The following is a 72,089-nucleotide window of genomic DNA, read 5'->3' on the forward strand; positions in this document are numbered from 1 at the left end:
AGCAATCCTTATCAAAAAAAACCAATGGAGTTTATTCCAGAACGAGAACAAATAATCCAAAATATATATGCACCAAAAAGACTCTTAACATTCATAGCAATCTCAAGGAAGAAGAATAAAGTTGGAGGTATCATGCTACTGGATCTCAAAGTATACTACAAAGCTACAGTAATCAAAACAACATGGTATTGGTGCAAAAACAGACACTACATCAATGGATCATAATAGAAAGTGCAGAAATAAACCCATACCTAAAGGAGGCAAGAACATACGATGCAGTACAGTCAGTCTATTCAATAGATGATGTTAGGATAATTATACATATCCATGTAAAAAAAGGAAAGTAGACTACCTCTTTACACCATCTACAAGAAAAACTCAAAATGGATTAAAGAATTAAATGTAAGACTCAAAATCATGAAACTTCTAGAAGAAAACATATGCAGCAATTTCTCCAATACTTTTCTTAGTAATATTTTTTCTCATATATCTCCTTGGGCAAAGAAAACAAACAAAAAGCAAAAAAAAAAACAATGAAAAAAAAGGGACTACATCAAACTAAAAAGTTTCTCCACAACAAAGGAAACCATCAACAAAATAAAAAGACAAAGACAATGCAGCCAATGGGCAAATATATTTGCCAATGATCTGTATGGTAAGGGGTTAATATCCAAAATTTATAAAGAATTCATAAAAGTTAATATCAAAAATGTAAACAATCAAATTAAAAAATGGGCAGAGGACCTGAATAGACACTTTCCCAAAGATGCCTACGTTAAGATAGCTAATAGACATCTGAAAATATACTCAACATCACTAAGCATCAACGAAGTGCAAATTAAAACCACAATGAAATATCATCTCACATTTTTGGAGTGACTATCATCAATAAATAAACAACAAGCGCTGGCAAAAGTGTGGAAAAAAGGGAACTCTTGTGCACTGTTAATAAGAATGCAGATTGGTGTAGCCCTATGAAAAACATTATAGAGTTTCCTCAAAAAATTAAAAATGGATCTGCCTAATGACCCAGTGATTACACTTCCTGGGATTTATCTGAAGGAACCCGAAACACTAATTTGAAAGAATGTATGCACCCCTATGTTCACTGCATTATTTACAATAGCCAAGCTATGGAAGCAACACAAATGCCCATCAATAGGTGAGTGGATAAAAAAGTCGTAGTGTGAATACACACACACACACACACACACACACACACAAAATGGAATACTACTGGGCATAAAAAGAAAATAAAATGTTACCATTTGTGATAACACGGATGGACCTAGAGGGTACTATGCTCAGAGAAATACATCAGTTAGAGAAAAACAAATACCATATTATTTCACTTATATGTGGAATCTAGAGAATGAAACAAAAGAACAAACAAAATAGAAACAAATTCATAAGTATGGAGAACTGACTGAAGATTGCCAGAGGCAGGGGGCTTTGGGGACCTGGGTGAAAAATGTGAAAGGATTAAGAGTACAGATTGGTAGTTATGAGAAAGTCATGGGGCTGTAAAGAGCAGCATAGGGAATATAGCCAACAATATTATAATAACTATGTACAGTGTCAGCTGGGTACTTGAAATATCAGGGCCACTTCGTAAAATATATCACTGCCTAACCAGCATGCTGTATGCCTGAAACTAAACAAAATAATACTGAATGTAATCTGTAATTGAAACATGAAATTAAAAGAAAAGATTTTAAGATGCTCAGCATTTTAACTATGTTAAAATGTTCTCTATAATTAAGGAATGCATTTTTAAAAGATAAAATTAGAAGAAATGGAGTTATTCAGCTTTCTGGTATTTTTTAAAAATATGTAATATCCATACATAGAACTTCATTTAATGCTAGTTTAACTTTATATCTTTAAGAAATCATATTTCGGTCAACTTTAATATTAAAAACTTAAACCCAAACAGCAAAATCATTAGTGTAACAAAAAAAATATAATTGAGAAACCAAGCAAATGAAAAAGCCAGAATAATTTCACAGAAGTGGGATTCCTTGGGATGCTACTTCAAAATTTTAACAAGAAAAAGAAAAGGGAGAAAGAAAAAAAGAAAGAAAAAGAAAGAGGAAGGGAAGGAAGAAAAAAGGATTAAAATATATACCTCTGTGTAACACTAAGTTTCATATTACTGACAGTATATCCCAACCATAAAGTATAAAATAGATCTGATGTGTATATACTTAATGGTAAAATAGTAAGATGCTTTTTAAAATCTTCATGGATAAACAATCGCTTAGAAGGTACCTGTGTCAGGAACAGATCTGGTGTTTTAGGAGAAAAAGGAAAAGTTCAAAGGAACAATGTCAAATTTTAGATCATATGTTTATGTTCTAGAGAGAATAATACATCTGTCTTCGATAAATCTGTTCTAATTGTAGGTAGAACACAATTTAGAGAAACCAAAAGTTCCTGTTCTTGTCCTAATCACACAGACAGCATTTGTAATCTCATATTTAAAATAAACTCAATAAAAACAGCTTTTAGCTATATATCAAATATTTATAACAGAGGAGACAGTTTTCTGTGGTATATGTTGATCCATTTGCTTTGAAGGGAGCGCAGAAATCCTTTAAAAGAAAATTATCTACCACTGGACATTTTTTATGATAAAAAGGAGTAATTTGCTTAAATATTTGTATATGTATTTCTTTATTTAAAGTTTTGGTAGCCATACACTCATTTACCTAGGCCATCCTTCAAAAGTCATTTACAGTTTGCTTATACTTCAAACTGTCACCAGTTAACTACTCACAGCGTATATTTCTTTAAAAAGTCACTTAAGAACTATTTTATAAAGGTTGTTTCAATATAGATTAATAAAATACCATCTCTATCTTGCATAAATATATTTCTAATAACTAGAATTAAAATCCATGGTGAAACACGATTTCTAAAAACAAATACATTTAGTAAATATAAATTATGAGCTCATGTTAAAAGGTACTTTAGGAGCAAAGTATGAGTACATGTTACTATTATAACCGTTCCCTAACCAAGTGTTTAAAATTCTATGTAGCCCAGGTCTTGACTGGGGAGGTGGGGAGTGTTGGGGCAAAAAAGGAACCTTTCAATTCTCCACTGTTATGCTATTTAGAGGTATCATCTTCAAAACATATTACATTTTAATTTGCAATGTATAAAAAGATGATATTTCCATGTGAAAAATTCTCTATAATTAAGGAAAATGGGTATTTGGGGAAGAGGTTAGCATTTGTAAACAATAAAATTACAGATTTTTGCAACTTCAAACAACATCAAAGCGGCCCAGCCTTTTTGTTATGCTGGGTGCCAAGGGTTCAAAAGCATAAGTCAAAACGTCCTCATGAGACCACCTGGCCTTTGTTTCTTTTAATATCTCTTGTTTAAGACATGGCAGCAATCAGGCACAAAGAACCACAGTGCACTCTACTGCAAACACCCCATCTTGTAGTAACTGTTCTTTAAAAAGAAGGGTCTTCAGTTACATAAATGCACATGATTTTGGAATAGAAAAGTTTAACTATAAAGGATGGCCATATCCTCTAGACTGATACAGATTTCAGCTTAGACACCAGAAGTTCACCGAAATAGTTTTAAATCAATTAGTCATCTCCCAAACAGTTTTAAGATGAAAACTTTTAAGAAAATAATTGTTTTAAATTATTAAAGTTCTTGTCACTTTACTAGTACAATACACTTACTATAATTCATTAGCTATCATCTGGGTGGGCTTTGTACTGCGTTCTGGGTTGGAAAATATTCAAAACAGTGCTTGATATATTTTAAGCTATTATTTTTTGTTATTATTTTATGACAGGTAATAGCTGATTAAGGGCATTTCAATAAAATTCAAAAGGTAAAATGTGTACTGATGTTAGAGTTTCAAAATTTGAGCTAGTTCAAATTACATTTATGTGGACCCCAGTTACACAGACAAAGAAATCATTTACTCTCTAGTTATTTCTCAGTAATGTGGGAAGATTTTTCAACGAGAGCAAGAAGGGATATTTCCTCCAGTTTCAAAGCAGTGTATGAAGTAGGCCTTGCCACATCTATTATCACTTATGCCCAGTGACTTGAACAGCTGCTATAAAGACTTAGTTAGAAAGCTCTGAAAGAAAGACTGTCCACTTTAAATTGCACAAAAATGGGTTTTTTTCCTGGTGGCTAATAAGTATCAAAGACACCAAACAAGCAAAAAATACTATTGATGTGATTTAAGCAATTGCACTCAGAGAAAATGTTCTGCAATTAATATATCAGATACATCTAGTGTAAGGCAAGCAAATGGTCAGTTCCAGGACAATTACCATAGGACAAGGACTGGCACTGGGCAGAGAAAGAGAACCAATGGCGGGGGGGGGGGGGGCGGTCAGAGAAACAAGAAAATTCAAAGTTTCGCATAGATATAGGAAACTATTTGTTTCTTTTCCTCTCTTAGCAGCTCCTGGCTAAATGTTTTCTCAATATCCTAATTGGAGAAATTAGTGGTAAACATCAGAACCACAGAGTGATCATGCAGCATTCAACTAATTACAGTTAAAGAATTTTTATATGTGCTTAAATTAGCTAATTAGAATGTTATAAATTAGAGTGTTGTTTTCCTCAACTATTTTTTTTCTGTTGTTTGTACAAAAACACACCTCAAGAATGTTTTTCCAACTGGGATTTAGAATGTTCAGAGAAAAAATATTCCTCTTTCAGATGCTGATAGAACAAATGTTATTGCTCGGTAGGTATGCCAAATGTTCAAACTCAAGAATGCTTCCACAAAAGTATGACCCGATGTTTTTTATCAAACAAGATCACCAAAAGCAGTTTTTATCAATAGAGTTGGGGGATTAAAGTACCTATTCTTGAGTATACCCATAGATCAATAACTCAAACAATGTAATCACCCTGGAAATAAATAGAAACCATAAATATGAATAGAAAAATCATACACAAACTATTAAAATCTTTGACAAGTGTTTTGGGGAAATAAATTATTAGATAAGCTCTTACTTTGAGTAGGTAAATAAAAGAGAAATGGAATGGAAAGCAAGAGACAATAAAAAAGTAGGAGCTGTGAGAACAGTGATGTTTTAGGGAAAGTATTTAAAATTAGCCATCAGGAGTTGGGGGCAGGAGCAGACATGGCCGCTCTGAGCTGCACTCATGCGTGGAGGCTGGTCAAGAGGCACATGCAATGCTGGAGTCTGGGGGAAGAAATCCCCTCCGCAGGGTGCTGCCCTAGCTCCGCCTTTCACACATATTTTCAGGAAGGTTAACTACAACTACTTTCCGGAAAGAATCCTGTAACTTCCCCAAGAGTTAGTGGCTCGTGTTCAATATTTTCAAGAATTTGGGCCATATGTCTGGAAAGTAATATTTATTTCTATTTCTCCTAAATTAGAATGTGGGCTCTCTCAGGGTGAAAGCAATATTTTAGTCAACTTGGTATTTCTCAAGCTTAATAACAGTTCCTATAATACAGGATTCACTTAAATTGTCTCTATTGTTTACTCAACAAAGTCCTATATATTTGTTTAGTCTCTTCCCAATTTTTTGAGGGTCATGTACTTTGTTATTGCACTTACGGCAACTGTTTTAAGCTTCATCTGAATTATGTAGAATAATGTTCAAGGGCCCTTTAGTTCTTGACTTTTTCCTAATAGATGAAAGAATCCATACTTCCTTCTAAATTTTATTCCGTTATTTCTAGGCACAGGTTCCTGATTGCATGTTTCACTGTTTTACTATCGTTGGGATTAACATATTCATGCATCCAGATATTATTACATTCTCATTATCTCTCAGCCTTTAAGATTTTTCAATTTATAATTGTGAGGTAATACAAAATAAATAAAATAGAACAGTTAATGTAGCAGAGGTTTTGTTAAACCTTCAAATCACCAGAGCCATTGTCTTAAAAACTGGAATGATACAAAACTAAATAAATGGGCAGGCTGCTATAATTCTGTCATTGAATTAAAAATGTTACCAAGAGTTTGCTTTTGTAGAGAGAGACTAAAAACAGCTGTTAACAAAATGGTAGATGAATTATATACTTGTATACATGTGTGTCTAGTGTGTAAACACACAAATTCGTTTCTGCGTACACATTTTTGCATGTATATGTATGTATACCATGTATATCCTGCACATTGGTATAAAAAGTCACAAATAATACTAATCAGTCAATAGGTACTTTAGGTTAATGAGTAGTTCTCTTTGTTTAAAGTGAGACAATGCTGATATGGAAATAGTTTTGGGTTAACACCTAGTGCATAGTATTGGGTCGCCACCTGGAAGGATAGGACATTTAAGTAAGTCTAAGAGCAGAGTAAGAAGAGGACAAATGGGATAAGACCAGGGAGCATTTTCTCCATAAATTTAACAGCATGAAGAAAAGCCCAAAGCACAGGCAGGGCTTGGTCTAGTGGAAGGTTTTTTAAAAAAATTCTGATTGAGGGTAGGGTGGAGAGAAAGTGATGAGAGGCCGCAGAAGTCTCTGTTGACACTGGACCGCTTCCTTCTTTTGGACACTGTGACTTTCTCAGAGGTGGTGATGGAGGAAACCCACTAAAGAGCAGGAATGGGAAGCATTGGAGTCCTGCAAACCCTGGGCTTCTCAGATGTGGTGCTGGCAGGCCTCCATTGCGGGCCCTGCGGACGCGGCACTGGAGCGCCGGCCTTTGCCGACGCGAGTGCAGAAAGCTCATCTGGCGAAGGCTATGACAGGCCCGCGGTGAAATTCAAATGGCAACATCCTGAGGTTTCACCCAGGGGCGTGTCATAAAGAGGGAAAAGCTCTCCGGTCTGTTTACCAAATGTTTGTGCTTAAAATAACCAGTCTTTTCAGCCTAACAGCTAACGACTTATGGCAGTTAGAAACAAAGTATTAGTTTGAAATTTAGAGTTTAGCCTGAGTGGCTAGGGGCCAACCTTATTTACTTATTTAGCAGCACAAATTATGTCTAAATGTGGAAAAAGACAGGTGGTCAGTGCAGAAAAATACACTGACCGATCTTTTTCCTTTGGCTCAGAGAGCTGGTCTTTGCAAGTGGTGGTGACTTGAGCAGTTATCAGAGAAAGGTTGTTTGAGGAGAATGGAAGGCAGGGATATGGGAAGATTTTTTTGAGCCAAGAACAGCCTTGCTTTTATGATGTACAGATGTTTTAAAAATAAAATTTTAGAACGTGAATATAAACTGTGATGGCTGCTTTTATAACATCCATTTACATAGTGTAGGTGGTCCCTAACAACTTTCCATAGCAAATATTTGTTATTGGAAGAATATGGGCTGCCATCTAATTCCTAGGTCCCCTTTGTTTCATCTGTAAAATGTGGGTGATGTTGATGACAGTTACTGACTATAAGAAGACTTTGAAGAGAACATGCAAAAGCAGAGATCAAATATAATACAATGGATATATGCTGTAATTTTGGGGGGAGAATTTTATCCTGGTAAGAATATTTGGGATGCTGAGTGAATAGTGAGTTTAACTCTCAAATAGTTACATGTACTTGGAAAAGGAGAAGAGTGAAAAATCACTTAGATTGTAGCACTAAGCAGAGGTAACATGCAACCCAAGATAAGTATGATTTAGTAATGTCTGGCAGAGGTACAGTTGCTGATAGAAGTCTTAAGAAGATGAATATGACATAATTTATAGGTTCAAGCCTCATAACTATTTATTTACTTACATATTTATTTAATTCATTTTGATTTTTCATTTTTATATTTTTTAGGTAAGGGAGGGAGAAGGACAGGGAGAGAAATATCGGTGTGAGAGAGAATCATCAACTGGTTCCCTGCCATACACGCCCCACCTGGGGACTGAACCCGAAATCCAGGCGTGTGCCCCTACCGGAATCGAACCTGCGGACGTTCAGTTTGCAGTACAATGCCCAACTGAGCCTCACCAGCAGAGCTTTTTTTTTTTTCATTTTTAAATGTTTCTTTGAGTTTTTCAAAAGCACTCAACATAATTCTTTTTTCCTTTTTATTGAATTTATTGGTGTGACATTGGTGAAGAAAATTCTACAGGTTTCAGGTGCACAACTCCATAACACGTTATCTGTACACTGCGTTGCATGTTTACTACCCCAAGGCAAGTCTCTTAGAGATTTAAAAACAAACGAGTTCTCAGACCTCATATTATTATGGAAAGGGCTTAGTTTATGACTGGTTTGGTTGCCTGGAATATAGAATCAGTACAATTGACAAAGAGAGGGACCAGTCAGGATGCATGTTGAAATCACAAGCTGGGGTTTCTGGGAAGTATTATTCTCTTGGTTACAAGTGAAGCAGAACACCAAACTTAAGACAGAAGAATAGAAACCAGAATCTGTGGACGGTTCTACCCCAGGGAACGACCAGAGAGCGTACTGCCATCAGTGAAGAAGCTTTGAGTGCTTCCAGGGTTATGACCCATTCATCGGGCTCACCAAAGAGAGATTGGTCCCCTTTGTAAATCGGTATGCCTTGAACTATATTTGGCAGTAAAAATGATCAGTCACAAGGAAAACTCACTCCCGTAATACGTTTAAATAGTCTAGAACAGCTTCCAGATACATCCAAGTATCATACCATGGTCCTGATATATCATCGCTGCCCCTTCCCCTACCACATTATACAGTAGATGAACAGCCCCTCCACGACACTTTTGCATGGGCTCTGCCTAAGCACCGTTTTCCCAAACAGTTGCTCCCCTCTCCATGGGCCTGTTAAACATCCTGGCAGCTGTGACGGCCCTGAACTAGGAGCATGTGAGATGGCAAAAGAGTCCCTTGGCCAGTTTGGCAATTCTCAGTAGCATGTAAAGTCCAGATGTCAATGGCTTTTCCCGACTTCCCATTTTTAATAACACTACTGTGTTTTTCATTTACTTCATTGACAAAATGTTTATTAACTATCTACTCTGTGTTATGCACTAGTAAACAATGGTGAACACGGATTCTTTCTTCATTTTCATTACAGCCCTCTGCCTTACAAAAATAAAAGATTGGTAAAGTTATTAAAATGTCAAGGTTTTCAATTACTCAGCCCCTGGATGCCTTTAGCTCAATTGGAACGCCATACCTCTAGTGGCTCTGTGAGATAGCCTGGGCAAAGGGAAAGATGCAGGCTTCTAGAGGTTCCAAGATGTGTCCAAGATCATACAATATGGATGGAAAGACTGTCCAGACCAGATGCCAGGTAATGCACTACCTCTGTAACAGGGAGATCTGGTCAGATCACTGGGCAGAGGGGAGGGATCCCCAAGATGGTAGGAAAGGCTACACCTGCACTCCCCAAAGTGAGGGAGAGGCTGCAGGAAACGCCAAGGTGGAGGATTGGCTCTATGCTCTGGGTGAAGGTAAATAAAGCAGTGTGACACCCTACCCCAGGCAGAGATGCTGTGCCCCTGCACCCAGCTAGAAACTCTCCTACCTGCTTCCAGACCATAACAACAGAAGGACAGAGCCACTGGCGGACTGACAAGCATGATAGATGCCAGCCTAGGTTGGGTGAGAATTTGGACACTTGCACCTCATGTGGGATTTGGGAGCAGAAAATTTAAATGGAGGGGATGTGGCGACTTGTTCTCTTCTCCTTGCTTTCCCTGTCAAGGGGTTGGGAACATGGGCATTCCCAGGCCACTGGCCCTGGAAACCCCGTAGCCAGGCGACAAGCCCTGTGCCCCTCCACCATGCAATAAGTAGAGGCTACACTGGCAACGGGTGTTGTGTTGCACGGTTCTGCCCAGCAAAGAGTAGAGACCAACTGGTGAGCTGAGGGCCAGAGGGACGGGATGCAGGTGCGGGGCTGGCAGGCAGCAGCCGTAGAAAAGGGCAGCATGCGGTGAATGGGATGTTGGCATGCACAGACTCCAGGAGATGCCTGGAGCCAGACCGTGACCGGGAACTAGCTAAGCCTCCTGGATAATCGTGCTACAGCCACCTGTGTATCCCAAAGGACGGTATTTCTAAGTGGAAGAAGAAATGCCAGGTGCAGCCTTGAACTAATCTGGTAAAGGGTGAAGGGGCTATTTGTCTTGGGCATTTTAAAGGGAATGGACTTTGAGGCAGAGGCCTGTTATTCTTCTGAAATTGTATAGCCTTTAAATAAAAAACTCCTTTCCTTTTTCACCAAACCTGTGCCTCTGAAATTTTGGGGCAGTAGGAGGCAGAACCCTCTGTGACTCTTTGGTAACACTGTCTAGTCTTTTCCTGCTCACTAGTGGTTTTCAAATGGTTGTTTCATTTTTCTTAAAGATTAGAACTCTTTGCTTAAATTACTTGTTGCTAGAAATGCCAATACGAAAACAGATAAAAGTCAAAGTTCTCTCTTAGAATCAGGCCCAGAGCCTGCTGGGTTGGAATGTCCTCACCCTTTTGCAGTTACCATGTCACTCAGTGGCAGAATCCTCAGGCTCTTGGGGACAAGGTTTTGTAGTATTTCTCATATAAAGGTCAAAGTGGATGAAAACTCTAAAACACTTAGAAAACTTAAAATATGTGCTTAGTTCTTGCTATGGGCTGAGTGTCTCCTTACTTCTTCCCCATTCATATGTTGAAGCCCTAATCACCAAGGTGGGGCCTTAATGAGATGATTAGTTTTAGGTGAGGTCATGAAGTTACAGCACCTGAGAATGTGATCAAGAGGAAGAGACCAGAGGCCAGAATATGCTCTCTGAGGTGTGAGGATCCAAGGAGAAGGCAACTGTCTGCAAACCAGTTGCCTTGATTTTGGACTTCCCAGACTTCAGAACTGTGAGAAAAAATTGCCTGTCATTTAAGCCACCCAAGCTTTGGTACTTTGAATAGTCATCTGAACTGACTAAGGCAGTTAGTTGTGTTGTTTTTGCATTTACCTACATATAGGACTGAAGAAAAGAAGGATCTCACTAAACAGAAGAAAGACAGACATTTGCTCCTTATTATTAAAGGTGGCATAATCATTTTTTTCTGCAAAGTAAATTTTTTTAAAAAGATTTTTCAATCTTTTGAAAAGAGTTCCCTCCTTTGCATAGTGAGCATCACATGTCTACAACCTCTGATTTAATGTAGCAAAGACACTCAAAAGCCCCAAATTAAATTTAAAATTATAACTACATACTCTTGGGAAACAAAGTGAAGGACCAAATAACAAATTGATGCAACAGAGAAAACTAAGAACGCAAAAAGTTTTTTTTTTAAACCTGTAATTAAAATGGTAGTTGAAAGGAAAAGTTTTACATAATTTGTGGTCCTTATTTGTTTTAGACTTAAGAGATTTTTGGTGTCTCAAACTAATCCATTAGCTTTTTCATACAAGAATGTAAATTGAGCATCAGAATAAATGTTGTAGATAGCATAGAGTTATATTCCTTATTAGTGAATAAGCAGATATTCATTGACAAGAAATTCCTTTATACATAATAAATGTATACAAAATCCCTTTACTCCTGTACTAGAGTTTCTGATGTGTCCATTTTTCCTCCTTTAAATGAAATGGAAGAATGTTCTATTTTGAGTCTTTTGTTACTTTATATTCCACAAGTGTTCCAATAATTTTTTTGAATCGTAAATATGAACAGTGATGCTGGTTTTGTAGTATTTTTTTACATAGTGTGGGTGGCTCCTAACAACTTTCCGTAGCGAACAGTCCTCAGAAGAACTTTTTATCACCCCCCACAAGCATTTTAAGAAGGTGAAAATACTTGAGCCTCACAAATATGCCTGAATAAATGTTAGTATCCCTATATGTCCAGTATGATTAAGATAATTCATTAGGTTTATCACAGAAAGACTACCTGGTGTATGATAAAATTCAAAATAACCTAGTGAAGCAATTTTCAAACTTGTCATTATACTTCTTATCCAGAAATTTTAGATGGGAAATAAAACCATTTAACATTTTTTAAAGATACTGGCTAAAACTGGAGAGGTTAGTTTAAACATAGTATCTTCTGATTGTATTTACAGGTCTTTTTTATGTATACTCACCTGAAGACCTTTTTTTCCATTGCTTTTTGAGAGAGAGAGAAGGGGAGAGAAGAAGGGAGAGAGAGAAACATTGATGCAGGAGAGAAGCATCAACTCGTTGCCTCCCATAGGCACCCTGATTGGGGATCATAAGTGTCTGGACCAGGGCCCATAAGTGTCACAAGCACCCATGCCTGGAGCAGGAGCAAACCTGCAATGCAGGAATGTTCCCCAACCAGAATCAAATCCACAACCCTTCTGTTACGGGACGACAGCCCAAGCAACTGAGCCATGCCAGCCGGCACTATCTGTTAAAGTCTTAACTCTAAATTAATTATCTGTGATTTTGAGGATATTGCTACTTCCTTGAGTTTACATAGCTTGAAGGGATGGACAGACTGCCTCTATGATATCCTTCTTGTACTGCCTTCATGGAGGTCCATAATTAGGACATGATCCTTACGCTTGGGCTCTGAAGAACCAGAAGGATTATGATAAATTGAAGATAATGTTTCTTATGATTTTCATCATGTTGGTCTTCACTTTTCAAAGAACACCACTTGTTAAAAAATAATTCCAAAAGCATTGCCAAGCAAAAGAGCACATTGTGATTCCTCTCCAACATTTTAACATTCCTACTATTACCAGCTTACAGGAAATTTCTGCTATAGATGAACTCATCTACTCATTCACTATACCCTGAACACACATCATCCCTATAGCATCGTTGACTATCCTATCATTTCAAGACCTCTCATTGTAATGTACCTGCCCCTTCTTCCAAAATTCTCACTCTCTTCATGAGCTGCCTCTGTAAAGTTTTCTTAAATAGATATGCCAATATCCTACTTATGTCATCTCTTAAAGGGTTCAGTTGCCTTTGGGATACAATTCCATCTCTACAACATGACATACAAGGCTTTCTGTGATATGGCTCTCACCTCTGGCCTCACTTTTTAATGCATTTTAATAGGTAATTTGCAATATAGCAGATAATGGGTCAAAATGATAACTCAGACAGGCCAGATCTCTGTCATCGTGGAAGTTGCATTTTAGTGGAAAAGATAAATGATATTACACAAGTAAACACATAATTGAGAAGATAATTTCAGATAGCGATCTGAAAAAAAATGTAGCAGGAATATATAATAGAATCGAGGGGAAAGGGTGGGTCAAGGACCATGACTTTAAGAAAAGAATGTTTCAACAGAGACTGAACAATAAGATATCAGCCAAGTGAGAACCCAAGGGAAAAACATTTCAAGGAGTAATAAGTGTCAAAAGCGAGAATGAGCTAAGACATATGGTTGTAGATGAGCTCAGAGAAATAGGCAGGGCCAGGTCAAGCAGGGTCTTATTGGCTAGGCCATGTGGAATTTGGATTTGTCTTAGTGTATTAGGAAGCTAAGGAATGATTTTAGCAAAGGAAATTATTCTCTGACATACTTTTGAATGATTATTTTGGCTGATGTGAAGCTCATGGATTTCAATGTTATAAAAATAGAAGGTGGGAGAAGAAGCCACTGAAGTAGTAACACCATCTCGAGTCATTTCTACATGTTTCAGCTTTTCCCTGGATGTAACTTGCAAAATGGCTTTTCCACTAACAGAGAAGTTGGAAGTGGAATTGTTTCATGGGTAAGGATGATATTTTGAGCAGGGATGTTCTGTGATGTGGAAATCAAATAAGATGAATGTTTTTAAAATGTAAAATTATCAGCTGTGATAAATGTAGCATTCATCAATTCATTTCATTCATCCACTAAATATCAGTTGAAAATTAATATATATCAGGTGCAGTGCTAATTTCTGGAATTAGAGAGGTGGCAAAAATAATAGCATAGGGAATATAGTCAATAATATTCTAATAAATATGTATGGTGGTGTCAGATGGGTGTAAGATTTATTGGGATCATCACTTAGTAAGTTATGTAATGTCTAATCACTGGGGTGTACATCTGAAACTAATATAATAATGTATGTCAACTGTAATTAAAAATAAAAATGATAAAAATAATACTAACAGGCCCTAGCTGGTGGGGCTCAGTGGACTGAGTGCCCGACTGTGAACCAAAGGGTCACCAAGTTCGATTCCAGTCAGGGCACATGCCTGGGTTGCTGACCAGGTCCCCAGTAGGGGATGCACGAGAGGCAACCACACATTGCTGTTTCTCTCCCTCTCTTCCTCCCTCCCTTCCCCTCTCTGAGAAAATAATAAATAAAATATTTTTTAAAAATAATACTAACGGTAATTATAATATATAGGACATTTACTATGTGTAAAGCTTTTCACATACTCTTTACATGTATTGACTAATTTTCCTCAGTACCGCTCAAGGAACCATATGTTGTCATTTGGCATTTTATAAATGAGACAAATAGAACGGAGAGGTGAGAAACTTCCCCATGGTAATTCAGGTTGAAATACAGGGTTTCGAATCTATTGAGTCTAACTCCAGAGTCTACACACTTTCCCTCTATCCCTAAAGACTCCTTGGAAAATAAAACACATGTAGTCATTATTTTGATGGAACCCAGTAACAGGTCATTAAGATAAGTATTAAGCAAGATCATAAAGAAATATGGTAATAGCCAATAGTCAAGAATTTTGAGAGAGTAAATTTTTGATGATCTTAAATATTAACATCCTCTTAATAATTTCAGTAGGTTAAGAAAACAAAAATATATGAGAACATAATAGCAACAGATTTGCCATTCATTTGAGAAACTGAAGGAAGAAAGTCATAAAGCAGGAGGAAGAAATGAAAACAAAATTTTCTTTAAGAACAGAAGGCTCAGAATAAATTTGAAGATAAAATAAAAGTGTTGGTTGGGAAGTAAGAAAAAAAAAGAGTTTAAAAAATAGGAAGAAATAATATATACAGAATACCCTCCAGGTAGGGATGTTCTAACTTTAAGTGAAGGAATTATATTTAGCACAGGAAAGAAAATTTTGTCATCTAGATTTCGAAGCAAAGAGGAAGGAGGGTGACCAGAAATAAAATGAGGTAAAAATTAAAGACAGAATAACTATTTTACATTGTATGGCCATATTAATAGAAATAGTGTATGGAACATGGAACCATATAAAAAACATATATCTTGAATAGTTTTACAGCTCCACATATGTCATTTATTCCTTGCTGAAACAATACTGGAAGGTAATATCTGAATGGTGTTGTTTAATTTTTCGTGTTATATATAAGTATTTATACTTATGTTAAGTATTTTGTATATTAATCACAGATAAAACACATCATCACATATATTCAGCTATTCTCATTTTGTTTTAATATTGTCTTTATAAAATACCACAACTTAATAAGCCCTTCAGCCACTGTCAAATAGAGTTCATCTAGTTGAGATGCATGATAATTTCAATCAACAAGGGACAAAAGTAAGACAAGAGTGGTGTTTTAAAAGGATTATTCGGGTTTGGAAGCCTGCTTGCTAGTCACCTAGGACTTGGGGTAATTTGATATTGTCCCATGTGGCTAATACATGGTCACATATATAAATCACTTACATCTGAACAGACACAACTCAATGTCATCTGTGAAGCTATGAATGAATGAACAAATATGGAAGTAATCAGAAAAGAGATTGAGAGTGAGTGAGAATGTTACCAGAACTTCTCCATAAACCATGGTAATTGGTGAGTTGTGCACCAACGAGTCTGAGCCCTCATTACTCCACGGGGGTTGGGTGTCACGCACCGTCATCAGGAACAGGTGCTGGCATCACTTACAGCTCATTCATCATCAGGCTGCGGCAGTGTTAACATATGCTGCTTTAGTGTTAATCGTGTTTGTATTTATAATCAACGTGGATCTTCCCTTCATCGTGCCAAAGAGATAAATGTTAGCTGAAGAGAAACAAACCTGCAACGCGATATTATGCATTCACCCAGGTTTATGCTTTCCTGCCGCCTTCCCCCCAGGCGAACTCCCATGCCCGACACCTAAAGAAACGAAAAGGTTTCAAATTCAAGATCTTGGGAGAGTCTCAAAGTATAGAGAAGGCACATTTTTAAGAATTACGCTTGACATGAACTATTTGGAGAACTCTCGGTTAAACACTTGCATTCTGATATTGATTGTATGTCACTGATTTAACTACAGATTACTGAATCAATAGCATTCTAGTTAACAGAGACCACTTAGAGATTAGGATTTTAAAACAATTACATTTGAATAATGGACAGCCAGTTTTGCTGTTTAATTGTTAAAGTATAAGATAAGAATAAAATGTTTGCATTTTAGCAAAAACCTAGAAGCGTATAATCAGACCTATATAACAATATGCCACAAATATTTACTATTTAGGCCCTGTTTGATTATATGAAAAGACTAAATACAGACCTTCCTGCCTCCAGTATATTTGGGAACTTCATTAAGTTTATGTCTTGACTTCAGCTTAACAAATGAGAATTTGTTAAGTACTTCATTCACGATCTCTAATTTGTAATTCACAAACCAACTGTTAGCTCTTCAGATTTCCTAAAGTATTTAGAGAAAGTTTCTTATTCAATGTTTACCTTGTTTTTTGTTCTTATGTCAACAAAAGCTTTGCTAAGTAAAAGAGTTATAATTGGTATTTAACTAATTATTAATCTTAAAAAAAAGGAGGGGGGGTGGTGCAAAGGAACTTAGTCATTGAGCTTAATAAAATGAGGGGCATGAGCTTGTCTGCTCCATCAGGAAGCTTCAGCTTCATGCCCAGGAGATCGCTGCATTTCCTGGATGGAATTAATACTCCTCTCTTCCCCCCTCGGAGGGGGGGAACTGGATTGTTCCCAAGTACTGGATTGTTGGGGACACAGCAGGGAGTGCTTGACCAAAAAGGCCTGTCAGTCTAACTAGGGCGTGTAAACCTATCAAAAGCCTGTGAAAGCTTGGGAAGGTGATTACTTCTTTTGAAAATGCACCTGGTCTGTTCCAAGCCCAAGCTAATATAATCCCAGGGAAAGAAAGAAGCGCTCTCTCTCCCTCAGGAACACGCACTTGTCCCCTGTGCTAGCACACTGTCTTTTCATAGCCATTTGGTTTTAGCAGACATGTGGCCAGGAGCCATACAAACTCCACCACTGGAGCAGCCAGAAACAAGGTAACCTACCTGGTTGGGGACTGAGATCTCTTAGCAGCACATGTGGGCTTTAAAAAGCCTAAACATTTTCTCTCTCTTTTTCTCTCTTGCTAGAAACCCACACTCACCCCAGGCATTGGCACATCCTTTCTCCATAACCATGTGGCCTTTGCGGCCCTGTGGCCCATGGCCGTGTTGACTCCACACACAGGCTCCAGGAGGGAGCCTGAATGCCACAGTGCAGCCATGGACTCAGCTGGAAACACACAGAGCTAGCTGGGTGCTGGACTGAACTGTACTTTAATGTCGAGCTGAAACTCTGGGCGTGGCCTTTATTCTCGCCCTCCTGAAGCCAAGATTGGACCTTTTCCATGGCGAGACAGATGGAGATGGAACACTGAGAAGTCAGGAGGGGAACCCCCTTAATTACATCATCAATAAGCCACACCACAGAGCCCCGTCCTCTTGTGTGGGTTCAGGCATTCTTTTCCTCATGACACCACAAAAATTCATTTTCCACTGATAACAAAAGTATTCAATGCAAACTTTTTGCAAATATGATAATTTCTAAATTGGAAAGTAGAAAACAGTCTTAAATATCTAGCTGTTAAAATTACAATCCTGTATTTTTAGCAGCTAGATAATTTGTTACATTGTTTTAAGGTGTGTTGTTTTTGTTGTTGTTTTTTGGTTTTAGTGTGTATATGTGAGGTCTGTCCAGAAGGCACCCAGCCATGTAATATGAAAAATAGAGACTTTTATTGAAGAAGATACAAGGTACAAGAAACATCGTACATAGGACAATGATGCCTCAGTTCCCTCCAAAGTACGCATCTTGGGACCTCACACAGTGCTCCCAATTGCCATCAGCTGCTTTGTTGTATTTTCCTGAATCTCATCAACATCAGAAATCTCTTCCCTTTGAAAGTGACTTTAATTTTGGGAAAAGCCAGAAGTTGTAGGGAGCCAAATCTGGGCTGTAGGGAGGCTGAGTCACCTGGGTGATTTGCTGTTTTGCCAAAAATCTCTCCACGAGACGTGATGAATGAGCGGGCATGTTGTTGTGATGAAGCTGCCAGTCACCAGGTGCCCATAGCTGTGGCCTTCTGGATCACCCAAGTAATTTCTGTGGAGGAATGTTCACACTTAATGCAAAATTTGATGCAGATTCTTTGCTCTACTCACCCAGCCATTTTGACTGTGACAGCCACACAGTACACATGCTCACTCAACAGCATTTACCACCCCCACTGACTAATACAGTGAAATCAGCATTGTTAATGCACACGCATTCCATTCCACTCTCCTTGGCTGCCAGGTTACATTGATGTCACACAAAACATTCTTGTTATGTTAATAATGGCTGGACTTTTTCTGGACAGACCTCAGTGTGTGGTATGACTAGGGCTTAGTCACGTTGCATCCCCTCTCACATTTAGCTTTTTGCCAAGTCTTCCTCATTGTGGTTATTTTTTTCCATTTGGATTCTGGGTTGGCTTCCATTCTTTGTGGCTTTTGCATTTGACTTTCAGGTCTGTGATTGTTGCCAGTTCAGTATCTTGTTACTCTTTTTGTCTTTCCTGTGAAATGGTAATAATTTGTTCTTGAGATAGAGAATTGTTTATATGACAAACCTCTAGTATCTTCAACTTTCCCTTTTCTGTATGGTTTCTCAAAACTTGTTTCTTCTTTTTCGTAGTAATTGTATCAGAATCTTGTTTCTTAAATGTACTATTTTTATTTTATTTGGTGCTCTGAATAAGATCTTGAATCGTATAGTTATATCCACAAGATTTTATTGATATTAAAATGATTTTTCATTTTCACCCAAATGGTAAGTAAATTATTTAAGCAAAGCATATATTTATTACAAACATACAAATTTTAGCATGAGATTGAATTGTCAGAGAGATAGCCTGGAGTGGTGATTAAGCACAAAGACTTCGGATTCACTTTATTCAGTTTCAAATTCTGCCTCTTCCTTTACCAGTTAAGTATCCTTGGGCACATTACTAAATCTCCCTGTGTCTCAGCTTCTTCATCTGCAGAATGGGGGTGATGTTATTATCTAATATAGGGTGGTTGTGAAGATAAAACTAGTTAATATGTGTAAAGCACTGAAAGCAGTGCCTGAAATATCATGGGCTTATTAATGAAAATATTTACTTAGCTTTTGTGTTTTCTGACATCATTATTATCATTTCTAGGATAAAAGGATAAAACTCTCATCTCAGTGTTGGTTGTGTGTGTGCACACACACAGGCGTGTGGTACTCACAACTTGAAGGTTACCATTTAGGAATCCAAAATCCTGCCTTGAGTTCCATAACCCAATACTTTGCCTCAATTTTTCCAGCATGTCTTTTATTTGCAGTCGCAGAGACCCAGGTCATTCTTAATGAGCTTCAGTCCTTTCAGAAAAGATCACTTATGCTCGTAGGAATGAGAAGCATGGACTAATCGGTAGTAGACCCAATAACTCATGTCTCAGCCCCTTAACAGTCCTTCATAGGACTCAGTGGGAGGTTTTCAGCATCCAGAAGAGAAAATTGCCAATCAGTAGCAATGAGGACGTGAAAGTAAATGATGATACATGTTCACTACTTCTTCCCACACATTCAGATACCAAACATTTCAGACTGATTGGAATGTATGTAACTCTTATTCATTCAGCTTACCTATGAAATTTTAAATTTTAGAACATATTGACACACAATTCTTCATACAAATATTAATATAATGCTGTGATTGATGGCCACATAATTCCCTGTAGCACAACCATGCCCAAATTAAACCTGATAAATGCACTGTGTTGCCTACTGTTGCTGATTACCACCACAGGAAAAGAGTTATATTTAAATGAAAAATAAGTCATGTTATTCATTGGGAAATAAGGCATTTTCTTCTGCACTTCTTTGAATTAAATCCAACTCCCTGCCTTCGGCAATCTTAATACAAATCACATTATATGATAATAACATTAATTCACTTTACTTTGCATGGACTACAAAAACAATAATTAATAATAAGAAATAATTAGCCCTTGGGTGATTTTCTTTTGTTATTTTGCAAATACATTTACCATCACAGGACTATAATATCCCTGAGAGCATAAAACCATGATTAGTTAGTCCCCATATTCTAGAATGATAAGTATTCAGCAATTATTTATTTATTAGGTGAGTGAGAGAATCAAACCATATAGGTTCTCAGAAAGATCTTAATGTTCACTAACTTCTCATTAAGGACCAGGTGTTGCCATGGTAATGTCTATTATTGTGCTCCATGCTTTATTCTTGTATTGGTTTTTCTTGTTGCATTTAGTTCCCCGTTATGAACCCTACTTCATATTTTCACATTACTCTATTACTCACAAAGCATGGAACTATGTGGTATAGGTTTGGCTTGTTAGAAGAAATCTAGTATAAATTGCTCATTTGTACATTTGAGATTCGTGAACTGATACAATCTGAGTTAACTGAAGTTTTGCTCTATTAAAATGTTTGGAAGCCTGCCTGTACCTTTCATCTAATGTGGTTGATATTATGTCTCTCCTAGTTCCTTCCTGAGACTCTTTATAGTTCATGGTAGGATAGAGAAAGAGGTCTGAGTATCTGAAGTGACATAACATCTTGCTAGAAAGTAGGATTTGACATAAACAGAATTACTTGTCAGTTCAGTGTTTTCCATTCAACAAAGTTGACATCGTTGACAACAGCCTTAGGCACTCTATCATTGTGCTAAAAATAACTCTAATTTTCCCTTATTTTAATTTTCTACTTTTCTGTAAATATGAAAGTTTATAAAATAAAATATAGTTTATTTTTGCTTTATCTGAACATCATCTTCTCTTTCAGATGTTTTATATTTAGAATTTTTATGACCCACGTCTACACTATTTCCTTGGCTTACAGTCATAGCTTTAAAGAAAGAGACAATTCAACTAAAAGTAATAGTAAATAGAAAGAGAAATGTTGACTCAGTATAAAATCTATGCCATCTTTCATTTATTACTCTAAATGTGTACAAATTAGGCAACGCATTTTTTTTTCAAAAAATAGAGGAAAAGAATTGTAACCACTTTTCAAATTTATAGTGTGCATTATACATTTATATTTTAGCTATCGAAGACCATAATGTATGATGTCATTTCTCACTAAGGCAAAATGAATACAATTGACAAAGAGAAATTTCACCTTCTTTTAAAAAGGGTGGGGGAAGAAAGTTAGATCTTCTGAGTAGTCTTACTATCTTTAATTATTATGAATTCTGTATGAATAGCATGTATAAAATATTGAAATTCTTACTAACTTACAAACATCACAAACGATACCTTCCAACTACTACAAAACCACCTGTATGTTATGGGAAGCAAAATAATACATAAAATTGCTTAATATGATACTATGTCACATGAACTACTACAGACACTTTGGTTTTGAGGCCGAAGGTTACCAAGTATCACAAAAGACTTGAGAAAAAAGGAAATTAACAGGTTGATTTAGAAGGAAAAAATAGTAAGTGAGATTTGAAATATAAGGAGTATAAGGGAGGTCAGAAAAACAAGAATACAGTGATAGTAAGCACGCAAGATAAAAACAAAAGTAAGTAGATAAATAAAATAAGAAGATTGCTTTTAAAATATCTTAAGGACCGGTTTTCACCTTACTATATCTTAACTCCAAAGGCAAAAATTTATATTTGCACAAGTGCTTACCTATTAAGTAGCAGAGAAAGGAATATTGTGTCTTTAAAAAGTCTTTTATGTACGTAGAATTCTTGAAATTGAAACACCTACAAATACTTGAAGATAAAAGAACTATCACATGCAAATACATAAATTTTGGATTGTTATTAACTAAATAATTTGCACATATTTTCTTATTTTCAGCATGGGAAAATAGTCACTGATGAACATTTTCTCATTAACTACATTTTTTTCATTGTTTTGATCTCAATTAAATGCAATGTATTAAATGAAATAAAACATAGTGGCTAAAAAACAGTTAATTTGGCCACAGTGAGTGAGACATTGTTTGACTGAAGACAACAGTGGAAACAACTGAAAAGATATGTATATACACATGTATGCATATGCTTCTCCACAAACAGTGTGTGTATATATGGTGAGAAAATAGAGGTCCCTGGTACAACCTTTGGTTGATACCACAAACACACTCCAAGGAAATTCAGGGAGAAACATGGGGAGAAACAAAATAATGAGGAAGAGAAGGGGGAAAGAAAAGAACGAGAGAAAAGAAAAAGCCAATGCTGTTTAACTGTCTTACAATAGCTGGTTTGTCACATCCCATTCTTCTATTGTATGTTCGGAATACTTAAAAGCCTTTATAAAATCTTTACTACTTTCATCTGTAACCTCTAAGATATTAAATATTACTACCTAGGGAGATTTCATGGTGAATAGCAAGAAAACCACTTTAAACAATGACTTTCCATAAAATATATGTCTAAGAATTTTAAATTTCTTAGGACATAAAGAATATAGAGATTCAGAATCATTAATACTAAAAGATAATTTTGATATTTCAAACTTTTGAATACAAACTGTATTTCTGCAAATATTAATGGATCTCTTAAATGAGAACTACAAATTATTAAATTAAATTTCAAAAAAACCCCACTGTACATTTAGGAAGTGGCTCAAAAATCATCTTTTTCATTTATTGCATGATTCTACTATTCTTGTGATTTAAAAATTACTTATGGTAAATTGCAAATTTTATTTTGTCTTTCTTCTATCTTTACCTTACAATGTCTCTGAAAGTAAAAAAAAATAAATAAATCACAATTTCTTTGATGCTGCTATTAATCTCTTTTCCCAAAGCTTTTGTTAGGGTAGGATAGGAGAATCAAATTAAAATTAAACTTAAGAAAAAAATTAAAAGCAAAATTCAGTGGAGAGCCAAAAGTAACGTAAGCAGGTCCTCCTGCATTCAATCTTCCTTAAGTGTTTGGCCAGTGCACTCTCACTGTGTATATTCAACTACTATCAAGGGACTGTAAATTACAGGACATGTTTTGAGTGGTCTAATGTTCACTAGGGAAATGAGAGTAGATGCTGCAATGATTTCCATTTGCTCATTGACTTTGAACACAAACTACCAATGGATCTCACTTGACTGAGTTTTCTGCTTAAAAGATTTGTATTTATAAACCATAAATGAAAAAAGATATTATCTACCATATATAAACTTTTTCATCGGGTTTTTCAGTTTAGCGAAGGAAAGCTTCACTGTGTTCCTAATACTTTAGTTGTGACTAGGTAATCATTTTACAACTTTCATATTTTTCTGTATGAAGCTTGCAAATGATTTCCAGCCCTTCCTCTGCATAAGGAGTACATGAAGGGCTTTTGAAAACTGAACAGAGGAAACCCTTGAAATGAAGAGAGGTAGAGAAGAAGCTGCCAATGAGCTCCAGTCAATCCAAAGATAATGTCAAAGACACCCATCAGCTCTGCTGACAGGGCTTCTTGATTTGTGTCTTAGAAGACTATTAGGGCCCAACTGTTTGATTGCCTCTTACATCCAGAGACCACAGCAAAGACTTCTGCAGCTGCCAGTTGGTACGAAACATGACTCTGGGTCTACATTTGACAAACCATGACTCATGTGCCCACATTTCTGGGATCTACAAGATTGTAGTCTCTAGATTTAAAGCAGACATTGTATTATACTTTAGGGGCATGTTCAATGCCTTCCTTAAATTAATTTGGGAGATTTTGTGGAAGACATTCTAAGTATTTTGTTTTACATGTCAATAATATTTTAAACAAAGTAACCATTTCCCAAAATGATTATAAAATAACTGAAAGAAGCTGCATGATTGTGAAGTTCAACACTATCATTTTATAATTGAGGGCATTTAGATTCGTGAATTGATTTACTCAAAGTTGCATTATGTTATGTTTCAATGACAGATTTACTATCATGAATAATTAATTTCTACCTTTTTATCTACTAACCTACCTATTTTTAGTTTTAACATAGTCAACAGTATCTTGAGTGTATTAGTCTTTTTCATTTTTTATGAATATTATTGTTATTCCTACCTGAATTTCAATATGTAATTTAAATGAATTTCAATTTTTCTCAAAGTCTTAATATTAAAAAGTTACCAGAATTGTCAGGATTGGGAGCTCACTAAATTCATTCAATCTGGATAAGAATTTTATACTTTTTAATTGAAGATACAGCAATGGTGGGATTTAAAAGTTTTTGTAAAATGATGATGTTTTATATTCAACATATGAGATCATAAGAATTAACTATTATCAATGGCAGAATCCTCCTTTAATCTATACAGAACATATCAATAAGGAGAGCAGTCCCTCCCAGAAACCAATCCTCCTAGTCTCTTGTAAATAAAGGTTCCTTAACTTGTTTTAGATACTCCAATTAAAAGAGTAATAGGACCACAGTAACATTATGTTACTACATTATTATACTCCTGTATTTCAGTGCACTTGTGAAATAATGAAAGTCCTCATTGTATGACATATTATTCCACACCGTGCCTATACTTTATTTTTCAAATGATGGTCATACAATTTCTTTCATTATAGGGAAAAACTAAACTTTTATATACACATGATACTGTTTTATTTTTTAAATGTGAAATTCTCTTTAAGAAAAGGCCGTTTTTTGTTTGCTTGTTTGTTTTTGATATGTAGACATTTTTAACTAGGCTATCAATAAATTTAATGCAATACCTATCAAATACCAATAGCATTTTTCAAAGAAGCTGAACAAATAATTCTAAAATTTTTATGGATACTCAGCTGGTGTGGCTCAGTTGTTTGGGGATCATCCTGTGAACCATAAAGCTTCTGGTTCAATTCCTGGTTGGGACACATGCCTGGGCTTCAGGTTTGCTGCCCTGGGGCATGTACGAAGGCAACCAATCAATGTTTTTCTCTCACATTGCTGTTCCTCACCCTATCTTTCTCCCTCCCTTCCACTCTCTCTAAAATAAAAAATAAAATGAAATATTAACAAAAATTTGCATGGAACCACAAAAGACTGTATAACCACAGAAAACTTAAAAAAGAAGAACAAAGTTGGAGGTATCATGGTGCCTGCTGTGAGACTATATTACAAGTCTAGAGTAATCAAAACGGCATGGTGATGCCATAAAAACAGACACGTAAGTAAATGGAACAGAATAGAAAACCCAGAAATAACCACATGCCTATATGGTCAATTAATTTATGATAAAGGAGGCGAGAATATGCAATGGGGTATGGACAGTACATTTCATAAATTGTGTTGTGAAAACTGGACAGATACATACAAAAAATAAAACTAGACCACCTTCTTACATCATATGTGAGAAGAAACTTAACATGGATTAAAGGCTTAAATGTAAGACTCAAAACCGTAAAATTCTTATGGAATACTATGTACCCCCAAAGTGGAAGAAAATCTTATGTTTTGCAACAGCATGGATGGACCTGGAAAATATTGTGCTAAGTGAAATAAGCCAGTCAGAGAAAGACAAGTACCATATGATCTCACTTATATGTGGAATCTAATGAAGAAAATAAAGTGATGAACAAAATGGAAACAGAGGCGTGGATGCAGAGAACAGACTGACAGATGTCAGAGGGGAAGGAGGACTGGATGAAAGAAAATGAAGGGATTAGCCCCAAAATATACACATATAACACAGACAACAGTGTGGTGGTAGAGGGAAAGGAGGGTCAGAGCCAGGTGGAAGTAGGCAAAGGGAGAAAAAATGGGGATGGAAAGAAATTTTGCTTTGAGCAATTGGTGCATGATGCAGTGTGCAGATAATGTTTTACTGAGTTGTACACTTGAAACTTGTATGATTTTGTGAACTAATATCACTTCAATAAGTTCAATTTTTTAAAAAAATCCTAGTAGAATACATAGTGAGTAAAATGTCTGACACTTCTTTTAGCAATATATTTTTTAATATATCTCCTGGGACAAATAAAACAAAATAAATGGGACTATATCAAACTAAAAAGTTTTTTCATAACAAAAAGAAAGGGCAACCTACTGAATGGGAGAACATATTTGCCAATGCTACATCTGATAGGGGTTAGTATCCAAAATGTATAAAGAAGTCATACAACTTAACCCCAAATAATCCAGTTTAAAAATGGACAGAGGACCTAAATATATCTTTCTCTAAAGAGGACATACAGATGGCCAATAGACATATGAAAAGATGCTTAAAGTCACTAATCATCAGAGATGCAAATTAAAAACACAACGAGATATCCCCATACACCTGTCAGAATGGCTATCATCAATAAATCAACAAATAACAAGTGGTAGAAAAGCAAACACTCATGCACTGTTGTTGGGATTGCAAATTGGTGCAGCTACTAGGGAAAATAGTATAGAAATACCTCCAAAAATTAAGAATAGAGCTACCTTATGTCCCAGAAATTCCACTTCTGGCATTTATCCAAAGAATTCCAAAAGAGTAACTAAAAAAATATAACATAGGGTTGAAAAGAGTTCAGCCCTATGTTAACTGCAGCATTATTTTCAATAGTCAAGATATGGAAGCAAACTAAGTGTCCATCAATAGACAATTGGATAAGGAAGACATGAGATATAGGTATGTATATATCTCCACACACACACACCCACAATATAATATTACTTGACTGTAAAAAAGAATGAAATTTTACCATTTGAAACAACATGGAAGTGTATGCTAAGTGAAATAAGCCATAGAAAACCAAGCACCATATGATTTCACTCATATGTGGAATCTAAAGAACAAAATAGATTTATAAACAAAACAGAAATATACTCATAGACACAGAAAAAATCATGGTTGCCTGATGGAAGGAGAGTTAGGAAAGCTGGGTGAAAAAGGTGAAAAGATTAAGAAGTGCCAATTAGTAGTTCCAAAATTGTCATAGGGATATAAATTATAGCATAGGAAATATAGTCAATATTTAATAACCATGTATGGAGCCAGGTGGATACTATACTTATCAGGGATCGCTTCATAAATTATATAAATGCCTAACCACTATGCTGTACTCCTGAAACTAATGTAAAATAATATTATATATCACCTCTAAATGAAAAGACCATGTCTTAGTCCCCACTCCCTCAAAATAATGGTAACACTGTTTTTCTCAGGGGTTGCATAGTGTTCATGCAAACATTATGAATGCACAAATAGAGATATCATAAATTCTCATCTCTCTTCAGAATTTGAATGTTCACTTCTAACATTACCTGAAGCAATAGAAAGAAAGACGAAGAACCATTCCCTGAACAAACTTAATAAAGTAAATAAAAGAAGAAGAAAGAGAATGAGATACAGAACATTTTATTCAGGGAGACCTCTGGCTTCTTTAAGTTATCAAAATATTCTTTCAAGCCTCTTAAGGGTCTACACCCTAATATTATTTAATACCAAATAAATGAACAATTAACACTCTTAACTTTAATGTCTTTACAACTCTTCTCTTTTCTAACACTCATCACTTACAGGTGCATGCACATACTCAAGGTAGGGGACTCAAGGAACAATCTCTTGCTTGCTACAAAAGATGGCACACGACTTAGTGAGTTATTGATTTACATACCTGGGTGGTAACTCCATTGCTAGGGATGATTTTTACATGACAAAGTGACACGTGAGTGAGCAATGATTCTTTTTAGACAATGACATAAAATTATCAGGGTGTGATATGATACAATTTATCTGGAATCTATTATCTAAATGTATATATATTTTTATTTATAAATAAAATTAAGTTATAAATTATCATTCAGACACTAATCTTTTGTTTAGTCATTTATTTTCATTATAACTCAAATCCTCCACTAAATCAGCCAATTACTATCACATTCCATGCATGGATTGATAGAATAAACAGTGTTAAAATGGTCACACTACCCAAAGCAATCTGCAAATTCAATGTAATCAGTATCAAAATTTCAATAACAGTTTCCACAAAAGTATTAGAATGATCCTAAAATTTGTATAGAACCCCAAAAGACACCAAATAGGCAAAGCAATCTTTAGAAGGAAGAACAAAGCTGGAAGCACTACACTCTCTGATTCTAAAATATATTACAAAGCTATACTAATCAAAGTGTATGGGATTAATAGATAAATCGAACAGAATGTAGAGACCAGAAATAAGTTCACACATACATAATAAGTTAATTAATGACAAAGAAGTCAAGAATGTACGAAGAGAAAAGGAAAGTCTCTTCAATAAGTTGTGTTGGTAAAACTAGACTGTATCATGAAAAAAAAAATGAAACTGAACCACTATCTTACACCATGTACAAAAATAAACTTAAAATCAATTAAAGACTTGAGTGTAACAGGAAGAAAGATTCATGGACATGGATAACAGTGTGGTGACTACAGGAGGGAGGCGGGTTTTAAGTGATTAAATGGTAATGAAAAAATACAATAAAAATGTTTTAAAAAGAATTTATTCTCTCTTCCTGTATGCAGACTTCTATTTAATGCATATGGAGTATCAGACACTGAGCTAAGTTATATAAGTATAAGTTCACTTATAGATGTAAGAAATAAAATGCTACTAAACATATTAAAAAGAGTCAATAGAGGCATAGGCCAAGAGACAGACAAGCATAGTTCAAAACATCAAATTCAATATTTTGGGGAAAATATTATTAAAACACATGGAGAAAAAGACATCTGTTAAATATTTTAAGACATTGCAGTCTACAGCAGCAAGTTATACTAAAGTACATATTTGTAAAAGAAATTCCTCTAATGCCCTAAGATGCACCTATAAAAATACACTGCTGCTGGATTCCATATGCTGCTCAACACTAATTACATACGTGTTTCTATTTACACAAAAACTTAGAATCCTCATTAGAATTAGATTAAATTTGTAGAGCCAATTTTAGTCTTCTTTCTTTTTTTTCCAGCTATGTAAGATACTTCCATACTTCAAAGCATTAGATTCATTCATAATATAAAAGAATCCTTAAAAGAAAATACTATTACTTCCCATCTGAAACTAAAACGGGTGTCAAAAGTCAGGCACTTGTGGAATACGCATGATTCACTCTCAGTTCTTGTGCCAATATTCAAAGAGAGAGCTATACCACAGAGGTGAATGAAACATTTTGAGCCTTTATTTAATGCAAATGAAATTTAAAGTTAGGTTGAACATTAATGTGAGGTTATCAAAGAGTACTTTCAAAGGAATAGCCACGTTTCATAGGTAACCCCATTAAGACTGGGTTTGCTTACAGTTATAATTAATATCATCTATTACTTTTTAAAGACATATCTGTAAATCTTGGCCTTTAAGAAAGTACTTTAAAGTAATCATTATGTTTATTTTATCACTTCTGTATCTTCTAATTATTTTGAATTTAAATACTTCAAAGGTATGCTTACTGGTATGATTCAAAAATATGAAGTAATAACTGTCAAGCTATTAAAATGTAAACAAAATTTGTCTTGTAACAAAATCTCAAATCACTTAAATAGTAATTAAAAACCATTGACAATTTCTTTCTTGACAGTTGCACAGAATTTTTGTTCTTTTATAAGCAGATTCTGCATATAATTTTTCCCTTTGGCACATTACCATCTGCATTGCTATGTGGAGATGCATTCACATAGATATATATTGAAATATATACTCCTTCACAAATGTGCATGTGTGTGTATCTGCCACACATACACCTACACACGCATATATTTAGTAGCTACAGAAGACTAGGATTTCATTTCCTATGATGCTACTATGCCGATTTGTGTCTTAAGTAGGACCCAAACACTTAGAGTCTCATTTTTTAAAAGTGTCTATGTGGGGCTTGCATATGTCTTACCTCCCTCACATAGATTTTAAGAGCATCAGATAAGGAAATATATGAGAAAGCACTCTGGAAATGAGATTGTAACTCCAAACCAACTCAATAATCTTAGGCATATTTGTTAGTCCTGGGCTTCTACATCTAACATCTAATGATGAAAAAGGAGGAAAAAACCATGTAGCACTGAACCACACACAAAAATAATGCAGATTAAATTTAAGAGCCAAACACCATGAAACTAAAGATTCTCTCTAATCTGTTTTTTGATAATTGTTGCTAGCAGACAACTGTACTTGAACAACAATAAAAAAATACTTGTAGGTAGTCATTTTACCAGTGATACTTTCAATTATTAGAGAGCTGTTATGGATGTTAGGGTGGGGTGAGGAAGTTAGGCATACATACACTTTTACCCTGGTTGGGGAGGGCATACGTTCAGGGATTTTACAACTAGGAGTATGTCTCACAAGAAAGATAAGAAAGCAATATTAAAATAAATAATAATAAATGTTTAAAATTCTATCATTAGCATACATATCCACCTCAAAATAAACATAAGGTACAGAAAGAAATAGCCTAACTTAAATAATATCATTATAAATCTTACCATGGTGTTTGATAGCTGTCTCATGTTACTATTAATTACAAATTTATGTCAGATCATTGGGTGATAAAATAGTGACACAAAATCTAAGACAGTATAAATACTTTTTCAAAACCTCTCTTTTCCAATTGTCTATCACATAGAACAATAAAAAGAGATTCTTTAGTCAGAAGCTCCTTTGTAATGAAGATCAGCCCAACTAACACCCTAACCAATATTTTAGCACTATTTGGAGTCAAAATTCAGATCCAGATCATAATGCTGCTGTAGAGGTAAACAAAAACCAATTGTATAAGGCTTAGAAACCCAAGTAAAGAAATGAAGCTTCATTCTCAATACAATGAAGGCATTGAGCAGTTTTAGCATGATGAGGATTCCATTTGCGAAAGATCACTGTGTTGAAGCATGGAGAATACATCCGGGGATGCAAGGCTGAGAACAAGGAAACTAATAAAATGACTGTTTGAGTAATTCAGTAGAGATAGGGGTCTAATTTAGAGGAGTAAAAATAATTATATAAATAGGTAGATCAAATTAAGAGTTATTTAGTTGTTAGAATAATTGACTGATTAAATATGGATTAGAGAGTTGGTAAAAAGGTCAAGGATGTCTTCAAGGCTTCAAATTTGGGGGCAACTACTAAACTAGAAATAATACAAAGAAGAGTAGGTTTGGGGTGCGGGTGATGAGTTCAACTGTGAATACAGAAGATAACTTTAGACTACCTAATGCAAGAGAAAAATTCTTACCAAGTATAGAGCAGGAATGGGGCTTAAGCACTAAACCAGTTCCATAGTGAGGAAGAACATGAAGTATGTGCCAAGTTAGGATAATTTTACTGTTAAATATACAGTTCTTTTTCTTTGAAGTGAAGTTTTAATTACTCCAAACCAGCTCCATAATTTGACAGTTCTGTAATTCCATCTCCTCTCGAACTCCTGGATTGATGGTTTGCAGAGTGTCTTCCAGAAACCACAGAAGCGCTGGAGGGGCTTGGCAAATATTTTATTCAAATTTCATGCTTTGATAATTATACCTTTGAATGACTTTAAAATATTTTAATGATATAAATGCTCACTCAGAGGTGATACAGGGATGCTACTGAGGCGGCAAAATAGCAAGAAAGTAACTAGTGCATTTTTGTTTGTTAACGAACATTATGCAATTATCAAAGTAAAGATTCTGCTATCACCTTAATATAATATATAAATGTTTGCTAAATCTTTCAGTGATTAGGTGGCTGCAATCTCTGCTGATCTGTTTTGAAATCAGACTGCCATAGCCTGTCTGTCTGCTGGTATAGAATTGTGCAAACAAATATTGTCCACTGTGCTCAAACAACAGTCAAGGCTCAGAGCCTCTGCTGGGTGATAGCCAGCATGATTGTATTATGGCATAATATTCACATAAAATGAGAAGAGGACCTTATGAGAAACAGGGAGCAGATTTAGTGCTCAATGTAAATTGTGTTTTTCTATGATTTTTAAGAAGTTAGATATGGTACATTGATTATCTTTTGCTTCTTTTTTCTGACCAGCATATGTTTCCATTCAGTTCCTTCGGATAGCAAACCAATCCCCATGGCAGAGATGAGCATGTAACCCACCATTTCCCCTTTCCCCTAGCAACACTGAGGGAAATGAAAAGAGTGGGCACATATGTTAAGTGAGCCAATCAGTCTTTCCTTGTGATTGACATACACAAAGCCTATCTATTATAGGAGAGAATGAAGCAAGCCCACGAGATGACAGCAGAAATGAGAAATAGAGACATGGACTGGGAGAGAGCAATCTCCAATGTCATCTAATTTGAGATTCAGGTCTTCCTCTGAATGTATACATTACTAAAATTAACTTTCCCAACTCAGTGGTCCAATATTTCAACTCTTTTTGTTTAAGCTATTTTAAGTTAAACATCTGTCACTAAGGCTGAATGAATTCTGACTGATACAACTAATAGCTGCAAGTTATAATCTCTAGGTTGAATTGGTACTGATCAACAATCAACACATAATTATTAGTATCAAATAAATATATATTAAAATTAAAAGCACTTCTCAGCTGCCAAGTAATTTAATCATTACAACAACCTTTTAATGATGATACTTTTATTATCCCCATTTAAATGAGTAAGAAAAGTGACATGCAAGAGATTTTGTAATTGCTGAAAGGCATGCAACTGGTAAAAGGAAAATTCTGAATTTGAACTCAGACTTTCTGACTCCAGTGTCCAGACTCTTAACTTTGACTCTATATTCCCTCCCTTGACATGAACTAAGGTCTAATTCAGCCTTCTACTAGATGAGAGCTTTAATCTCTGAAACTTAAATGTGTTCATCTCTAAACAAAGGATATTATTTCCTACTGCAAAGACTCTTGTAGGAATAGGAAAAGATAATGCTTATGAAAGCATTTTGGAAACTGCCTAGCACTAGAGAAATGTCAGTTCATATTACAAAATTATAAACTACACTAAGGCTTTATCAGTTATGAATCTTGTAATTGAGTTAACTACAAAATTTAATCAGCATGTTTAAGTCAATAATATCTCAGAAAAGTAGATATAAGGGTCAATTTATATGTCAGGAAGCAGCTTTTAATCTAAACTAAAATAAATATTTCTGGTCAATAAAACCTGTCTTTCTTCCATAACAATGATGATGATGATGGCTAAGATAAAATTAAGTTATATTTCAATATCATTTTAAATTTGCAAAATTACTTTACATTTTTACCTTGTTTAGCATATTTCAGTGTCTTGGGAAGTGAATTATATTTATTTTTTCCCTGTTAATGTCAATCTACTTCTACTGGGGAAGTTTTAGTAATAAGTTTCCTGGATGACAAAGGTTTATCTAGCTCACCATGAAGCTCTCAAAAATAATAAATATGGAATATTTATTCAAATCTGCTTTTGAATACCTGTCTTTTATCTCACTTGAAGACATTAAAATCTCAGAATTTGCCCATTATATTGCCTGTAAGTAAAATTAAAAGAGAATATTCACTGCAAAAACCAAATTACACATCTGTACCCAATTCCTTATTGGTAATATAAAATAAAAGTTTTATATAGTATAGAATTCATTCATGCATTTCAATTTTTCCTGCCAAGTCTCTACTTTCAGCTGATCTTTATGCATTTATATGTTCAAGAGTCATGTCTATTTTTATATATGTTGGCAAATACTTGGCAATAGAACTATACTGATTAATCTTACAATAAATAAGTACCTCTTTAATATTACAAAATATTATAATTCAGTTTCCAACTCTAAATCTTATATTTATAATTAATATTTGAAAATATCAAAATATCACTTAATTCTGAACAGATTATTATGATTTAGAGAATATTTGGGATTGAGGGGACCTTTCTTCAGCCTGCATCATATACTGAATAATTTACTCTAGCAATGTAATGTTTTATTGGAATTCATAAAACCAACTGAATTATATCATCTTCACTAATAACATTCAATTTATCTGACACTTAGAAAAAGTCAAGAGAAGGGAATCAGAAAACTGGAGAATATGAGCAAAGAATATAGTAGGTTATATACATCAAAAAATGGAACAACAAGAACAAAGCTATAAAATGTATGTTATGAATTTACATGGTATTAAATTTGATCTCCATATAAATCCCTAGCAATTCTAAAATAGTTTACGTAAGCCAATTTCTTATTGCCAATAACATTTCCCAGAAATAACTCCTTTTAACGTTTATGTGTCACAGAGGTCTGTTTTATGAGAACACATAATCAGGCAAAATAAAATATTACATAAAATGGAAAAAAAATTATGAATTGTCTTAGTTTGTGTGACTGAGCTGCAGCAGAGCGATTCTTTTATCATGGCTTAAAATTAAATAGATACAAATATAGCTGCTGATTTATATTTCCTTATTTGACTTTTTATACATATGCAATTTTATTTTTAAGCTCATTTGTATTCATGTGACTTGGATTGCAATTTAAAGTCTGGAAGGTTTGATTTCATTAAACATTTTTGCCTCAATCAAAAAGTCTGTATACACATGAATATTTCAAAACCTGTAACCATTTCTTTTAAGATTTTCAGTGTTGCATCTTTTAAGTATAATAGCAAGGAGAATGTTCAACCAGAGTCTAACATAAAATTTCTGAACAAGTTTATTGAACAGCCTGAACTTGGTAGGAGCCAAAGTCCAAAATAAACCAACTTTTTTTTTTTTTTACCACTGTCTTATATTCATGCTACTCTGAATCTACATGCTTTCTTCCTAGAAAGTTCTTAGAAAGATCCATAATTTTTGGAGAGAAATCCCTGCATTAAAATGTACAGTCCAGTTTAATGTTTTACTTCTAGCTGGGCTAGATTCAGGCTTAAAAGTTGCAATGATCAAGAAAGGAAAATGTGTACATAGTCACTTCTTTCCAGAGTTCACAGTTTAAGTTCCTTCCCCTATTTACCATGTTGGCTCATGATTAAAGAAGAGAAATAAATAACTTAAGGTGCACCAGGGATCTTTCTTAATGAGTACAGTTGTAAGTTGTGCTCATGAAATTTCTCATGGGATCCTTTTGTGAGATCTTTTGTTCAATGACTATTCCTTTCGATAAGACACAATAAGGTTACTTTCTCTAGTGTCCAATCTGAGGATTTAGGTTATTTCTTAACAATGTGTGGGCACACATATCATCATTCTCAAATATAAGACCTCTTTCAGAATTCTAGCTCACCGGGAAAAGTATCATTTAACATCCTGTATGTGTGTGTACAAAATTAGGAGAAATTAATTTGGAGAGGCCCAATAAAATGTTGCTTTTTAAGAAAACACTTATAGTGTTCATACAAGCAAGGAGAAAATTCCAGTCAAGATGCCACAGAATTCCTGATGTGATATATTACTATTACTTCAAACCCAAGACAAGGTAGATGTAATGCTGAAAGAAAAAATCTAGAACACAAAGCCAGGCTCAAAAACAGGATGAATTCTCAATGAATGAAAACCAAAAAAAAAAAAAAAAAAAAAGCAAATCAGCAAATGAGCCTGAAAAACCAGGTCCACAATTTGAAAGAGAATGGCCAGAACTGTAGCCTCTGATTGCACAAGGAGAAAAAAATCTTCCATATGAGTTGGAAGACCACAGGGCAGCCATGCTCTTTGCTTGAAACCAGAGACTGAGACAAAGCCCTCTTCCGGAATGAGAGGTTGAACAAGAGCACATAACATACAGTGGCAAAACAAGACCATCACAGCTAAAGCTGAGAAGAGTAACTTTACAGAAGGACAAGGGCATAAGTTAATGGAAGTTAATGGATGTACAGGGAATTTTTAAATCAGAAATTAAACCAAACTACCAATGGTTGTAAGGTAATGAATTTCCAACCTAAATGCCGGGAAAAGGCTGGGCAAGACAACTGCAAAAATGAGGACAGGAAGCTGTTGAGACTAGAGAGAATGGGAGAACAGCAGGAAGCAAAATCCCACAACTTGGCCTCTCCCTCATAATGACCCTGTAAACATAAATACCTAAAGAATTAAGCAAGTATAAGACAGAAAAATACAAGCAACAACCTCAAAATTAGATGAAGAGGTGTCTTCTCTTAAAAGGAAAATCTAGTATGTTCCCTTTAAACATAACTCCTGTGATTCTAAATTAAAATTTAAGTTTAAACATCAAACAACTGAATTTGAGTTCGTCTGATATTAAAACCATGATGATAGAACACTAGCAGAGGTAACAATATATAAGGAGCATGGAAGAGGGCAGATTGATGAGTTAATCATGGGACAGCTGAAGGTAGATGTAGGACAAAAGGAAATTTTCAATTGTGGAGTATAGTTACTCTTTGTTGTTGTTGTTGTTGTTGTCTTGAATATGCATAACTAAGCAAATAAATTCAAAGCACCAAGATGGTGATAGGACTTGAATGATCCAAGAGTCCAGGATCATAGAAATTAAGGGAGGGATTCATTATAAAATACAAATTAAAATATAAAACTCCAAACTACCCAAATAGATAATTCATTACTAATCTTGAAGAACTAAAATCTGCCTTAAGCTTCAGGCTTCTGAATCCAAACACCATTGGACTCTACACACCAACTTGAACCCATTGGACAAATAAAAAAGTGACTTGCAATGACACCTGTAGGAAATGTATGCCAACAATGAAGAATCATTCTAAGCATTAGTTATAGAGAAATAACTGACAAATTAGCCCAGCAGTTAATATATTAAAATAAACTTAAAATAAAAATTTCAACAGCTTTCTAGCTCCAGAATTAGATGTTTCCCTCCAAAACGGTAGCTTGCTCTTCTGTTACAGAGCATTCATACTGCTACTGTTTAACTATCCTGTTTGATTTTCTGCCACTCCTTAGCTTAGGCCTACAAAAATAAAATAAAATAAAAACACATTAGCACATTTATCCTTATCCTTTAGTTAAGAGTAGAATTAATCTTATTTAAATTTTCTGCAACAAATTTTTTAAAGTAAGACACAAATTTTTAAAAATAAGACTAACACAAATTTTTAAAAGTAAGACCATTTTACTTTCATTGTTAATTTTTAGGAGGGAAAATTCAGTTCTATTTATTGTAAACAGATCCCCAAGCAGGATCTTCAGAATCTGCCATATATACATTTAATCCTCACTTGAGGGATGTTTATTGATTTTTAGAGATAGAGGACAGAAGAGAGAGAGAGAGTGAAAAACATCTATCAGTAGTCTCTCGTATGTGACCCTACAGGAGATTGAACTGGCAACCACAGCACAGGTATGTGTCCTGACTAGGAATCGAACCCATAACTTTTTGGTGTACAAGATGATGCTCCAACCAACTAAGTCACCCAGCCAGGGCAAAATGTGCCAAGTTTTTAATGTCAATGTAGTTCTAAAAGGAAAGTCAACTTTCCAGCTCTTTCCAAATGAGACTGGAAGTCAAAATTTTGGAGAAAGAAAAATAATGACCAGGTGTTTTTAATAAAAAGAAACAATAAATAGTAAGAAATTTGTGGTAAATAATATTTGGAAATACTTGATTAAGAAAAGCCAAATACCATATAGCACACATACATGGAAGCCCTTAACTTTCCTCTGAAATGATGCATATTAGAAATTAAATCCACGTCTAAGTAAAAACTGCCTTACTAGATTTTTTTCAGTTTCCTAAAAATGTATGCAAAAAATGATGTTTACATTTTATATGAGACAGAAAATACACTAGCAAAAATATGGAGGTCATCAAGTAACATGTCAAGAGATAATATTTTGATAGAACTTTTCATATTGGAAAAGCTAAATACCAGTTATCAGCAGGTGGTACGCCTTCAATGCAACAGGCACTGCAAGTATCATAATAGTTACAATGGAACACTTCTTGGAGTATTAATCAACATTTTTTTAAAAATATCACTTTGATAAGCTAAATTTTTCCTCCTCGATGCATGTCAATATTTATTAAATAAAAAGCATATTTATCATATAGAAATTCTAGTTAATATCTACATGAGACTTTTTTTATTTTCAAATGGAATAAAAAACAGTGATTATAAATCCAAATGAGGAATTTTTTCAGATAATAATTCACAAAGAAAAATCTTATGTTTTTTGAGTTATTTTATTTCTGAGGTGCTATTTAGCTTTTAAATATGATTTCTCTATTATCCTGATAAACTGATCAAATTCCTGATAGGTGATTATTTTGTGCCCATGATATAAAACAAAAATATGTTTGTTAAGTTAAAATTTTATGTCTGAAACAAATGAGATAAAGATAACTTTTGCTTATAGATGAGAAGAATTATTAGTGAGAGTAGTGAAACAAGATATGAAAAAAATTGCTATTGCTGATTATTATTTATTATTGCTATTTATGTGGTTGTAAATACTCAAAATGTAAAAACTACTCTTATGAAAGTCTTGTAACTGAAAAATAAACGTTTTTTTAAAAATCACAGAAATCTTAAGACGTATGTCACCTACAGTGACTGTCTAGTAGAAAGGAATGATGAAAATATCCTATAACTAATGCCGTGACTTATGACCCCGCAATTCCACTTATGGGAATATATCTAAAGAGGCTGGAAACACTAATTCAAAAGAATATATGTATCCTTACGTTTATTGAAGCGTTATTTACAATAGCCAGGAATTGGAAGCGGCCCAAGCGTCCATCAGCAGATGAGTGGATAAAACAGCCACAGTACATTTACACAATGAGTATTAATCGGCTGTAAAAAAGAAGGAAATCTTACCCTTTGTGACAGTGTTAATTAATCTGGAGAGCATTACGATAAGTGAAATAAGCCAGTCAGAAAAAGACAAATAGCATAGGATTTCACTCACATGTGGAATCTAATGACCAAAATAAACTAACAAGCAAAAACAGAGACAGACTCATACATAGATAGCAGGTTGACAGCTGTTGGGTTAGGGGATGTGGGGAGAAATTGAACAAAAAAGAAAAAAAGAGAAAACAAACTCATGGACATGGATAATAGGGTGGTGATTGCAGGAGGAGGGGGAAGAGGGACAGGGGTGATAAAAAGAGACTCTACATGGGATGCTGAACACACGGTACAGTGTACAGATGATATGCTGTAGAATTATACATCTAAAACCTGTATAGTTTTTTGACCAGTGTCATGCCAATGAATTCAATAAAAAGAAAAAACAAAAGCACCATCCAATGCAATAATCAAAAGCCCCATGAATATTTGACATGGGAAGTACAACTGAGAAACTTAATTCTATTTTTTATTTAACTTTAATTAATTTAAATTTAAATAGTCATATGAGGCTACAGTTGTAAAAGTGTGGGTCATGAAGCTTTCTGTTCATGTTCATTTGTTTCATAATCCTGTTCCAGAGAAGAAATGAGGTAGCTCTGGAACAGCACTTTTCCTCTAAAAGCTCTGATGAAACCAACTCACCCTAAAATTCCAGAGGACCCTTCCATGGCTCAAGATAATGATGGAAAAACACATTATAGACCAGTGATTGAACAAAATAAAGATGAACTTGGTATATTTGAATGTTCTAAAAATAGTACTCTTGCTACCCCACATCTCTCTAAGTACTTCCTCTTCACCCACCAGAAATTATGCAAGACTCTTCAAAACCCCGGAGGCCTGTACCTCATGAGCAATTTCTGGATCAACAGACTGGCAATGTCTTCCCCTCCACCACTGAGTTGGGAAGCTCCACCTAGCCTTATTGAAGTTTTTGGACTTGTTCTTCCACGATAACAGGCTGTCATTGTCTCCAGTTGGACTCTGCCAATTTTACCTCTGAAGTCTTTTGTAGCTTCTCTTCTCCATGGTTAATAAGGCAATGATTTAGGACCTTGGCTTTCCTTTTTCTTTTTTGCTTTTTAAAATATTATCTCCCTGCCAATCTTACCTATTCACAGCATTCACTATTAACTCTGCATAGATATATGTATCTCCCTAATCTCAACTTTCACTCCTAATCCTGAGTTTTAGTACAGGATTTCCAGCTAGCAGTCATATATTTTACCCTAAAAATTGAAGACATTTTAAATTAAACCTTTCCTCCTTCCAAAACACAATAGCAAAAACACCCTGTTCCTAATCTCTGCCCTATTTCACTCATGAATTTAATCAGCCATGATCTAAATTAAATCTTTATCTTTGACCATTGTTTCAATGTTTACAGTCTGAAACATCAAAGTAATAAAATTAAAAACTCAGATTCAGGAGTGAGCAGAGCTAGACTTGACCCCTGGCTCCACCATTTACTCCCTGCATAACTTGGATATGCAACCTAAATTGTCAAAATCTTAGTTTCTTTAGCATGAAAAATGAAACAAATAGTAATAACTACATTATTATTAGTGAGTTGTAAGTGCTTTATGCCTATTAACACATTTAGCCTTTACAACAACTCTAGGAGACAGATATGATGATTTTTTTCTTTTTGTAGATGAGAAACTGAAATACAGAGAGTTATATAAATTTCCAAAGCCACAATAGCAAGTGACTGGAATTCAATCCCCGAGATGCTGGCTTCAAGACGGCAACCGCCATACGCATTATCTTCCTGATGATAACAACTTTTCTCACAGTGTTGTAAGAATAAAATTATTTATTAATATCAGCTGTTATCATCATCATACATTTTTAGATCACCAAAGTCAGAAGTAACTTTTTGTCCCCATGAATTCCTATATCACTTATTCTTGGACCACATGACTTACATACTGCCTTGTACTACATCAAATTGATGATCATGTCTTATTACACCATGTAGATTATAAGCTGTTTGAAGCTAGCAATAGTATATAAAACTAGCCCATGTTCAATAAATATTAGTACAAGTAATGTATGACAAGGACTTTTAAAATTTATTATGATGACCCATATCAATTTCACAGTCTCTTGGATTCTGGTCCTTAGTTTATAGATATATTACTTATTCTAATGATTCATGCTTCTCCAATTTTTGATAACTTCACCACACTCATTCTCGCTACATTGGAGAATTTCTTAATTACTGTTCACTTGCTTCTGAACCTGTCCTATTCCTGTATTCTACACTCCATACCTCAGCTTATTCTCAGCTCCCCAGCACACCCAACCTCATCTGTCCATGGTGGTTTTAGAACGTGCTCAAGGCTTCATGGTTTGAACACAGACGCCATGCCCAGAGTTTACAGGCATAATCACTTAGACTGAACACCCAGAGCTTCTGTGGAATTACCAGAAAAACAACCGTAAGTTAGAAAGCTGTATGCTATAATTTCCACATAGATATCGTGAAAATCAACAGGAAGGAGCTAAACTTGTCCATGTTAAGTCCATTGCTTTTTCATTAAAAAATAGTACTAAAAAGTCTCAAAAGGTATTATAACATGAAGAGTTGTTATATATATAATATATATATGCACACACACATATATAATATATAAAAATGTATGAGAGGTTGCATACCAAGATATGCATAGGTTATAGTCAAAACAGGGTTTATGAATAATTTCTCTATTATTTATCCATTGCTTTACAATAAAAAATTTATCCATTGTTTTACAATAAACATTCACTATTTGCATAACAAATATATTATTTAAAAAGCTATTTGGCAACTTTTTCATTGACACTTGGTATTGTCCCAGTACCACCATTACAATCTAGCAGTGTTTTACACCAGTAATCTTAAGAACTAAATTTTGCTTGTATGTTTTACTCCTTAAGATCTTGCTTCAAGTCCATTTTTAAGCTTACCTTTTACTCTTTTTTGTTTTTCTTTCTGGCATCAGTTATGCAGATGGTTGATGATTTATATGGCTGTTTCAAATGTATTCTAAAATTCAAGGGCAACTTTTGTTCAATCTTTAGGTAACTTTGCACCCTAGGCAGCCAGTTGTTCTGGTCCCCAGAGTTGTTACCTAAAGCAAGTTTTGCTATACACATTCATGTTTTTTACATCATCTCTCTAGAAAATAAGAGTACTCTAAAAGAAAGTTAAGTCATTGGGTTCTTTTACCTGTCTTTTTAAAGAACAAAGTTGCCATTTCCTTTAGAGGAATAATAAACTTTAAGGTAGAGTGTAGCAATTAATAAAAACAAATTACATGCCTTCTATAGATCGATATGGAAAAAAATCTAACCTATAATGAAGTATGAAAATGAAATAAACTTTTACACAATAAATGTGGTCTTTAAACCATTGCACACTAGCATATTATGTTAACACAGCAATCCAGTTATACAGTGTTCCCACATAAAACCAAAGCGGTCTGTTTTTGAAAGTGAGGTAATGCTGATGATTGGCATCCCAGCCCAGAACACTGACAAAACATGAATAATTTTAGGAGGGCTGAGAGCCTAAAAATCTGCCTGCACCCCTACAACATAAAACCTTGGTGAATAGGAAAAAAAAGAGGGGATCTACTAAAGTTTACACAATCTGGAATAGGAGTGCAGGGAATGAATGTACTGTGTCACAAATTTATATGAGGAAAATAAGTACATGGTTGGAAATAGTTTAAAAGGAAATACTCAAAACTGTGTTAACAAGGCTATGTCTCTCCTACGTAGCATTGTGAGAGGTTTGTAATTCAACTCTTGCTACCAGCTTCTTTACTGACACTGTTTAAGTTTTACGGATATGACTCATTCTACCTACATTTCTGCAGAAATTTAGAACATCTGCTTCTTGGAACTGTCAAAACTAAGACTGCTAAAAAATACTCGTTTTTTTATTGATTTGAGCACCTATCTATATCTAATAATATTTGTCTAAAGAAACTGTAAGTTGTGGATTAATATATTCTTTGTCACCATTTTGTTCCTGAAAAAACTCATGGACTAAGAATCCAGTGTGGTGAAAACACAAGGTTTTCAATACTTTGTTGCCACCTATGGTAGAATATGCAGCTGGAGATAAAGGAAAAGTTTGGACTTGGAGTTTGAAGATACTCAATTTTCACTTTTTCACTTACTAACTCTGTGATAAACCAGTCACAATCTCTGCATTTGTTTGGGAATTTTTAAAATAATATTTGTCATAGGAATTTCAGAGGGATTGATGTGAAGATCAAATGAAGTCAGATATGAAAGTGCTTAGTCAGCTAAAAATTCCTGAATGGAATATTTTGTGATATTATCAATTCTGTTTCTCTGATAAGTGTGAGGGAGATTAAGGGGCGGTGTGGCCCTCTAGCATTCACATTTGTGTTTAATGTGTATTAACATATTTATATTTTGGTCCTGAAACGCATTTCTAAGACTCTGAACTGTATCTTTATAGTACAGTGTTTAGTTGAACTTGTTATTTATATCAAATTTATATCTCTACCTCTGGAAAACTCAAACATCTATCACAACAGCAGAAAACACAATAATAAGCACCCATCACGGAGAACTTACTACATGTCTGAGAATGACCAGTTTTACAGAGGAACCTAAGACCCTGAGTGCTAATTAACACTGCCTGAGGGGAATGCCTGGAGATATTTTTCTTGTTTTACTTTCCACATTTTTTCTGACTGTATTCTCTCTTATTCTTTATCATATTAGATAGCCTTGAACTTCACAGATATGCTAATAGTACCTTTACTGAATCACTGTCATTTTTAAAAACTTTCTTAAAATTTGGCACACATCCATCCCACTAAAATTTAGGTGTGCAGGTAGGAGAATAGGCTATTTTGTCCGTTTGGTTCCTAAACAAAACAAAACAAAACAACTATTATGTGTGATGCCTAGGAGTTTGTTAATAGTGTTTTAGAATTTTTTAATATCCATAACTTCATAGAATGTGTCATTTTAACAATTTTAAGTGTCCAGCTCAGTGGCGTTACGTTCATTCGCACTGTCATGCAACCATCACCACCTCCAGAACTTTACCGCGGGCCCACACTGAAACTCTGCACCCGCCAAACAGCAGAGCCTCATTTCCTCTTCCTTCAGCCACTGGTGATCACCATTGCACATCTGTCTTACTGCACTGGGCTCTGCTAGGTACCTCATACAACTGCAATCATACAATATCTGTCCTTTTTGTCCGGCGTATTTCACCTCGCTTAATGGCATGGGTCATCCATGCTGCATTATGTGTCAGAATTTCATTTCTTTCTGAGACTGAGTAATACTCCAGTGTATGTGTACATCACATTTTGTTTTTCCATTCATTCTTTGATGAACATTTGGGTTGCTTCCAGCTTTTGGCTCATGTGAAAAATGATGCTATGAATATGAGTATAGATAAACAAATACCTGCTCAAGCTCCCACTTTCAATTCTTTTGTGTATGTACCCAGAATGTTAGTATTTTTTTTTTTTTGGTATAACAAAGCATCGGTATCGTGTCTTGGGGAATGAAATTCGATAATTCCTTGGTCTCCTTATATAACATCAGCTTGCACGTCATCACCCAATGAAGATAACTTAATAATTTAACTGCATTTTGCTCCCTGCACTGAATAGATCACACTGCCTTACTTTTTTTGCCATTACTCCTACAACTCAGAACATTATCCTTTAAACAGTGTAGTAAAACAATTACTTTCATTATGAAACTAGTTTATAACTCATCTCATATACATTAAAAGGTTGAGAAGATTCCAAATTCTCATATTTTAGAAAAATGAGGAATTTTCAAAAAGAAAATTCAAATACGTTATCTCTCCCTTTATAGTAAGTACAAAATCCATTAACATCACTTTAAGTCAATAACATCTTACTTTGACTCTGACCCACAATTTAGCATTTTAGGTTTTTGTAATTCTTTACATGGTTTTCTGCAGTTCATCCATAATACTTTATAAAAATAAAGATAAGTACACTGTAGGCAAAGCTTAAAACCCAAGGGTCAAAATTAGGAAATATCTATTTACATAAGCAAAGGCACTAACTTCACTCAAAAGAGAGCAGAATGTTTTTCTTCCAAATGGGTGAGCTTTATTGTCCTTTCGCCTAATCACAATGCTATAGTCTCCCTTTCTTTTGAGGCAAAACTTTATAAATATGAATAATTTATCACATATTTTTATAATTCAGCATGTAACTGAAGAATGTAACAGTTTATTTAATCATGTAAAATATACCATAAGCTATGACAGAGGGTTCAAATACATAAAATATGATTTGCTCAAATAACTTAGAACACTCCAGATATTTTTTTGTCCCGTTTTCCCCACCATAGGCCCACATTAGTAAATTTATCTAGAATCTTTGCCCTCTTATATTCTCACACTTTGTATGTGCTACTGCAATATATGAATCTGGTGCTGTATAAAAATACAGTACCCAGCTTCACAAATTGTACATCCAGAGAATGAAATATTATTCAGTGCTAAAAAGAAGTGAACTTTTAAGCCATAAAAAGACACGGAAGAACCTTAAATATACGTTACTCTGTGAAAGAAGCTAATCAGAAAAGACTACATACTGTATGATTTCAACTACATGACATTTTGGAAAAGGCAAAACTATGAAGATGGCACAAGGATCAGCGGTTGCCAGGGGTTAAGGAAGAGGCAGGAGTGCATGGGCAGAGCACAGACAATTTTTAGGGCAGTGAAACTATTCTGTATGATACCGTAACAGTGGATACACGTCCTTATACATTTGTTTAAGCCATAGAATGTACAACCCTAGGGTAAACTGTAGGCTTTGAGTGATAACGAGGTGTCAATGTAGGTTCATCTCTTGTAAAATATGCTCTATGCTAGTGGAGATGTTGATAGTGGGGGAGGCTATGCATGCGTGGAAGCAGGGTATATGGCAACCTCTGTACCCTCCTCAGTTTGTTCGTTTGCTTGTTTGTTTGTTTTGTGAAACCAAAAAACTGCTCTAAATATGAATGCATTTAGCCTTCCATTCTAGGCTTGCTTTCTGGTAATGTGAAAAGACAAAACTAAATCAACCCAGTATTTCCTTACCTAGTGTACTTCCTTCTGTTTTCCACATGTACCTGGATTTCTTTACAGAATAATTCACGAATTCCTTATTTTCCCATCAAAACATCAAAGTAATGCCTTTCACAGATTTACATCAGTCTTATTCTATGGAAACTTCAAAATTCCTTTTTTCATTGAATGAAATGTTCTAGGGTGTGAGTGTATTCACAGGTGTCTGTCCATTTACTCTGTGACATGTGTTGGTGATATTAACATTTATTGGCCACTAGACACTAGATGTTATACTACACAATTTACACATTTAGTTTTAACTATATAACATTGCAAATGCTTGTTTTTAATCTATAAAAAGGGCAATTTCTTAAAAAGGGCAAATGAGGAAAATCTCATTTATTCCTCATAAGAACCATGGCATGCTAATATGGTTGTTATTTTCAGTTACAGATTAAACTGAGTCAGTGACATGTTATGCATCTTGTCCAAGGCTACCCGCATGATAAATAACAAGGCCAAGTAATACATTTGGCAATCTGACTCTACAGGCCATTGAATAAACTTCTCTATACATTATACCCAGATATCATATAGTGACAGGCACTATAGGAGTTTTACTTCATTTTTGAACCCCTTCCCTTTGATAACCTACTCAAAGGCTCTCATCACTCAAAGTATGACCTGAATTTAAAGAACAACATAGGCATTACCTGAGGGCTGTTAGAAATGCGAAGTCTCTGGCAGTGATACACTGAGGCTGAATCTGCATTTTAACCAGATTGCCAGGTGATTCCTTGCTACCTTAAAGTTTGAGAAGAACTGTATTTTCTTGATTCTTTAGACTTAAAAAAGCATAGGCGAAACAATTAATTTACATGCCACAGAGTGTAAAAAAAAAGTGTACAAGTACCCTGATTCAGGTAATCTTACTGTGTTCAGTGAGAAATAATATTGTATATGTAATTTTGGTTTTACACAAAATCAATCTTATAGAGGTATGCATCCCTTCCTACCCTTTTTTCTCCCCCAAAACCTCTTTGACTTATTAAATGAATAGTTATCTATTTGGTTTCAATATCCATGATACTGTGTCTTTTGGTTTGCTACTTCACTTAAGATACTCAAACAGTGGCTTTCCCTTTCCCCCTAGAACTTTGGGGCTTTATATACTATCCCTGACATAGTGACATGGGCTATGTCTTCCCACTAGATGGCAGTAATGGCAATTTAATATTACATTTATAAAGCAACTGCTAGCTTGCCAAATGCACAGCAAACAATGACTCTTTGTGCGTGAGGGTTTGTGAATTGCTGGTTTTAATATAGGGAGCAATGATTTAGTGACAAATTAGAGAAAACGTTTCTCTATTGATGTCTATGTTTAAACTTCAGTTTGCTTGCTTTCCAAGGTTGAAGGCAGTCTTGTTTGCTTATCTCTTACCTGTAGCTATAAGAATCAGCAATGATGAATAATTTTTACTGATGTGAGTTTGAAAATAGACAAGTGGTTACTAATATAAGATACTTTGTTAGCATAATTGTCAATAAATAATTTCATTAGTTCATTTTTAAGGATTTTTAAAAAATACTTTCTTGATCAAATACAAAATGTGTATAATATCTAAATGCAGATATCCAAGATTTTCATGATAAATCACATCTTGGTTTGATAACTTCATATTTTATTAAGTTCTTTCCTAATAAATATTTAAAAAGTATTACATGCAAATACTAGATGATAGAAATGAAGCAATAGCTGAGACGAAAAAATGGGTTTATTATATTAAAGTGATAATAAGATTTTATACATGCAGCTCTGTTGACATTTTATTTAGTGTTTACATGTGACTTCTTGCATTCAGAATGTTTTCATATACATATTCAGAACTATCTTAAAGAAATAAGTTTATTTGTCAAAATATAAGTTTTGGGGGGAATATATGCAATCTTATTGTAGTTTTTATGTTTCAAAGAGTGCAAAAATACAGTTACTGTGGATCAGACTTGTCCCTTAATATCTTCGTTAAAACTGTGAAAGTCCCAGCACAGCATTTCTCAAATTAATTGTGCTGAAAAACCAGACTTTTGTTTTTCCCAAATAGTTATGGACAATTAAAATGAGTAACTGGAAAATAATTAAAGAACCATTTTATTATTTAAGTAAACAGACACAGAATAACTGTGTCAAAGTTTTATAAAATTTTCTAACTCCTTGCTCTCAGTTTTCATACTTTTCGTTTTCTGATGGATATCAAAAGGGCCTGACCCGTGGGGCACTCTTTGGAGAGCACCGCCCTAGCCTGCTTCCTGGCAAAAAGAAGCTGCATATACTGGGAAAAGAAGATAAACAAATCAAAATATAGTCTTCATCAAAAATTTCCCTGAACTTTACGAAGAGATTAGAACTTAAGAGTTCTTGTACACACACACACAAACACACAGAAAGTTAAATATGTGAGGTGATAGGTATGTTAATTAACTAGATGGGGGAATCCTTTCACACTGCATATACATATCAAATCACCATGATGTACACTTTATATATCTTATAATTTTATGTATCAGCTATACCTCAGTAAAGCTGAAATTAAAAAAAATTCTATGAACTAACATGAATTGTTCATTTTACATTCATTCAAAAATCTTATAATCAAAATATTCTTGTTAAGATGGGATGTCTGAAAAGTTTAAGTATTTTTACTTTACATTCTGCTATTTGGAATTTTCTCCTCTCATTCTCTGGGATCCCCTAAAAACCATTGCACAATAATAAAATCAATTGCTAGGAGTGATCAGTCTAATTCATTGGAGGGATGCTTTCTAAATTTGGAAATGTACAAATTCTAAAAATAAAAATTCATAAGCCCAGGCAAAATTTATTTACATAAATTGGATATGAAGTCCAAATGTGCTCTTGCAATTTTATTGTTATAGTTGTTGTTTATAAAATACCATAAATAATTTACAGACAAAAGATTGTCATATGGGCAAACAAACAAATCGCCACCAATTAATTTGTTTAATATCTCCAATTTTATGAAGAAAAGTTTTTTGAATCTCAGAGAATTATTAGTGGAAAACTACATTTTAATACTGCTTTACTTTAAAATATTAATACTAAAATATACCATAAAATAAGTCTACTGTTTAAACCTTTAATACTTAAAATGGTATTCCTAGCTTTTTAGAGATGTTTTAAAATGCAACTTTATATACTTGATTTACAACTAACTTCCTATCAATTTGATGAGCTGTCACAGATTTCAAAAATTATTCATAAAAGTAACTAAAAGAATAAGAAATGAAGTGAAGATTTTGGAAAGCATATGCTTACTGATGAAGTTTTGCAAGTTATAGTCCAACACTGTGAGAATCTATTAACAAAATGATTGATGGGCCAGTCTAGTTTTCCAAACAGGGGAATATTCATGGAGGCTGTAGAAAGAATGTTTTCCTTCGTTGACCTAGTTCATTCATGGTTGGCAAAACATTTGGAAACTAAAACATTGAAGAAGGCTGGCCCCCTTTCCAGACCATGAATATGCAGAGAGAGAACAGAAGAATCTAAACTTAAGACCCAGTGCTTCCAGATTTTCATTTTAACCCAATGTAGTCTACTTTTTTTGTTTGTTTAACAAACCCTACATTATGTATAAACAGTTCAAATATATGTGTTTTTGGTTAATTAACTATGCATAGTTCTTGATCTATTTAATACTAATGTGAACTAGAGAAATATTGAGAACAAGTTGTAAAGTAAGCTAATACAAATCAAGGATTAATACATCTGTATCTGTTAAGTAAAATATTGTAAGCTTCTGATCGGTTTGACGGTGTTTGTACTCTTAGTAGAATAGAATATAAAGAGAAATGAATAAAATCCATAATTTACTCTGTTAGTGCCTATAATTTACTTAAAAATGCTCCAGTAGGTACAGTATGAAGTACATTAAGTTATCTTTAATTTGCAGACTAGAAAAAGTGAGTTAACATTTGGAGAAGTCTAGTCAGGATCCACTCTCTATGATGGTTAAGATTTAAAGTTTCCTAATCAATAGTTTTCACTACAGGATAGCTGTGACAAATGTTTCAAATTTCCCAATATTGCTCTCTGAAACCATATGTGGCAGTTTAGTAATTTACAATGGATTGTAACGATTTTCATTGGTGAGGCAAGTGGTAATCAAGATGTGTGATTGGCTAGAAATACTGGGCAATCATCTCACCATTGTGTGAGCAAACTATAAAAATCCCAGTACGAGGTTAACAGGCTAATAACCTCTTTAGCATCATAGATTCAGAATTCTATTTCATTTGTTCCCCATCCCTCAACTTAGAAAGTGGTTCCATTGCCTGCTACTATTGGAAGACTCCTTGCTTTTGCCGCCAGAATACTGATACATTTTCTCAGCAGTAAACCTTTCTTACCAGGTGTCAGATGGCATGACATAAAGGACAGAGAACAAAGACTACCCCCAGATTTTTTGGAATGGACTGTTTGATGGATTTTGTAACTGATTGTTAGTAAAAGTTTGGATGTTTGCAGAAATGGGTCTGTAACTTATTTGGGGGCTTTGTTGTTTTTGTTTTTGTTTGTCCTTTAAGCTACTGTCTGGTAGTGAAGTTGTAAGAGAAGAGACATATAGTTCCAACCTATTTCTTATTGTCCAAAATTAAACTACTGACACAAATCTCTGACAATTGTAGAAAAAACAAATTAGCTTTGGTCGGTTTACAACGTCATCCAGTTGAATGGGAGATAATTCAGGTCAAAAGAACTCAGTTTTGCTAGAGAAGAAGGTTGTGCTGTAATAACAACCAAACATCACTTTAGTGTCTTCAAGTTACAAAAGTACATTTCACGCTCACACTCAATGTCCAGTACTGTCTGGCCAAGGGACTCTGCCAATTGTAACTCAGATAAGCAGGGCAAACAGGAAAGCCTCCATCTCAGTTATGGGGTAAGATTTCAGAGAGATAGAGGAACATGGACAATTAAATGTTCTGGCCTCACATACAACACTGACTGGCCTCCACTCCTTTTCTGACCCCTAGTCACGAAAAGATGAGGAAATACAACACAATTCTATCACGTGTCCAGGACAGAGGAGAATCAGAAACATTTAGTAAACTTTCAAAATTATCACAGCAATTCTACAATTAAAACCAAGTTTTTCTGTTTGAATGGTATATTCTAAAGTTGTATTACATTGCAAAGTTATACTTTTTTTAAAAATGGGGGTAATTAAGTTTGGTTTGGTTTGCTAAAGATGGAAATCTTCATGATGTAAATCAATTCTATTCTAATAAAAAGAAACTAGAATATTAGAGGGTAGGTTAAAGGAAATAAAGCATTAAATTTTTTGGCAAAGGGAAAATCTAAGAAAGACAAAAAAGAAACTATACCTTCTATTTACATACTATATCAGATTCCTTCATGTGCATACTATTAACAATGGATATTTGTTACAGTACAGATTCCTGGGCCCCCATAATTTAATAATTTAATAATAATTTAATAGGTCTAATATTTGATTGAATAATTCTTCAATTAAAAATAAACCCATTTCATTCTTATGCAGGCAGAATAGGGTCATGGAACAAGATTTAGAGGTGTGATATCTGTAACTCACTGGTTTTAAGAAGCAAGGAGAATAAATATAAAATTGAATTGGTCTAAATAGGGATGCAACCAATTCATGGCAAATTTTACTTAGTTGATGAAATTATATTATAAAACATATATCAGGAGAACGTCTGACTCAGCAGTCCCAACAAGATGCAATAGCTGTACTTTGACATTGCTACTCTGCTCTACATGAAAACTTTGAAAAAAAACTGATACGCAATGAACCTCTATTTAAACTATGAAGAAGAGGGACAGACTGTTCTCTATGCAGTTGACCCCTAAACTGATATCTCTAATCCAGACTCCCTTTCTGAGTGCCAGACTCGAATATCAAACTTTCTACATGATATCTTCATTTGAAGAGACCTAATGGGTATTTATATCTTTATGTCCTCAAATCCAGATTCTTGACACTCATCCCCCAAAACTGCTCCTTCTAAGGCCATTTCCATTTCAGTCAACTAGTCTTTCAGGTACTCAGGTCAAAAACCTGGCAGCCATCTTTCCTGCATCATTTTCTCAACCAAGAACTTATATGCATGATTTATGGACATGAACTAAGGGGGGGATTTCTGGAGGCAAGGGGGGTACTGGGCAGGAGGGAGAAAAGGGGGAAAATTGGGACAACTGTAATAGCATAATCAATAAAATATATTTTTGAAAATCAAAAATTCGGCAAAGTCTTTCGGTGCTCCCTTTAAAGATGCTTTCCAGAGCCTTGCCACTTCCTAGTACTTCCCTCACTGCCACCTTAGTCTAATCTAAGTCACAACGATCTTTTGTTTGTTTTGTGGCAATAACCTTTGATTGAGTTCCTCAGAGATGTGCTGGTAAATGTTTATCAAACCTTTATTTATAAAAAAGTAAATATTTATAGTGGTAAAAAAGAAAGAAAAAGAAGAAAGAAGAAAAGTAAACAAAGAAGGAGAAGAGGAAGTATGGATTGAGAAAAAAGGAGGGAAAGAAAGAAAGAGAAAAGGAGAGACAGAGCAGACAGGAGCAAGACAACAGAGAGATAGAAACAAAGAAACAAAGAAGGAGAAGAAATCCCTGATTTACAGCTTTCACAGATTCCCATGGTATAAACTTCCCCACCATAGCTAATTACAAGTTACATGACATGCTGGGGAAGTGGGGCGCACAACCGTGTCCAGGGAGCAGACAGGAAGGAGTTCTAGAATTCCTTGTGTTCTCCCTCCTCGCTCTCTTCCCAGCTAATACCCTCTTCATCGCACAACATCCAGGATGACCTGAATCTGATGGCATCACTCTTCAGTTCTAACACTTCCTTAGACTCCACACTTCACTCGGATTAGAATCTCAGATTTTAACGGAGACCCAAAGGCCTGCATGATAGAGCCTCGGGTTACGCCCTGCTCTGCACCTCATCGCCGACCACCCTCACTTGGCTCACTATCCTCTAGCCACTCTGCATTTCAAGCCTAACTTTGAACATATCACCTATGCCCCTGCTTCAGGTCCTTTGCACTTTCATTTTTTTCTGCTTTGTACACTTTTTCCCTAGATATGTCCCTCCTTTACTTCCTCCTGGTCTTTAAATAAACAGTACCTAATCAGTCAAGAACTCAAGAGATGGCTGCAACTTGGAAAGGTATCAATGGAAGAATTAGGAAAAATCACCAAGAACAAAGTTTTATCATTACAGAGAGTGGCTAAGATCATCCACACCCTTGTATTACTGAGTAGTGGGTATGAATGAGAAATTTGGACAGTGAGGAAAGGTGATAAGAAACAAAAAAAGGGTCCATTTGATATATGGTGCTGTAGAAAAGCTGCATGGATACCCTGGGCATCCAGAAAGACAAACAAGTAGGTCCTAGAGCAAATTAAGCCTGAAACGTCACTGGTGTGAAAATGACAAAAATTAAAGTTGTCCTTCTTTGGGCATATCATAAGAAGGTGGGGTTCTTGGGCAATGACAATAATGCTGGAGAAAATAGAAGACAACAAGAAAAAAAGAAGATAAAATATGAGATGAATGGACTCCATAAAAAAAAGTCATAAACTAGAGTCTACAGAAGCTGGACAGGGCTGTTGAGACAAGACACTGTGGACATCACTCATTGGCGTCAATGGCACGTAACACGCACAATCAGGGCCTCTGCCCTGAACATCAGACATAAAATGGCATAATGACCTTCCCTCTCTAATCCTGCAGCTTGCTTTATTTTTTTTATGGCACTTTTTACCACCTGACATTTATACATATAGATAGATATTATTATCATCAATATTTATTGCTGTCTGTCTCCTTAAGGGCACACATTAGTTCAGTTCCTATCCCTAGTTCCTATGACACCGTCTGTCGCATAATGAACTAATAAAATCTTATTGACTACAGTGACATACAAGCAAATAAACAAAGAACATAATTTCAGGTAATGAAAAGTGCCATAAAGCAAATAAAGAAGGGTGGCGAGTGACCCCTGGGGCGTGCAGTGGCTGGTGGCAGCGAGATAGCTCAAGAAGTGATACCTAAGCTAAGGTCAGAATGACAATGTAATTAGTACCGTCTGCTCATGAATAAAAATTTATTATGGGATAAATGTGAAGGGACAGCTTCGCAGCTGATGTTAGAGTTTTAAAAAAGAAGAGCTGTATGTGTTCTCAGAAAGTGCACACCGAATCCTAAAATGATAGAGTGAGATGATGACATTCCATGTACAGGAGAAAGGAGTGGTAGCAGAAAGGATCACCATCGCCAATGCCCCACCCTGAAGAGGGATGGCAAAGAATTAAAAAAGAAATTCAAGGGGAAATCCGTATAGTAGCACAGACCTTTATATTTTCAAAGTTTACATTTCCATATCTATTTACCATATTTATCTCTTACAATGACCTTTGAAAATTGGCACACTTTACGTCCACTGTTAAGAAAAAGAGCCTAAGACTTACAGAGATGAATGTCTTGTCTAAGATCAACAGACTGGCTAGTTAGTGAGAGAGACATGCCTAGCCAGGTGCCCTCACACAGTCCATTATACGGTGTCCATTATGCTATGACACCTTGATGAACACTGGCCAAAGATTACCTGGGGTTTGCCAATCTGCTCACTTGACTCCCATTTAACTACCACAGACTTGAATTGCAGGTTGACTTTGAATGCAGGGCAGGAAGGTCAACAGTAACATTAACTTTCAGAGATTCCTTCCTGACCCCCCCACTAAGTACAGACTCCCATGGCTAGAGTTCAAGGCCATCACAGTGGGACTCCAATGAGAATTTCCAGCTTTACCTTATACATGCCTTAGAAAGAGTTTTAAGACCATTTTGTCCATGCCAGATCATTTGTCCAAGCCACTCAACGTGAACAGGAGCAAAGGGAATGAACGGTATGATCTGTCAACCTGTGATATCTATCCTCGCTCTCTTACTCCTTCTTGTTGCATTTTAGCCATCTTTACGTGTTTGCAAATCTCTTGAATCAGGTGTGATTTTTCCTCTTTGTATGAGATTCTTTAAAGTCTGATGGTGCCAGTCACAGTCTGCAGTCCTATTCTACCATGCACTATTTGAGAAATTGTTAATATTCTAATCCCCAAAAAGAATTCAAGTGATTTGATAAAAGGTCTGTCCCTTCTGTAACTTCTTCAATTTTATATTCTTTTTTTTCCAACAATAAACTAAGTGGTGAAAAATCAGTAAATATTTGTGGAGTTGGAAAAAACTGATTAAAAGAGAAAATATAACCTTCAGAGGAATCACTGCAACAGTCTACTGAAAGCAGAAGGAAAGACTCAAGATATATAAAGTACAGAGCAAAATTAATAAATAAAATTATTTGAGAAAATGAAGAAAAGTAGAAGTGGAAAGAGTCCTTTGTATCTTCAGAGGCTGGCACAATGCATGGTGCAGAGTAGCTACTCAATAAATAGCTGTTGAGTGAATACATGAATGAATGAACAAAGAGAGTGTAAACATGAAGAAAGAACTATTGCGGGATAACCTTAAAACTAGGTCCATCATTTCAACCTAAATGGGCAGACACTGGAAGAAATTAGGTTATTGGTATGAAATGATATACTAGTTAAAGAATAAGAGGAAATATTTGTTTGTATCATTTTATCTCATGCTCCTTCGTTCTTAAAGAGCTTTCTTAATTAATTTAATTTGAACCACTGACAAATTCTGTGAAGAAGCAGGAGAAACATGATTCCATCCATTTTAAAGGTAAGAAACAAGATCAAGAGGATAGGTCTCTAGGTTGAGATCAGAATCGGGGGCTTAGTCAAAACTTCAACTTCCTTGTTAGGAGCCCTCTAACTCCTAGATATTCTTCTAACTGTGCACCAGAGACCAGCAGCATTGATACCCACTGGGGTCTCTTTAGAAAAGCAAAATCTCAAACTCTACTCTAGACACCTGAATCAGGTCTGAATATTAACAATATCCCTAGGTGATTTGAAGTAATCTGAAAGTTAATCACTTACCTGCTATAAAAAGGATTATAAATCTGTCTTCACAGATAAATAGAGCATGATATACGATAGATAAGTATAAATCAATAGAAGAACCACCATATAGACATTATTCTTATTTAATAATACTGATATTATTGAATAATATGACATATATGTTCTATGATAATAAATATGAATTAGAAAGGAACATTGTTTAAGTCCATGAATGTGACCCTTAAAGAAAAAAAAATGTTTAAGGGAATGAGCTTCTTTTTAATGAAAAGAAATTTGACCTAGCAGTTTGTTGGGTGTATTAAGGATTCATTTATCTCCTTGAGAAACAATACAAAAGGCAACACAAAATAATATAGCAGCAGCACAATAGCTCGCATCCATATATAAAAATAAGAGCTTATTTCAACACATGTTAACTTCAGGCAATTTTATTATCATGTTAACACAAACATACACACACACTAGCAAAGTAGAATTCATGCTCAGAAAATATGAAGGTTGTAACATGCTAATTAAGAGAAATAGCTTTTTGTGATCTATGTTAGTCACAATAAACAATAATTTTTGTAAATCAAGGCAATAATGGAGCCTTAACCTAGCTTATAATAAACACATACATACCTCATATTTCAGATAAAAGAATAGAGAAGAGTAGCAAGTTCATGTCCCCTTTCAGTAGGGTGAGAGATTGTCTTAATATCACATTTTTTTTAAGGTTTAGAAAAAGTATTTCTTAAAAAGTGGCTGAAAATTCAGAGGTGAGTTATATATCCAATTACTACAGCTTTCCAGTGTGAAAATTTCTGCATATATTTTAAAATTTTCCATTGCTGTCTAGTTACTATTGTTATTTTTACCTTAGCATAATAAATAAAACAGAAGGAAAGAGATGGTGAGTGGATAAGAAGAAAGGAAAAGTAGGAAGCAAAGATGCCCCAGAGAAAAGAAATACTTGCAAAAGAGGATAGTTGAGCTAGATTAATTAAGATTAATTAAATTTTCTAGATAAACATTTTTAAAAACAATTTTGTGTTACCAAAATGTGAGCTTCTTTAAAAAACCATCTAAAGGGACTATTTTTCTTTCTAAAACTTAAAGACAATAGTGCTTATAATTTATAAATTATGTCTGTAAATCGTCAGACATCAAAGGCACTGACATTAAATATTTTACATGAAATAAGTAATTTGAAAAACAGTTATGTGTACATTTTTGATGTTGACATATTTTCAAAATTGTGAAGTACTGTTTTAAAGAAAGAAGAGTTCCAAATTGTGTGGCATAGAGAATTTTCCAATGTTAAAACTGCATATTACATCCCATGTGGATGATATATTGACAAAGTAAAGGCTTTTTCAACTTTTGATTGGCTCTAGAAATCTCAGAAGCATAATATTAGTATGTTCAAGTGATATTTTAACTACAAAAAACATGCTATTCAATGAGTATTGATATACTTATTTCATCCATATGGACACGCATGTCCTCTAGTTGAATGCCTATGATAATTTACATTGGGATTAGAATTACATTTATTTTATGATAATAGTGAAGTAGCCTTTGATAATCTTGACTTTAAGTAACATACTTTCTTGTGTTTATAAATAGGGTGTACAGCTAGATTCTGTAATTTATGTTTCTACTTTCACTTTATTTAGGACTATACTAAGAATCATATCCTTGCCTGGCTCTACTCTTTGTAATCTTATTTGTGCATATGAAGCTCTCTGCGATACACCAGTACCTCTTATGTTATGAGAGTTGAATCCAGAAAGATTCTAAGATAAAACTTGGAGAATTCTTAGTATTCATAATATAGATGTATATTAGATTTAAAATAGACAGCGCTTTATTCAGATGGTTTTCTCTCACAAGAGCAGCACATTTGCCCTGCTTTCTTCTCATCCTTGACTGTGGGATCCACAGGAGCAGAGACCAGCTATTAATCATGTTTGAATTCCCAATGAGTAGCACAATACTTGTCCCCCAAATAGACATGTAGATTAATTAACTAATTCGAGGGCTATATAAGCTGAAGTGTTTTGGGTGTGTGTGTTTGGGAGTGTAAATTAAAACTGTAATATAAATATCCTGGAGACTCTTCAAAACATGTTACCATATAACTCATTTCTTCAAGCAATGAGGCCCAAAAATAAACCATTCATGACTCTAAGTTCTCTTATTCATTCAAATATCTATACAGTTATCTACCCATATTTAGAGAGTATACCTCTAAATCTACCCACAATAAAAGATTAATTGGAAATTAAGTAGCTTATCTATCAGAAATGTATATTTCCATTTCTTTATTAATAGACTTTCCATTTTTGTTTCTTACCCAAAAGTCAAGTGAATTAATACATCTGATAAAGTGCCTGAAATGAAATGACATGAAAAATGAAAGTATACATTACCTCAACACACCTCATCTTGGTTTTACAAAGATTCGGTGATAATGAACTGAGTGAGCCTGAGTTAGAGGCACATCTAAAGGATATCTGGTAATTTTCAGAACCCCATTCTCAGGCACTTACTTAGAAGTGATTGGACAATAATACATCAAAGTATATAAATATTGTGATAGAAAAAGAATAAACATGGATGTTTATGTAGATAAATTAGAGAAGTCAGAAAGATAAACTCTATGACTTCCTGATATAAATGCAAAACCTCTAAAGAAAAATTAGAGTACCTAATATTTTCATGGTCATCCCTCTCTTTTATGTTTAATCTTCATAATTGATTTAAATAGTTTTGTATTTTAGACAGGTTGATGAATAGAAAACTTCTGAACTTATTGACCTCTTAGTGGCCATAACTTACTTACAAAGATGGATTGAGAGAGGAAATTAGACAATGGTGTGCTGGTAAATGTTTAACAACTGTTTCTAAAAAAACAAGAAAAGGCCCTGATTTGCAGTACTTGCTGATTTCTATGGTGAAAATACTTTTTCCATAGCTTGTTTCAGGCAAAAAAATTAATGTCTTTTAAAAATGGAGTTTAGGAAGTAATAGTTACAGTTGGTTGTATCAAGCTGGTTTAGCCAGTTTCAGCACATCATTTAAATTAGGCCATATGAAGTTAATAAATGTTTTATGAAATAAGTTGATTTCATACATACATATATAAGCTAATGAGCATTTCTTGAAAAAAATGATTAAATAACTTTAAAATAGTGTCTAATATATGCCCCTATTAGGGATGTTCTATATACATTAGTTGTTTTAATGTCCTGAAAAGTATTGTATATAAGAAATGTATTTAACATTGTTTAATATATCATCCCTCAAATATTTATTTAGCTCCTGCAGTTATTTTTATTGTCTTGGAACATCTAGTAACCTCAAATGTGGCTCCAGAGATTTACTAGATGTTACTACATTGCTCTAGTTTCACTGGACATGTAGTTGGCGTTCAGCAATCCCAGACTACTGACAGAAAACTTATTTGCATAGCAAGGTCATCAGAAAAAGATTTTTTAAAAGATACATTAATAAGCAGAGGAGATTCTGTCCCATCTTTACGGACACTGGATTATTTTTAGGTAAGTGTTTAATTTGTACAGTCACAGGTTTGTTAATTGATTAGAGATCTATTTATTGAGCATCTACTATATTCAAAGCATTATTAGACACTAGACACTGGAAAATTTCAGTTGTTTTATTTCACTTATAAAGGTATGTGCTCCATAGACAAAGCCAATTTTAGCTGGGTTTGTTTTTTGTTTTTTGTTTTTGTTTTTTGCATGGGGGAGAGGAAAATACATTAATTATTCTAACGTTCTAAAGAATACTTAAATCTAACACATCTTATATGAGTGGATTTTGTGTTGCAAACTACATGCAGTATGAACTTATTACTCAGACATTTAATACCTCAGATAGAGAGAATGCTTCTTAAGGAGAGAAGCTTTCATTTTTCCCTCTAAATACTCAACATTAAATGCCTGCATATTAATGTGTTAAAGTAATAGCATTTTACTAACTACCAATTCGATTCTATAAGAATGTCTCCAAGTGTTTTATATCCACATTTGGCAAGTTAGTGTAATTTATGTTCACACATAAATATTCATAAAACTGAGTATGTTTTGAAAAACAAAAGAGCAAGACTAATGGCAAAATGTTAACTGAAGAAAAAAACACAAGAACCCAACTATCTTTTTTGGAACAGATTTCATGCCAAACCCTCATTTTTCTTTTAACCACAACTCACAAATTATCATGCAATATGTAAACCTCGGTGCATTTGCTTTTGTTTTGTTTTCCTTTGGAGAATTGACAGGTAGATTTTCCACAGAAGAAATAACTGGCACTTGACCTTTGGTGGCAAGTATAATCTGTTGTTACATCAAAGAAACTCCGATGTTCAATTATCTTAGCAGTAGGTAATTATCTAAAGAAACTAGAACATGACTACTTTAAGATGTTTGCTGCTCATAACAGTGTATGAATTATTATAATACTAAAATGTCAACACTTAAATGATTCATTTTTTTACCCCAAACATTTTCCTTGCCATGCAAGCATAGGAAATATCTCTCAAAACATTGAAAGAAAGAAATCCACATACATATATTTATCCGTGAATCAAGCTGAAACCACAGCCTCAGTACGGAGGAACACAACAGAAAATTATTTTCTGATTTCTCAATTGAGAGCATAAAATTCTTACTATCACAGTCACCAACACTTAATTGCTTTTGTAAAGCTACAAGGTAATTTTCCTTCAGGTAAGGATTTTAAGTGAATATCTAATAACCACAAGACAATATATTGTGCATATTTATGGTAAATACAGAGCTTCTGAAAAATAAATTTAATGAAAGTTGTTTGGACCATTCTTTTTTTGTCATTCACCAAATTTAACAATATACTTGCAAACAAAAAAATTGCTCAAAGGAAAAAGTACATGGAACATCTCTATTTAATTGTACTCTCTTGAAAGATAACCAAACATTAACTCTTCTAATATTTAGTTATGGTACATTGTTAGAGAAATGTTTATATATGTTATTTATTCATATGTCTATATTTTGTGTAGTTGTTATACTAGACCTATCCTCAACAATACAATACGCTATATTTTATATTGGTCAAATTTTTATTCATAAAGCACCAGGTATTTATTAGAGTATATTATACCACAAGATTCAACTTTGCAACTAAACATTTCACAGAAAAGAAAACAACTTTCATTTTTGAATATGGAGTCTCATTGATGTATCAAGCAATGAGTAAAATATAAATGCATGAATTAGAAACAAAACTATTGTCAGAGGCTAATGGTTTTGACACGAATCTGAATTCACTGTATTCCAAAAGGCATAGGAAACCCAGCACTCTCAGAGAATAGCAATACCGCACGTGAGAAGTTTCTCCCCGAAGCTCCTACCTCTCCTCATGAGATCTAACCACAATAATAAACATAAACACAGGAAAATCCAGGGCAGTAAATCAAAGAGAACCAGGCCAGAGAAAGAGATTCACAAGAGCATAAATTCGATGTTTTAGTCCAGCAAAAAAAGAAATATTTTTAAACGATATCCATAATAAAGCTATATTAACAATTGTTGTATGGTCCTTCCTTGGGAGTGTGGGAGTATTATCTTGACCCTTGACCTCTGTTCACATAAGAGCCTGAGAAATGAAAATCAAGTTTATCATCGCTGTTTGCTTTATACATATATACTATCTTTATTTAAACTGGTATAAGGAAAAAATATTCTATTCTGAAATATCCCAAGTCTAGTTCATAATAGTCATGTGACTTTTTTTTTCTGCCAGCCATGTGCTCCGTATCATTTTACTCTGAAATAACTATGCGGATTTCAGCTCAACCTGCCTTTGCTTATAATGCATGACATACCCCGTGAGGGAGCCTGAGAAAAGCCTCCCTTAAAAGCAAGGTTCTCATAGTTGGCCTGTAACCATGGAAGCAGATGCCGTTTTTCTTCTTACCCCTGCTTACCTCTTTGCAGCCTCGAGCTGCTCCCTATTGTTAAAAGGGGTACGCCTTGATTTTTCTTCATCATGACCGAACTTGCCTCTTCTTCAAAGGGCATGATGCTGCAGGTCATTGGTCTAGACTGTTTGCACGGTCCAGAGAACAGCCTTGATGTAACCCTTGCTCCGTCTGAGCCACACCACCAGCCGTGCATCTGTAGACTGTGGGGGGACATTGGAGATCTGTATTTGAAAAGAAGTCTGTCTGATTTTGCCATTGTGCCTTTCCACTCATCGATCGAATGAATATCGAACCTTCTGTCGTTGCATGTGTGAAATAGATAGCTTAGCAAGCACTTTTGTGCCCAACCTGTGCGGTGGGCCAAAAGGTTTTCCTTTTAGTCTCAAGAATTTTTCTTCAGACTTTATGAATTTTCTGTTAGCTTAAATTATTTATATGCTTTTTTATTGCAACTGTTATAATGACCGTTTATGTTACTTCATCAGCAGTGACTTTCTTCTGGTCCTAGAAGGAACATTTTCTTTTCTGTCAACTATGTTTTTTTCTTTTGTTACTTTAAAAGATCTTGTAACTCATTTGTAACTGGAAGTGGTATAACTGTACCTTGTTAAGCCAAAAAGTTGAAGTATCTTTTTCAGAAGATGATTAGATGATGTCTGTCATTTAACAGATTTAATTCCAGAAAGGTGAACTTGAACTGCTTCAAGGTAATTTCAGTGATTTGTAAGAGTAAGTAAATAAAATACATTGATTTTAAATTAAACAAAATGTTTGATAAGTTCTGTTAATGGAAAGATTCCTCCTTGTTTTTCCCCTTTTAAGAATTTGTGAAAATATTAGTCTGATGTATTGAAATATACTTAAATATATAAATGAATTTATTGTAATTTTGTATGTTAAATAAATACCATATATTTATAACATGTATCTTATTACGTGATTCAATTAGAAAGTATACAATATGAAAATATGCTGTTTACATTTCACTTTTAATACAATTACAATTCAGTGCTTGTCATCAATAACAGATGTTAACTATAACCGATGGCAACCATAGCACCTTCTCATTCTAAAATGTATTCTTTTACTGAGTCCTTAAAAAATCAGAATCATTTCAAAATGCCTCATATGCTTATCTTCAGTATATTGCTTAGGAAGCATTGTCTGTATATCACAAGTTTTGTTTTGCTTTAAGAAACCACTATCTCATACTTCAAGGCATACCTATTCCCTTTAATTGCCACAGGCAAAGGGGAGGTCCATGGCAGAATAAAGAAGGTTATTGTGACAGATGAAACATAATTCACAATGAGTACTCTTTTCATCCAGCCTTAAGTAGCAGAGGATTACTTCCAAGCTGAATTTGGTGGCAGAATGTATGAGCTGATTTTATTAACATATAAGGATAGGCCAAAGGCAGAAAACCTATTTCTCCTCAGCTGAGTGGTGGTTATTTTGTGCATTTCTGTTTAGGAGTCTTATTGTGTTCACTTCAAATAGAAGATATGCTGGACCGAAGAAGAGTCTGAAAAATTGGAAGGAACAGGTGGGGAGGGTAGGAAATAGGAAACTTAAAGCAATAAAAGATGGGTTTTTCTATACTTGATAATGAAAAATGAGGAAATCAATATATTTCTGCATTCTTTGGCATGCACATGAAATAGTCATACTTTCAACAAATATGAGCTGCAAAAGTAGGTATATTTTATTTCATAAACTTAATTTACATTTTTTAAATAATGACTTTTTGGTCTTTTTCATATTGTTAACATCAAATTGTTTGTTAGATTTCCAGATGGTGCTTAATATTACATAGGGGCTTAATACTAGATTTAAACGAAGTAGATGTGTGTTTATTTGGATATTTTATTTGCTTTCAAATGTTTGTTTTTAATGAAAATACTTTATTTGATCTTTATAAAATGTTATATTCAAATGTAAATATTTTTTCTTTTTCTTTCTAATGAGGTCAGATTTTCAATTGAATTTAAAAAACAAAAATTGCACTTAATGAATATATGTGCATCATCAAAAAATTCCACACCACAAAATCCAGTGCATTATATTTGTTTTAAATAGAGTTTCATTTATATTAACCATGTGAATTTGGTTATTCCTAAAAAATTCTGTTTTGGGCTTTATTTTCAAATACCTTATAGAATTGCAGTTGAAGTATTTGTCTGTATGTAAAAAGAAAAGCAAGCAGTTATTCTATCTACCAGTGGAACTTACAACAAAGTGCTATTTCTCTGCTTTGTTCTTGTCAATCATGGTTTGTTATTCCAGCAAATGAAAACAAATTCTTAATTTTAAATTGAGGCTTTTCTCAATATAATGGATACATTTCACATTTCAAATACTGTAATAAATAATTCAGATATACTAAGTTTATATAGGTATTCTCTAAAAGAAGGCATAAAACCTATCTACAAGTACTTCTTTTATATGTATATTTTTGAAGTACAATGGTAGGGTTCTTTTCTACATATCAAATACATAATTCTCATTTGTTAAAGTGATTTTACTTATTTAAGTTGGTTTTGTAGCCAAAATTTAATAAAATATGCGATAAAATTCTTTTGCCTTAAAATTTGTTAGCATTGTTAATAAATACTTATTATTACACTAAAGATTTGGTTATATTAACTGATTTTTCATATCTTTTGTACTGTGATTAAATTGTTACTATTCAAAACACAGTAATTTAAAAGTAAAAAGATGTAACTATTCTATAAATTCAGAAACTATATCGTATATTTATAATCTATTTGTTGATTAAAATAGAAATCTTCCCCTACTGAATGAAAAAAGACTGAATTAAATCGTATTTCTAGGGAATGTTTTTAGAATATTCTTTTATATGTTTTTCTTAATACAAAATAAAATATAATCTTTAAACAAAATAAGAATTTCAAAGTATGAAAATATGTATATAGTTATTATTGCCAGGTCATCTACAGAGATTTCCTATTGTAGTTTTCATATGCATCCTAATAATTACTCTATAAAAACATGTCAATACATATTTTTTTTTGCATGTGGTAAAATTTTCCACTTCTGCTGTTATTTAACAATTATTATTTATGCAATTTATCTGAAATATTTGTGAAATTTATTATTAAAATATATGAATGAATTGAATTAAGACTAAAGTGATATTTTTAATCAAACACAGGTGAATGAAGAAAACTTTAAGAATGATGAGGTTAATACAGAAGATGTTTTAAGTATTGTGATTCATAATATAATTTTTAAAATAATAAGTTTTGTTCTATTCATTGTTGAAATTAAAGTCAAATGGAGTATGTTGAATAATCGTATCTAAAAGTAAAATTCATCTGTACTCATTGACATTATAAAATATTATGAATAAATAATTGTACTCATCTGAAGATGGGATTTTGTTTTGCAATTACACGACAGCTTTTTATAACATAACATTATGTAACATATATAATTAACCTGTATACTTATCATAGTGCTGGGAAAACTTATAAAAATAGAGGTAAGTATATTTGATTTTCATGTATAATCTTTGCAGTTACCTCTGTTTTATTCAAAATTTATTTGCTGAGTTTCAGGCCAGAATACTTTTCATATTTCTTCCTTCTTACTTCCCCTGCCTAAAACACAGTTTGCTATGAACTTCTGTGCCAATCACTAGGAAAGACATGACTGCAGTAGCAGTTCAGGAAGCAGCCCTGTGAATGTAAAAAAAATCACGGACTTTGATTTTATAAGACAAGTTGGATAGGAGTCAAAACTGCCACATGCAGTGTGAAAAAATGCCACCCTGGTGTGAACAAAAGGTTTAAAATGGAGTCAAGAAGCATGCAAGCTCCATGTCTAAGCTTTTCCTGTGAATTGTCTGCCACAACCTGCAGGGTATCAAGTGGGCTGGGGAAGAATAGAGAGGCTCTTGGAAGCTACAACTGAGAAACATCAGCAGTCAAATGTGTTAGGTTGTTTTTTTTAAATTTTTGTTTGTTGTTTTGTTTCATCTAGACATCATTATACAAAACTGTTTTACCCAAAACATAAAACAAATCCAAAAAAAGTCACATAATGTGTAAAGAAACTGTTGCTTAGAAATGAATTGTCAGTTGCTGGGGTTTTGTTTTTTTTTGTATTCCTTCATTTATAGCAAAGTAAAATTATCAACTGTACTTTATATTTTAAATTCATTGTTTTGTAGACCTGAGGTTTATTTACAGAAGGGTAATAGGGTATGAGCTTTATTTATAAAAGAGTGAATAGGGAAAAAGGTTCATAAAATCCTGACTACTAGGAGGAAATGTAATTATAATACTCATGTTTGATTACCTTCTGAATTATCAAGAAAAAATGTAGGAAAAAGACTAAGAGTTTACTCTTGGAAAAAAAGCATTTTATAGCCTCCTAAATAATATAAGGATAAGGATATGTTTGCAGTATACTACCATACACTGATATTTATACCTTTCCTAATATATTACAATGTAAAAATTTACTCCACATATAAAAATATGTTACCCAAAAATAATCAGTCAACTAAATCTGAAGTTAAGCCATCATTATTTACTTAAATAGCTGAAAAAGCAATTCAATTGTAAGGATAATTAAAAAGTATACTACTGTGTCATAACCTCCACTTTAATAATCTTAATATGTTTATGATGGCACATATGAATGCTAATTGTATGATAAATTATGAATAACATTTAAAGAAAGTAACATTTCTTAGGTGATTGTGATCTAATCAATACAACACATCTAAATGCAACAAGAAACATCTTTGATGAGCATTGTAAAGATCCTTAAACTTTGAAGCCAGTTTTATTACATTTGCATCTTATCTCTTTTTAAGGATTGGGTCTAAAGCCAGCAAATCCCATCGGTTATGAATGCAGGTCAAGACAGGAACATTTTTCTATTTACTCTTTGTAACACTGGATAGAAATCAATATGTTACTTTCATTACAACCACACAATCAATTCCATTTAAAGTATAATACAACAGCCAAGTCCAAGGACAATATGGATCCTTGGAAAAAAGCTCATACCATTTGCAGGGCTGTATTTGATATAGCTCCTGGTGAATTGTTTTCTTTCTAATTAGTGTGCATGGGTCATTTAAAGCAAACATGCCTGAACTGGTTTTGCAACAGAGGATCCACCAAAAATTAAGAGTACAGTTATTGTCAAATTGGCATTTTTATATATATGTATATATAAAATAATATATATTTTTATATATATAACATATATATAAAATAATATATATTTTTATATATATAACATATATATAAAACAATGGAATCTTACATGGAAGGATTCTTTTCACATTGACACAAATGTGAGCAAGACATTATTATATAACCATGTTGATATTTCAAGAAAAATTTATGCACTCTAAAAATTCTACATTGGAATTAGCATATGAAATCCTTATTTCAAAAGTCACCTTCCTCTCATCTCTCAACAAATGACTTTATTCCCATCAGTCTTATCTTGCCAAAATATTACTATGCTTTTTGCCTCTAGGAATTGTCTTGCAAAGAACATAGCTCAGTAAACAAAAGAAACATGTCCACTGTATATTCCATTTACCCATATTAAAAGCATCATTTCAATTATTTTTAAGCATCAAAACTAAAATAATATTCATGTTTGTAAAGTATTTGAAAACACAAGATAAACTACTGTACACCGCTACTAATATAGTTATTTTCCCTTTACTTTCTAAATAAGGATATTTTCTTTTCCACATCAGTTTTAAGCATTTCAATTTACGTAGTTCCCCAACTTCCTCAAACATATAATAAATGAATATCCTCAAGAAGAGAACAATTTACAAATTCTCTCAGATGAAATTTTAAAAATATATTTGCTATTTAAAATGCATTTTTCCCATTCCATATGAGAATGACTTCAAATTTAGATTAATCTTGTTTTTTTAATCAAAAAGACTATGGCATGATCTTGATTTTTGCAGTTTGGGAAAGCTTTCTGCACTTAGAAAAATATAATTCCAAATTTAGTTTCAATTTTTCATTATTTCCACAAAACTAAGGATATACTTCTTGCACCATTCAGTAGTGTGTTTATCATAATGGTTGTTAATGAAATTCCCTTTTTAGTGACAAGAAGTAGTTCCTAGGAATAAGCTTTCCCCAAATACAGTCTATGTACTCCTCTGTGGTCTAAGGGACTCGTAGTGGTTTTCACCAGAAAGGGGCATCTTTAGTGTTATATTTCCTGCTTACATAAACACAGACCAATGAACCCAACGTCAAAGTCTCTGAACAGACTGTCAACACCTGGAAGACAATCTCCTTCATTGTCAAAATTCAATTTCTGGTGGCCTTGAATAGCCTTGTAGGGGACAGCTGTTCAGTTGTGTTTCCTTGTTTCAATGTCATCTACCACTGAGACCATGTATCTCATTTTCCATCTCTCTTATCTATCTGCCAGGCTACACTTTTTAGACTGAGAAAGCACCCCACTCAGAGACGACTTGCACAAATTATATTCAGGGGCCCCAATGAACTTAGAGTGAATTAAGGATACAGAGGTCAAAGGTAGGTAGACCAAGCCTCTGACAGCAACCCAGTGACACCAGCATGGCCTAGTACAGACAGAACCAGTTCAGAGTAAAGGCTAGCTTGGACCATTTATAATACAAGCAGTTCAAAAGCAGAAAGATGATTGCAAAACATAAAAGGCAGATGGAGTATCACTTTAGTGTTTAAACAAAGGCCAAAAACCTAAAATGTCCTTAGGTGTTGATATTTATATGTTCATTAGTTTTGATTTTAACTGTCGTATTGTTTTTAAATGTTTCTGAAACCACACAAGGAGTTCTTAAAAACTATGGCTTTTACACTTGCATCCCTGATCTAGTATTTAACACACTCTTTAAGCTTTGTATTCAACTCCATCAAATATTTGTGTAAATAATATATACACCGACTACTTCCGGTCAAGATGGAGACATAGGTAAACACACTTCACCTCCTCACACAGATACAACAAAAATTACAGCTAGACTACAAAACTAATATCACCTAGATTCACCAGAATATCGAGCTTTATGGAAGTCCGACAACCAAGGATTTAAAGAAACCACATTCATCCAGACGGGTAAGGAGGGGCAGAGATGTGGAGACACTCACAGAGGCACAGAGAGGTGGAGAGGTTTGAAGAGGCATGGAGATGCAGAGTAGCGTGGAGAGGGGGAGGAACAAGTAGTCGCACATTCATGTGTGGTAGATAAAAATCGAGAGGGACACCTGGAAAACGAGGGATCCCAGCCCCGCACCAGACCATCCAGCCCAGGGCTCCAGTGCCAGGAAGATAAGTCCCCATAACTTACGACTGTAAAAACCAGTGGGGGTTGGGGTGGCAGAAGAAACCACAGGATTCTCAGGAGACTCCTCTTAAAGGGCCCACAAAGGTCTTATGTCTTACTCAGACTCACCCCCTCTGGGATTTAGCACTAGGGCAAGAGCTGGAAGGGCACAAATGGCATACAGGGAAAAAGAGGCTGGCAACAGTGTGAGTGCTTGGGAAACAGCTTCCTCCTGGCTAATCTCCAGAAGCCAGGGAGTGGCATTGTCCCCTCTCCAAGCCCTACGCCACAAAAAGCCACAAAATGGTGAAGTGAGTTGTCTCACTGTGGTGCTTACCTAAGGCTCCACCCCATACAATTACAAGTGCTTTTCTACAGTACACCACACTAATAAGACAGAGGGTCAGAGCAGCACTGCTTAACACACAGAAACAAACACAGGGAGGCTGCCAAATTGAGGAGACAAAGAAATATGGCCCCAATAAAATAACAGAAGAAGATTCCAGAATAAGAGCTACAAGAAATGACCATAAGGAACCTATCAGATGAAGAGTTCAAAACAATGGCAATCAGGATGCCCAAAGTACTCATTGGGTACTTCAACAGCATAAAAAAAGACACAGACAGAAATGAAGTATACATTCAGTGAAATAAAGAAAAATCTACAAAACACCAACTGTGAAGGGGATGAAGCCAAGATCAAATCAACAATTTGGAGCATAAGGAAGAAAAAAGCATTCAATCAGAACAGCAAGAGGAAAAAAGAATTTAAAAAATGAGGATAGACTAAGGAGCCTCTGGGACATTTCTAAACGTTCCAACATCCAAATAATAAGGGTGCCAGAAGGAGAAGAGGAAGGGCAAGAAATTGAAAGATCATTTGAAAAAATAATGTAAGAAAACTTTCCTAATTTGATGAAGGAAATAGACATACAAGTCCAGGAAGCATGGAGAGTCCCAAACAAGTTGGACCCAAAGAGGACCACACTAAGACACGTCATAATTAAGATGCCAAAGGCTAAAGATAAAGGGAGAATATTAAAAACAGCAAGAGAAAAGCAGATAGTTACTTACAAAGGTGTTCCCAAAAAGACTGTCAGCTGGTTTCTCAAAAGAAACTCTGCAGGCTAGAAGGGGCTGGCAAGAAGTATTCAAAACCTACAACCTAGATTACTTTACCAAGCAAAGCTATCATTTAGGATTTAAAGGCAGATAAAATGCTTCTCAGACAAGATAAAGCTAAAGGAGTTCATCATCACTAAGCCATTATTATATGGAATGTTAGAAGTATATTACAAAAAGAAGATCAAAACTAAGGACAACTAAAATGGCAACAGACTTACAACTATCAACACTGAATCTAAAAAACTATGCAAACAAGCAGAACAGGAACAGAATCAAAGATATAGATATCATTTGGAGGGTTATCAACTGGGAGGGGAAGAGGGAGAATAGGGGAAAAGGTGCAGGGATAAAGAAGTACAAAATGGTAGGTACAAAATAGACAGGGAGATATTAAGAACAGTATATGAAATGGAATAGCTAAAGAACTGATACACATGACCCATGGACATGAACTAAGGGAGAGGATTGCTGAAGGGAATGGGGGTACCAAGCAGAGGAGGGCAAAGGGGGAAATATTGGGACAACTGTAATAGAATAATCAATAAAATATATTAAACATAAAAATAAAAAAATCCTAAAGATTTTGAGCGCAAAAAAAAAATTTCTATTTTGCTAAAAGTAATGAGTTTAATAAATTTTTGAAAAGCAACCATTTAAAATATATTTAAATGTCAAAACATTAGGCAAAATATTTCATATGGCACAATATCAGGAGCCCATTCTAAATATGCTTATAACATGTCTTTTCTAGGCAATGAAAATTATATATGCTTTTGTACTGTTGATCTGAATTGTACATAAAATCCCATCTATCAGGTATACTGTTCTCTAATCACAGCAAGTATGTGTCACTCTGGTTTTAGAAAAAAATATTATTCCTCAAAGTAGAGCCTCAAGTTTAAATGTACTGCTAGGAGTCCAGTATACTAGAGCACACCTTTCAATTTCTACTTAATAATTTTAAAAATACAATTAAGATATTTGCAGTGCTATAGTCTGTGGTATAAAAAAATACACTTCAGTTGTATATATTTGGTTGTGAAACATTGTTCTGAAAATAAAAAATGTTATTTTTAAAAAAGATAATTAAAAGTTGAAACATGACTATTTCTACAGAGCATTATTTCTTTATTAGATACAGACAAAAAATGATTATACAGTTTCAAGATTAATATAATAAAGCAATTATTTATATTTATAAACAAATATATATTCTTAATATAATAAAACAATAAAACAATAAACTGGCAATTATTCTTTGGGAATGTGAATCATTTAATAGAGTCTTACTCTCAAAAAAATATTTCTGAAATAACTCATAAAGTAGAATAGATATTGACAATATTTTATATCAAGTAGTCCTTTGGTGTTGATTCGTTCATTCAACAAACTTTTTTTTTATTATCTTTGTGTTTTCCCAGGTTTTGAGAACATTTATTCCTTCAATAAAAATTTGTCTCATATATATTTAGCAATGTTCCAGGTGTTAAATATGTAATTACAAATTTTTTAAAAGTGATTACATGCAATGGTGGGGAATGATGAGAGTGAGAAGGAGGAGGAGTCCCTACATAGATAAATTAATCAGGAAAGGCCAAGAGGAAAGGTCTCCTAGAGGCAATATGAAATGAGATTTGAGAAATGATAATGACCTAGCCATGGAGAAAACAGCATATGAAGTTTCTCCACTAGAAGAAATAGTTTATGTGAGGAACCTAATGCAAAAAAGACACAGAACATTAGAGACAGTAAGGGGAGGCCAG

The sequence above is a fragment of the Pteronotus mesoamericanus genome, unplaced genomic scaffold (genome assembly GCF_021234165.1).
Source record: "Pteronotus mesoamericanus isolate MK-2021 breed Mesoamerican mustached bat unplaced genomic scaffold, CSHL_Meso_final contig_116, whole genome shotgun sequence".
NCBI lineage: Eukaryota > Metazoa > Chordata > Mammalia > Chiroptera > Mormoopidae > Pteronotus > Pteronotus mesoamericanus.